The sequence below is a fragment of the Sminthopsis crassicaudata genome, chromosome X, assembly GCF_048593235.1.
Source record: "Sminthopsis crassicaudata isolate SCR6 chromosome X, ASM4859323v1, whole genome shotgun sequence".
NCBI lineage: Eukaryota > Metazoa > Chordata > Mammalia > Dasyuromorphia > Dasyuridae > Sminthopsis > Sminthopsis crassicaudata.
Window position 1 is genome coordinate 82,976,767 of NC_133623.1, and position 70,000 is coordinate 83,046,766.

At 40.7% G+C, this 70,000-nt stretch overlaps 1 protein-coding gene across 1 annotated transcript; it reads right to left on the reverse strand.

Moving 5' to 3' along the window:
* Positions 1-29,735: 29,735 nt before the first annotated feature.
* On the reverse strand, positions 29,736-30,674 carry LOC141548701 (olfactory receptor 13H1-like). Its single transcript, XM_074277768.1, has one exon. The coding sequence runs from the start codon at positions 30,672-30,674 to the stop codon at positions 29,736-29,738; it is 939 nt and encodes a 312-aa protein (XP_074133869.1).
* Positions 30,675-70,000: the final 39,326 nt, after the last annotated feature.

A 70,000-nucleotide genomic window follows, 5' to 3' on the forward strand; every position in this document is an offset into this window, starting at 1 on the left:
CAGACAGAGGGGACACAGACAGACAGAGGGGACACAGACAGACAGGGAGAGACACACAGACAGAGGGGTCACAGAGACAGACACAGGGGACAAACACACAGACAGAGGGGTCACAGAGACAGAGGAATCACAGAAACAGAAAGAAGGGACACACAGAAAGGAAGAAGGGAAAGAGACTTACAAAGGGGACATATAGACAGAGGGGACACAGAGAGACTGGGACACAAAAGGACAGACAGAGGGGTCCAAGCAGAATGAAACACCACATAGAGAGGGGGAAAGACAGAAAGGACAAATGGACAGGAAGATAGAGGGGACACATGGCCTGAAGCAACAATCTATCCCTTGCCATCTTTGTGTTTTGCTCTGTCCATGACGGAGGCAGAGGTCGGATCTCCCCATGTCCAGGAGGAGGAGACAGACGTCGAGTATCCCCAATGTCCCTGAGAGGGAGGCAGAGGTCGGGTCTCCCCGATGTCCAGGAGGAGGCGACAGGTCAGTTCTTCTTGAGGATCAGGAGATGGGCAGAGAGATCAGTTATTGTTCTAAACCGCCAGACCCTGGCAGAGGACTCCTTTGCAGCCCCGAGCCCCTGTGGGCAATCGGGCTCCCTGCACCCATTCCGATTGTTCCTTGGTCCCATGTGCGTGTCCCATGGCCACTTGTATTCCCTGCAGGTGCCTACTGCAGGTGGCGTGGACACCCTGGAATGAAGAGGAGCCATCCTTCCTGTCCCTTTGAGTTCCCTGTTTTTCTCTTGGCCCCGAGCGCTGGGTGGAGGTCTGGGCATCCCTGGTTCTAGGTGAGTGTTGGTCTCCAAGCTGGGGCAGCTCTGGTGCATGAGCCACAAGGGAAAGGTCCTGAGCTGTTCCATGGAGAAGGGTTTGGGAGACCGCCTGGCTATTACCTGGGAGGGATTGCGGTATTTGCCTGGACAGATTATTATTAATTTTTTTATTAGCATATGCATTTATTTATTTTTAATTTTTTTACATAAGTATTTATAATTTATAATCATATGCATGTACATTCATATACATCTATGTAAAGCCATATGCTTATTTGCCCTCTGTTTCTTTTTTTTTTCTTAATTTATTTTTTTAATTTTATAATTACAAATTTTTTTGAAAGTATATATGCCTGAGTAATTTTTTTAAATAACATTATCCCTTGTATTCATTTTTCCAAATTTTCCCCTCCCTCCCTCTACTCCCTCCCCTAGATGACAGGCAATCCCATACATTTTACATGTGTTACAATATAACCCAGATACAATATATGTGTGCAAGTACCATTTTCTTGTTGCACATTAAGTATTAGATTCCAAAGGTATAAGTAACCTGGGTAGATAGACAGTAGTGCTAACAATTTACATTCACCTTCCAGTGTTCCTTCTCTGGGTGTAGCTACCTCTGTCCATCATTGATCAACTGGAAGTGAGGTGGATCTTCTTTATGTTGAAGATTTCCACTTCCATCAGAATACATCCTCATACAGTATTGTTGTTGAAGTGTACACTGATCTTCTGGTTCTGCTCATTTCACTCAGCATCAGTTGATGTAAGTCTCTCCAAGCCTCTCTGTATTTCTCCTGTTGGTCATTTCTTACAGAGCAATAATATTCCATAACTTTCATATACCATAATTTACCCAACCATTCTCCAATCGATGGACATCCATTCATCTTCCAGTTTCTAGCTACAACAAAAAGAGCTGCCACAAACATTTTGGCACATACAGGTCCCTTTCCGCTCTTTAGTATTTCTTTGGGATATAAGCCCAGTAGTAGCACTGCTGGGTCAAAGGGTATGCACAGTTTGATAACTTTTTGGGCATAATTCCAGATTGCTCTCCAGAATGGCTGGATTCTTTCGCAACTCCACCAACAATGCCTCAGTGTCCCAGTTTTCCCACATCCCCTCCAACATTCATCATTATTTGTTCCTGTCATCTTAGCCAATCTGACAGGTGTGTAGTGGTAACTCAGAGTTGTCTTCATTTGCATTTCTCTGATCAGTAGTGATTTGGAACACTCTTTCATATGAGTGGAAATAGTTTCAATTTCATCATCTGAAAATTGCCAGACACATTACTGATGAGCAGGGATGAGCGAGCAAATGTGGCACTGGAAGGTGAAGAGAGACTGAGGTAAGGAGAGACCCCCGAGAGACCCTGGGAGAGATGTGGCGGGGAGGGGGCGGGCACTGCTGCCTAAGCAAGGAAGCTTGATTTCACAGGTCCCTGCAGGACTGACTTCCACATGCCTTGGGTTCGATGAAACCTCTCCTTCTCTACAAGAGGCTTGTTCTTCTTTACTGAAAAGCTCTGAAGGAAACTGGAAGGTGAGACTGGGGATTTGGTGGTTCTGTGGAAGAAAAGGGGCTCGTGAATGGTGGGCTGGCCTTCGGCACCGCTCAGCCCTCTGGGACAGTCAGAAAGGAAGAGCTGAAGGCAGTTCCAGGGTTCGGGAGGATCTGAGTTTGCTCCCCCACCAGCACTAGCACCAACAGCTGCTGCCCCCCCTCAATGTTATGAGAGCAAGCCTTAGCAGTTCGGAGGCGTTTGCTAACACTCTCATGGCCGAGATGTGCACGTTCCTCCTTACTGAGCTGGCCACATAACTGACTTCTACAAATGGGTATCGACTAAGATACACGATCAGTTGTTATAAAATATTCTCCCAACCATGGACACTTTGTCATGAGCACATCAGAGAGGAGGGGAAGCAGCCTCAGACTGAGAAAGCGCGTTGGCAAAGGGGTTGTGGAAAGTCTACTTTTCCTCTTCATGGAGTCTTTGTTTTCCTGGCCTGTCTGTAACCCCTGACGCTGTGATCACTCTCTCCTCCCCTCTCTTCTCTGGTGTTGGGCACATCCCATCTCTCCGTCTCCCCTGGTTGTCCTCCCACCTCTCCGACTGCTCCTTCTCATCTCCCTTGCTGGCTCCTCCTCCAGATCATTGTAGGTATCTCTCAGGACTCCGGCCTGGGCCTCTTCTCTCCTCCCTCGGGCTCATTTTCCTTGGGGACCATCGGCTCCCATGGATGGAGTGACCGCCTCTCTGCTGAGAATTCTCCCCTCTCCCCTTCTGCTGCCCTCCAGGCCCATTTCCTCAGCTGCCTCTTAGCAGAACTGGATTTCAACTGAAAGTCTTTACTCTGCCAAAAAAAGAACTCATTATCCTTTCTGTAAAGGCTCTGCCCTTCTACCTTCCCCATCTTCCCAGTCCCTCAGGCTCCCCATCTAACAGTCATCCTGGACTCCCCACTGCGGCTCACACCCCACCCACCCAAGAGCCAATCCGTTATCAGATGCTCTCATCTACACCTTCCTAACTCCTCTTTCCTTCCCGTGACACCGCCCCCATTCTGGGCATCTCATCACCTTTGTCCAGGACTATTACAAGAGCTGCTGGATCTGCTTGTCTCAAGTCTCCCCCCATTGCAATCCTTCCTTCATTTGGCCACTAAGGTGATTTTCTAAAGCATAAGTCTGACCATGCGGCACCTCCACAATCAAATCCAGAACGTTCTGTCTGGGATTCCACTTTTCTTATCCTTACTCCCCAACAGTAAGGAGTAGTCTGACCCAGTGACAGTGGCCTCCTGGCTTTTCCATGAACAAGAGGCTTAATCTCTGGGCGCCAGGCCTTTTCTGTGTGCCCCCTTTGCCTGGAGTCTTCTTCCTTCTCAGGTCTACTTGCTAACCTCTATGGTTTCCTTTTATTTAAGTCCCAGATAAATCTTATCTATCACAGGAAGTATTCTCCAATTCTTAATTCTAATGTCTTATTATTTCCTATCTATCCTGTCTGGAGCTTGGCTTGTATGGATTTGTTTGCATGTTGCCTCTCCTGTTAGATTGGAAGCTCCTTGAGAGTGGAACTGGTTTTTGCCTTTTTTAGTATCGCCATTGTTTTGCCTGGCCTACAGTAGGTAATTAAGACATGCTTATCAAGTATTCATTATACTGGGATAACTTTCTATTTGGTTACTTGTAAAGTCCTGTTGCTGCCTTTCCTCCATGTGTCTGGATTGTCCTTGACTCCCAATGCTATTGCTGTCACTATTCCAGGACTGCTGGTGAGTCACTGATGGAGAGTTTAAAATCTTCCAACCTTTCAAGGTTCAGAAGACTGATGAGTAACACAGCCAAGATGACGCAGTAGCAACAAATAATGTAACCCCCTCACAAAACTTTCCTGAACAAAAATGTCAGACTGCATCCTGATGGGGAAATCCAGAAAAAATTGGAGCAGCCCAGGGAGCTGTGCAGGATCTGGGCTGAGCCGGGAGCTCTCTAGTGCACAGGCTCAAGTACCAAGGAGAGACTGTGCCAGGGCAAGAGGACATGCAGGCACCAACTAGCAGTTGGCACCCACTACCCAGTCACAGATGAGTTCTAAGCAAAACAAACTAACGATGTACAAAGACATTTATGGCTCTTTTGAGGTGGCAAAGGATGAGAATCTAAGGGGATGCTCATAAATTGAAAAATGGATGAGCAAGTTATGGTATAGAAGTGTAATGGACTAGTAGGGTATGATAAAAATGATGGATAGAATGGTTTCAGAGAAACCTGGGAAAACTTGCTTGAACTGATGCGGAGTGCAATGGCCACAATCAGGAGAACAATTTATATAATGACAACACTATGGTAAAAGCAAACGACTTTGAAAGAATGAGAAACTCTCATCAGTGTAGGCGCCCACCAAGAGTCCAGAAGACTAATGAGAAAACATGTTACCCACCTCCTGACAAAGAGAACTCTGAATGCAGAATGAGACAAAAACATTTTTGGAGAAGAAACTTTGTTTTGGTTGAATACATATGGTTGTATTGGATTTTGGTTTTCTTTAGTTCTCACATGGGAGGGTTTTGTGGTAGGAGAGTGAGAAGGCAGACTTTTGCTTATTGAAAAAAGTAAAATATAATTTAAAAAGAAAAGAAATCAAAATTCATCAGGTCATTCATTTTTTGGTCAAGATGGGAGGGAGAGACAGAGGCTCTTCTTTTCCTTCCCTCTCCTCCATCTCTGAGGATTTCTTCTTGCAGGTATCATTGGGACTTCTGGTCTACCACTAGAATGTTTGATTCCTAACTAGTTTTTTTATATCTCTTTCTCTAGCTACAGATCTACATATATATATATATATATATATATATACATACATACATATATATCTACCTACATATATATCTATATATCTATAAAACATACACACACACACACACACACACACACAAATATAGATATAACTCCCAAAAAACATGACTGATTCTGCAACCAATTCTGACATAATTCCCATGTAGCATCATCTCATTTCATACCATCACTTTCACTCCTACCAAATTAGGGACTTTTATGACATTTAGTTTAATGCCTTTGATTGATTGACTTAGTGAGATGACTTCATCTGATATTAGAGTGTAGAGAATCTTTTTAGTTTGTTTAAATGGGCTGGAGGAATTGGTTCATTCCACTAATCCACCCCACACCATCCCAAAGTCTCTGAATTACTATTATAATTACTAATATAATTACTATTATATTGCTAATATAATAGCCAGTTGCCCAGCAAAGGATGGTGGGCCAGCAGCTTCCCAAATTCTTAGGTAAGGATGACCCTAGTCAATGTTAGTCCGTTCTGCCCTAGGAGCGCATGGAAAGACCTGATCGCCTCCCTCCCTCTGGACAAGAGGGGATGATGGGTCATAGGGAGGAATACTCCTCCTTATGATGGGAGCAGTTGATGTGTCTAGTGTGATGCCATCTACACTTAACTTGATATTAATCTCATGGACTTGATTGAACAGTTGCTAGAAGTGGCAAAAAATTTGCAAAAAACCCTGAGCCCATTCCCTCTGTTGAGCTCTGTCTGGAATTCCATTCAAGGGTACAACCTCCTTAATTCTCCTTAGAGCCAGGAAGTTCATGTTAAAATACTATCTCAGGGGCAGCTGGGGGGTGCAGCGGATAGAACACCAGTCCTGAAATCAGGAGGACCTGAGTTCAAATGCCACCTCAGACACTTAACACTTAACCCCAATTGCCTCAGCAAAAAAAAAAAAAAATACTATCTCAAATAGGCTTCTTTTGGTGACCTTGGGACTTGTTCCTCTATAGAATATGAAGGGCACTTCTTGTCCTCACTCTCGAGTCTAGTTTGCAGAGTGCTGGGTCCAAATCATCTATTGAGGTAGGTTTGGAAAGACCACCTGCCCAAGTGAGCTAAAGCTACAACTCCCCCATCAAAAGCAAAGGCCCAAGCTGGTCTAAAATGGCTGCACTGCAGAAATCTGCAGCCTTTCTCTCACCTCTCATTCACATCCCTGTTCTTTGCACCATCTCACTCAATTCACCGACAAACATCTAGACACATAGTTTTCGTACTGTTGTGTCCAGCATGGGATTGTTAACATGAGAGGAACTTTTGTACTTTGTCGGATACCTTCAGAATTGTCAGTCATAACTATATGATGTATAGTCCACCGTAACATTGACTCCTACATAGAATAGATTGAGCTCAGTGTGGCATGGAGTTTTGTTTACTTAGAGAAATGTAACCTGGGATCTGATGCAGGGAGACTGATTTTCACCTCTGTGAAGAGTAATAGGACCGGCTGCACTGCCCGCAGCCTGATGGGGAAGGGACACTCACGGCTGGATGCTCACTTCTTCATTCTCCTGTTTCCGAGAAGGGAATTGGGGTGGACTATCTACTACATATCAAACATTCGTAATCTATAATGGTTTTAGGAGTTCCTAATAGAAGCCACTTTCTCTGGTCACTCCCAAGGGGACCATAATAGTTAACTGACTCTCATAGGCTTATCTCCCTTCTACCAAAGGCTGATGACACAAAAAGACCATCTCAGACAGTGAACAGATATATTTGTTCAAGTAAATTGAAAATAGAAATCATGAAATGTATATAAATTAAAAGAGAAAATAAAGAGAATGCATATAGATTAAGAGAACAGAGAAAATGAGCCCTTTGATTCACGGGTAACCTCAAATTTCAGCAGCTCAATGAAGAAGAGAAGAGTCTTTTCAGGGAAGCCCACTCTTAGCAATGTCTGCAAATGTAGATGCTGGGAATCTAGGTGGAGGGCAAAGAGTAGACTTTCCCCATGGATCTGTGGCTCTAGGGACTCCTGAGAGATATTCAAAAGTCTGTGCCTCGGCTCTCGTGCCTCCTCTCACTCAAATCGCCTCACGTCCGGAGTGTTACTGGCTCAGAGGCTCTACGACAAGGGGTGACAGCTTGTATGTCAGCCAGCCAGTTAGTCAACCAGCATTTCTCAAGATCTCCTGTGGCATACACTGTGCTATTTTTCAGGAAATTGTGCCTACGCTGGGCTTATTGCACTGAACTCAGAGTCAATATGGGGGGGAAACACTACTTGCACACACGCCTAGTGCCTACTTTACCAACAGATGAGGCCAGAACCGTACATTTATCAGCAAAGTATTTAATTGGAACCAAATATCAAAGTGAATCACAGGAAGGAATGCTGTGGTGGAGATTGTTCTCACCCCCCCCCCCCATACATAAACAAGTCCACTTTCCCACAGACCCGTCAGAGAAAGGAGCAAATCCTGGGTCAGCTCTCACTCTGAGGGGCTTGGCTTCGGAGCCTTCTGACTTCTACTGGAATCAGAGTGTGGAGCTTAGGGCCGGAGGACCTGCTCTGGAACCCCGGCTCTGCCACTTACAAGTCTCTCTCTGGGCCTCCATTTCCTTATCTGTAAAACAAGATGGCTGCACTATCTGGACTCCAAAGGCTCTTCCAGCTGGAGGACTTGGGTTCCTCTGAATTCCTAGTGCACTTTCCATCTGTCTTTGTTGGCTGCTGACCCATTCCAGTCCCTCAGAAGCTGCCATGTGTTGCTTCCATCATGCTGCTTCTTGCTGTTGCTACTTCAAGAATGAGACAACACATATGTGCGGTTAGTCAACACATTCATTTCCGGGTTTAATTTGTCTCATTTGGTTGGGAGGCTAATATTTTAAGCATCATTAGATGTTCCCGAGTTGGGCACTATGGCTAACTGGTTAGTTCACATTTCCTCTTAGCAATGGGCACGATCTGATCACTCCCAGCTGGCTGTTGGTCAAACAGACCATATTTGGTTCTCTTCCTAGCAGTGGCCAAACTGATGCAGAAGTTTCCCATAAACCCTCTCCCTCCTACTTTCCCTGTCACTGTGGAAAGCACGATCCTCCTCCTATTCCCCCAGGCTCACAACCTAAGACGCATTCTGGACTCTTCACTCCTCCTCACTCCCCATATCCAAGCCGCCGTCAAGGCCTGGCGGCTTCACCTTTATGAATCGCAAATATGTCTCCCCCTCTCTTCCCACACTGCCCCCATCCTGGGCCAGGCCTTCAGCACCTCTTGTCTGGATAATTCCAATGGCTGCTGGGTGGAGGGAGCTCCACCTGCCTCAGGTCTCTCCTCACTCCAGTGTACCCCAACCGGCTGTCAGAGGGATTCCGACACGTCCATGGCAGCTAGGTGGTGCAGTAGATGGAGCACCAGCCCTGAAGACGGGAGGACCGAGTTCAAATCTGATCTGAGACACTTAACACTTCCTAGCGTTAAGTTCCTATGTGACCCTGGGCAACTCACTTAACCCTAGTTGCCTCAGCAAAACAGAAAAAAAGGGATCTTCCTAAAAAGAAGGTCTGATCATGTCTCCTTCCTACTCAGTAAATTATCTGTACAAACCTTGTCCTTTCACCAGAAAGGACATATCTGAGCATAGGCTTCATGGTCCAATTATACATGTATTTGTACAAACCATTTCTCATTTCAAAAATGAATTTTGCCCAAATCTTTTTAAAAAATATTCTCTCCTTTTCAGGGTCAATTTAGGCATAACTTCTTTCCTGAAATCTCTCTGGATCCTCTTAGCTAAAAAGTAACCTCTTTCTCCTCAAATTTTCTTTGAGCCCTTCCTCTGGATCTCTCCTTTGTCCTGATCACAGCCTTGTAGCATTCTTCCCTGTGCACATGCTGTATTGAATTTATCTTTGAATTCATAGTAGCTTCTTGTCATGTTTTCTTTTGCCCTTAAAAAGGGGTCCTCACTCCAGATCAGAATATAGGCCACGTGAAGCCAGGGACTGTCGTTTTCATCTTTAAGTTCCTAACTCTCAGCACAGATTTGCACCGTGTGCACTTAATAAGTGCTTGAAGACTCAAAGTGAACTTTGAAAGATTAATACCTGCATGAATAAACCTTATGGATAAAAAGCCAGTTGGTAAAACTAGCAGCAAAGCTGACTAGATGCTCAGCAACAGGAGCTCCAATATAGGTGGGTTTATACCTCTCTTGTCTGGTTCTGGAGAGATCCCTGATCCTGCATGGGGCTGGACTTGTTGAGGTGAAAAGGATCGGGAAAGGAGCTCCAGCCAGGAGACCTAGGGCACATTTTACTAAATAGAGGGAAAGAAAGAGGGCGAGGGAAGTTCTGGTTGAAGCTCGGCAGAGAGAAGAATCCTGTCTTGGATGCATTCCAAAGACTTCTGGGTTATTCTATCATTCTATCATTGCAAAGTAAGTCTCTGATGAGAAAGTACATTATTACCTTATGTCACCTTCCTTCACTGAGGCATGAATATTGATGGCTCAGATGAATACCACATGCACATAGCACAGCGTTTTTCAGGAGAATGTGGTGTCACGAAAAGCTCGATATTAATTAAAAGGAAGAAAATTGAGCTCTAGTCTTCCTTATCCTCTTCTTGCTTCCTTTTTTCTGCTTAACTCAGTTCAAGAAGCAAGATAACTTACTATAGATGGAAGGCCTTATGCATTAAAAACTCACTTTTAAAAAGTTAACTTTAATTGATATATTCTTTGTCTATCACCCCTATTTCCCGCTATATCACCGTGCCATAGGATCAGACATCTAGAGACAGAAAGGACTATACCTCAGCAGCCTGGTTCCCATGTGAGGCCCAGGGTTCACTGACACTCAAATTCATCTAAGTGCTACCCCTCTCTCCCAACTCCAAGACATCCCCAAAACGGAGGGGGAACATTCAATAATACTGGCACATTTTAAACAGTCTGACGTCATATGGAAGGGTTCACATCCACAATCCCTCACTATTACAAAGGAGGCAAGGTTCCTATCCCCTTCTTTCCACAGCATTCGGCTGCTCTGGTGTTTTTTCCATTTACACTCTAGCCATCGCAGAGTTTTCTCATTTCTCATTGTTTCGTCACGTATAATATTCAGTTTGTGCCCAACTTGTTCAACCATTTCCTAATTAATAGGCACGTTTTCCAGTTCTTTGCTACGGCAAAAAGGTGCTACTAGAAATATTTTGGACTATATGGAGGCCATTTCTTTTTATCACTGCTCTCCTCAGGATATCCAGCAGGTGGATCCCCGGGTCAAAGTTATGGATGTTTTGGTCACTTTTGTGGCATGATTCTAAATTTTCTTTTCAGAAATCGTACCGATTCACAGTTGCACCAGCAGTGCATATGTGCCTTCTAGAACTCGTTTTTAAAACAGAGGCTGATGTGATTAAATTCATTGAATTTCTCTTTGAATTCATAGTAGCTTCTTGTCTTCTTTTGCCGTTAAAAAGGGGTCCTCACTCCAGAAGTTTAAGCACTGTACTAGTGCTAATCTTAGTCCTTAGTGAACTATGGAACAGGAACCATCAAGTCAAGCCCTTCCCCAATTATATCTTTCTGCCACATGAGGCTCTCAGAGAGCGTTAGCTGCATAAGAAGGCAAACTGACTCATTAGCATCCCCAAGTGGCCAACAGGGCACACACCTCTTCAGCCCTTACCAGATAAGGCCTTTACAAGTTATTGTTTTACTAGTCCAAGGCTGTGGAATTTTAAGACTTGCACAGCATTTGGCATCAGCTGAAGCATTCTAAAGGAAGAAGGAAATAGGATAGCATCAGAAGGAGGGGTCAACCTGTAGAAATCGAAATGACCAGAAGCTAACGGTCTGTTCAGTCCTAAGAATCAACCATGACACAGCTGCAAGACAAACAGGTGGCAGAGACTGATTTAAAGCTGCAAGAAAATTACTGTAATAGACTATGTGTAGCTAAAAATGATGAAAGGAAACGAATGCTAAGGTCCATCATTTTTCTAAATGGGAAGAGCGATATTAATGTGACGGTCGTTACCTAGTCTCTGGTTCACCTGTTTGTGGGCAGGAATAGCTTCCTAGGAAAGTCAGATAGGCCTGATTTAAGCTGGTTAATAGGGCAGTCCTTCAAACTGATGAATAGGCAGGGATACTAAGTTAACATAGTCTTAAGTTTAGCCTTAATCACATAAGGTTAGTTATGGGGAATTGGGGGAAATCTTAGTCAAAATACACTAGATATTACAGTTGTGATATCCTATACATTGTCTGATTTCCATTTTTTCCTCCTAAATAATGTTGGCTTGAGGGAACTGAGAAAAGAACGGGGCTTGGTCAGAACACAGGGCAAGGACTGACTGGTCAGTCTTAGATTCCTAAGAACTTTTCTGAGTTGCCAATTTGAATTTGAGATCAAAGTTTAGCAGATAGAAATGGAAAGCTACTTGAAATAGATTCATGGTGCTATTTAGACCAATTGCTAGTCCCTAGCAATACCCTTTTTGGCAATAATATTGCTAGGAAAGAGAGATGATCATTTTAGAGCTGAGAGGAACATTAAGACAACATCATTTTACAAATCAAGACGTCGTAAGTGGTTTATACAAGGTTATACAACTGATAACAGAGCTAGGCTGTGAACCCGGACAAAAAAGGCGGGGGGGGGGGAAGGGGAAAGGAAGGTAGTCAGCTCTTCCAAAATGCTTCAAGTATCACTTATTTTCACTTGTATCATAGGCTTTCACTGCTGCAAATAGGCAGTGGATTATTTAATTCTATCATTGAAATTCTTTGGGTCTGGTCCAAAAAGATGGCCATCAATAGATCAGTAGGATAAGCAGGGCTATAAAAGTTTCTAATGAGGCAAAACCCTCTATCGGAACATGAAGATTCAAGGGGTCGGCAGCCATGTGGAATACCGTGACAAACTCGGAGAAGATCCTAACAAAGTTAAGCATGTGGCGCCTGTTCACAGTTGAGTAAAAGGAGTTCTGAACCAAAAAACCTGAGAAAGCGTCCTTCTGACTGAGACAGTCCACATTTATTATCCTCTGACCTACCTGCAATCCGACAGTCTGGCACTCGTGATGGGATAAACAGCACATCCTGCCTCGACGTTTTCAAAATCTTATGAATCCCACCCTTTTTTTAGCCACCCAGAATCCAATGTTCCTGCAGTCAGTCGTTATTGCTCTTGGCATCCCTCAAAGGCTGAAGAATAGAGGGCATGCAGGAAAATGAGTAGTATTTGTTCAGTTCCCCAGACAAAAAACCTCAGCCTGATAGGGTCCAGGAGCAAAGGGGATCTCTAGATCTTTATGGCGGTGTCTCTGGATTTGTAAACCACGCCATGGCTCTTCAGTCCCTGAACAATTTCTTGAGGCAGACAGCCAGTGACAGACCCTGCATAAACTCCAGGACCGAAGGTCCTGACTCACTGCCATTTAGACACCCAGCTGTGTAATGTTACATGTATCTATCTATATGTACCTATCTATGTAATGTTACATTACACAGCTGTCCTCCCGACTCATCATGGCAATGATCCCATCAAAAGAAGAACTTGCACGATCACATGCCATTTCTCGGCTCCCTTCCGTCTGTAGGTATGAGTCACGGTTATCACAGCCATCCTACTCAAATTGGTCTCGAGTCTTGACCAAGAAACAGAGATGCCAAGCTCATAGATGTTACCAATCAGTGGGCACCATCTCCAACGGCATTGATGCTGCTGAGAGCTGAAAAAACTCCACCAACCACTCCCGAAAATGGTTCTTAGGATAGCCTCCATACAGAGCACTGGAAGTTACTGCCTCCTTTCGCAATCTTGGGTAGCTCACTTCCCATTTTGGGGCTTCAGCTTCCTTCCCTCTAAAATTAGGTGATTTCATTTGATGATCTCTAGGTTCCTTCCAAACTCTGACATTTTATGAGTGAAACTATGCTTCTATATGAATGCAAACAGCCGGATTTCATTGGAAAAACACAATTGGCTATCTATGTGCTTCTAAATATCCAGATTTGTTCTGAGTCCCCTTCTCATCCCCCTCTCCATCCTCTCTTTGGGACCCCATCAGTCCTCATGGCTTCAATTAGCCTCTCAGTTGTCGCATCTAGTGACAATCACCCGAATTGCTCATTTGGCTATTTTTAAATGGTGCTTCATAGCATCTTCCCTTACCTCTCACATATCTCCTTTCCATTTTCATTTTCCTAATTTTCCTAATTTTGTGCAGGGCTCCCCTATGCTTTCAGTTTCTTCCCTCACACATTCCCATTTTGTTTCTACCTCTACAATATCTATTGCATTTCCCCACTTACACAACCGCTGCTCTAGTTCAGGCCTTGGTGGCCTCTTGCCTGAACTAGATTTAGTTCTACCTCTTTGCCACTTTTCCCCCATTGTTGGGTGTTTCCTTTTCTCTCTCTCTCTGTCTCTCTCTGTCTCTCTCTCTCTGTCTCTCTGTCTCTCTCCTCTCTCTCTCTGTCTCTCTCTGTCTCTCTCTGTCTCTCTCTGTCTCTCTCTGTCTCTCTCTGTCTCTCTCTCTGTCTCTCTGTCTCTCTCTCTCTCTCTCTCTGTCTCTCTCTCTCTCTCTCTTTCTCTGTCTCTCTCTCTTTCTCTCTCTCTCTCTCTCTCTCTCTCTCTCTCTTTCTCTCTCTCTCTCTCTTTCTCTCCTCTCTCTCTCTCTCTCTCTCTCTCTCTCTCTCTCTCTCTCTCTCTCTCTGTCTCTCTGTCTCTCTCTCTCCCCCTCCTCCCTCCCTCCCTCTCTCTCTCTCTCCCCCCCTCTCTCTCCCCCCCTCCTCCCTCCCTCTCTCCCCCCTCTTTCTCCCCCCTCCTCCCTCCCTCCCCCCCCTCTCTCTCTGTCTCTCTCTCTGTCTTTCTCTCTTTCCTATCTCTCTCTCTTTTTCTGAGGCAATTGGGATTAAGTGACTTGCCCAGGGTCACACAGCTAGGAAGTGTCTGAGGCCAGATTTGAACTCAGGTCCTCCTGACTTCAGGGCTGCACCACCTAGCTGCTCCTTCCTTTTCTTCTTTTTTCTTTTCTCCCCTTCTCAACTCACACTTTCCCACTGCTTCCTGTAAGTATCTTCTCCCTCACCTTTTCCTCAGATAATGAAATCCTCCTTCTGCTTCCTAAGACACAAATTCCTCTACCTGCACAAGCCATCCCTATCCCATCCTGTCCTCTCCAGTACATTGACCTTTCTATCATTTCCATTCTCTCACTTATCTTCAGCCCATCTGCTACTTCCTTACCATTTATGAATTTTTCCCATCCTCACAAGAACCGAATTTAATCAATTAACCCTCAATCAATCAACCATTCCTGTTAGCTATCATCCCATATTTTTTTTCTCCATTTTGTGGCTAAACTCCTTACATCTAGTAAATGTCTCAAGTTCCTTTCCTCTTGTTTCTTAATTCTAGAAAGCCTGGCTTCTCATCTCATTATTTAATTCAAATGGCTTTCTTCAAAGTTATCACTGGTCTCTGAATTGCCAGAACTACTCATGACTTCGATCTTCATCGTTCTGGACCTTGACACTCTTGAGCATGCTTTCCTCCTTGATATTCTCTTCTCTGGGGTTCAGTGACAGTATTCCCTCTTGAGTCCAGCCACCCAGGCCATGCCTTCTAATTCTGAATGTCTCACGAGGGTCTCTTCTAGGTCCTCCCCTCTTCTCTCTCTAGAATGTTTCCCTTAGTGGTCTCATCAGTTCCCCTGGACTCAGTGACCATCTCTATGCTGATGATTTTCCAATCTGCTTATCCAACTCTAAGCTCTCTGCTGATTTCCAGTCTTCTGTCTGCAATTGTCTATTGGATATCTCAAACTGGCTTTCCCATGGACACGTCTAAAACTGAACTCATTAACTTTGCCCCTGAAGCCTTCTCTCTTCTAAATTTCTCTATTATTCTTTAGGGCACCACATCATCCCGGTTACCTAGGCTAGTATCTTCAACTCTTCACTCCTTTTCACCACCCTGCCTCACCTCCCCATATTCGATCGGCTGCCAAGTTTTGTTGATTTTACCTTCCTCAGTCTCTCCTATAATCCCCCTTCTGTCCTCAGCAAATGCAGGACCTGGTGCAGGCCCTCATCCCTTCACACCTGGACTATTTCTATTGCCTTCCAGTTGGTCTCCTCCAGTCCATCCTCCACTCAGCCGCCAAAGTAATCTTTCTAAAGCACAGATGTGAACATATCACTACCCTCCCCGAGCTCCAGTGGCTCCCTATTATGCCCAGAATCAAATGATTCTTTGTCTGAAATTCAAAGTCTTTCATAGCTCAGCTTCTTATATCTTGAACCCCCTCATATAATCTGTGATACAGGGGCACTAGCTTCCTCTATGATCCTTGCACAGAACACTCTATCTTTTAGCATTTTCTCTGGTCGTCCCCCAAGTCTCTCCCTCCTCACTTCTACCTACTGGCTTCTCTGGCTTCCTTTAATTTCCAGTTAAAACCTTATCTTTTATAAGAAGGGATGGTTTCCCCTATTCCTCTTAGTTCTAGTGCCTTCCCTCCATTGACAAACTTCATTTCATCCTGTACATATCTTGTTTGTGTGGCGTGCAGGGAGAGCTCAGGTCCCTCTTCGAAGATGAAGGACAGAGAACATCTTGTTGGGACAAAGTCACTTGCACGTTGTTTTTTCCCATTCTACTGTGAGCTCCTTGAGAGTTGGGATTTTCTTTTGCTTTTCTCTGTGTCCCCAATGCTTAGCACAGTGCCTGGCACACAGTAGGCGCTTAATAAAGATCTACTAACTGGCTTTGTGTAGTGTTTTCCTGGTTTTCCCTACTTAACTCTGTATCACTTATTATATGTCTTTCCAGGCTTCTTTATATTCTTCATATTTGTTGCTTGTTATGGTGCTGAATATACATTTATATATCACAAAAATGCTTAGCTATGCCCTGAGTTGATCAATTTGTCACGTCTTTAAAAGCTCATTCATGTTTCTCATTCCAACAATCTTTACATGGCTTCAGAAGACTTAGACGAAGGTGACATTTCTTGTTCTTCTGATTTTGATTCTTCCCATACACACACACACACATACATACACACACACACACACACACACACACACACACACACACATATCTAGCCATGAATGAACTAATTAAGTGGTTTAACAATATCACAGAATCACAGGTTCTTAGCATCCAATTAGTCTAACAACCCTATAACATTCCTGACAATGGGTCATCTAGCCCATGTTTGAAGACCTCCAAGGAAGGTGAAACTGGCGACTCAAGAAACGAGCCATTCTACTTTGGACAACTCTTCATGTTAGCAAGTTTTTTCCCCTAATATCCAGCCTTCATTTGTATCCTATGAGTAGCAATAAAGTTCTTTACAAATTTGAGCTAATGGGCCTCGCATATGGAAAAGCCCTTATTTCTCAAAAGTTCTCTGGCTCTATCCAGATGATTATTGCTTCTACTTTCCCTGGATCACGGAGACTCAGATACGTGACAGTGGCTCTGCAAAACCAACCCTTGGGAACACATATAAAGGAGTGGCAGCAAGAGAGTGGTGCTTTGGTTTGGGAGACAAGCATGGGGAGTGGAGCTATAGGATGGTTGATTGGTAGGTTCTTTTTGGGAATAGTAGTATTGATTTGATCATTATTCCCTAAGTAAGGTTCCCTGAGGTTGAAAGTGAAGTTGACGGGAGAGGTGAGGGCAAGAAGTTGGTGGAGAAAAGAGAGGAAATATATAGCCTGTATAGTCTGGGATCTAGCACTGACTGGGTAGAGTGGATTCTGTACACTGGCATTGTCTAATAACTAAGTCAGGGTTGGTCCCAGTCAATGATGATGCTTCAGATGTGTTCTCTGAGTCTGGATATATCTGGTGTCTACTTTCTCATTGAACAGCTTCTTTAGCAAACTTCCATTTTACCCTGGCTCACTTCAGGCTCAAGAATAGATCATTCTTACCACTCAGTCTAGAGTCCTAGGTTGCAAATACATCTTTATTATTTGCCCCTTATAGAATGGCCACTTGGATTCCACAATCCAGCAGATTATACTAGACTGTCAATCTTCAGTGACCTCTGGCCACAGTCAGATGGAATGGACTCGTGCACAACTGGAGATGAGTTCAAGTTCAGAATCCTGAAGGCCCAGGTGACTTATTTCTAACTGTAACTTATTTCACTGTTTTATTTCTAACTCCATACTGATTTCCCGATGCTGGTTCTGTAGGTACAAGATTCAGTCAAACCAAATCTATGAACTGTGGTAAGCATATGCTCCATTTAGCATAAAAGGGGGAAAGTCCTCTGCTCAGAATGTGCCTCAACAGTCCACCATAGTGACCGATACAGGAGACCTAAAGCCTGAGGAGGCGAGTGGTATCAGGAAAGAGTATGTGAAAGTCTGACAAAGCAAGAGCTGAGGATCTGCCTAACTGGTCTTAAGTCAGAAGAGAAAGCTGGATTTTAGTCAGTTGCTACCAAGAAGAAAGTCATTTTGAGAATGACCCCAGAGCTGTAAAAAATGAGTTCACCTGGTGTTAGGATTACTAGGTGCTAACTCAGTTGTCTAATTTAGCCTGGTACTTAACAATTCTCTAGCTCAGAGTTCACACCTTTAGTTCAAACCTTTAAAGGAGTTTACCCTAGTGACTCACCAGCACCAAATTGCTCCTCTAAGTTCACAAGCATCCTTGCCATTCGGTTCAGGCTTTGTTATCTCAGGACTATATGCAATGCAGCAAACACTATTCCTCTAAGTCTTTCCGGACTTTCGGTTCTCTGATACATGTGCCAATGTTTATGTGACCAAGTCACCGTTAACTAGAACTTCTTTCCATAGCGCTTTCTGAGGGGAAAATGAGCTTTTTTGGAGATGAGTACTTACCTCTGCCCATGATTCCCCTGTGATACATGACAAACTCCAGCACCATGCTCTGGCAGGTGTAGGGAGAGACCTTTGTAAGCACACTACTCCTGTCTCCTCAAATTGTTTTTTCTTCTACTTTTGTTATGAAAATAGGTCTCTCAATATTCCCTCATTGGTTAATAGTGTTGATTCATCGTCTGTTAGAGGTGTACTGATTAGTTTCTTCACATGAAGTTTAATTTTTTTATTGTGAAGTTAGACATTGAAAAATTGTAGATTTCCCTATACGCAACAGAACATAAAAAGATTACATGTAAAACTGTGAATATCCACGTCATACTGCTGGATTTTCTTTTATTGAAGCTTTTTATTTTCAAAACATATGCAAGGATAATTTTTTTAACACTGACCCTGGCAAAACCTTGTGTTCTAATTCTCCCCACTTCCAACCACCCTTTCCCTAGATGGCAAGTAATCCAATATGTATTAAACATGGTAAATATATATAAATTTAATATATGCATACATATTTATACAATTATCTAGCTACACAAAAGATCCAATCAAAAAGGAAGAAAAATGAATAGTCAAAATTCAAGCAAACAACAACAAAAGAAGTCCCCACAGTCCTCCCTGTGGGTGTAGATGGCTCTCTTCATTACAGGATCACTGGAACTGGCCTGAATCATCTCATTGTTGAGAAGAGCTATGTCCATAAGAATTGATCATCATATAATATTGATGTTTCCATGCACAATGATCTCCTGGTTCTGCTCATTTCACTCAGCATCAGTTCATGAAAGTCTCTCCAGGCCTTTCTGTATTCATCCTGCTGGTCTTTTCTTACAGAACAATAATATTCATATACCATAATTTATTCAACCATTTTCCAAGTGATGAGCATCCATTCAGTTTCCAAAAGGGCTGCCACAAACGTTTTTGCACATGTGGGTCCTTTTCCCTCCTTTAAGCTCTCTTTGGGATATAAGCCCAGTAGTAACACTGCTGGATCACAGTATGCACAATTTGATAACTTTTTGAGCATAGTTCCAAATCGTTCTCCAGAATGGCTGGATAGATTCACAGTTGCACCAACAATGCATCAGTGTCCCATTTTTCCCGCATCCCCTCCAACATTGGTCATTATCGTTTCCTGACATCTTAGCCAATCTGACAGGTGGGTAGTGGTATCTCAGAGTTGTCTTCATTTGCATTTTTCTGATCAATAGTGATTTAGAGCACCTTCTCATATGATTAGAAATAGTTTTAATTTCTTCATCTGAAAATTGTCTGTTCATATCCTTTGACCATTTATCAATTGGAGAATGACTTGAACTCTTATAAATTTGAGTCAATTCTCTATATCTTTTAGAAATGAGGCCTTTATCAGAACATTTGAATGTAAAAATGTTTTCCCAATTTATTGCTTCCCTTCTAATCTTAACTGTATTAGTTTTGTTTGTACAAAAACTTTTTAACTTAATATAATCAAAATTATCTATTTGGTGTTCAATAATGAGCTCCATTTCTTCTTTGGTCACAAATTCCTTCCTCTTCCACAGATTTGAGAGGTAAAGAATCCTATGTTCTTCTAGTTTGCTTATAATATCACTCTTTATGTCTAAATCATATACCCATTTCAACTTTATCTTGGTATATAGAGTTAGGTGTAAGTCAATGTCTACTTTCTGCCATTACTAGTTTCCAATGTTCCCAGCAGTTTTTGAGAAATAGTGAGTTCTTATCCCAAAATCTGGGGTCTTTGGGTTTGTCAAATACTAGATTACTATAGTCATTGACTATTTTGTCCTATGAACCTAACCTATTCCACTGATTGACTACTCTATTTCTTAGCCAGTAACAAATGATTTTGATGACCACTGTTTTATAGGTCTGGCACAACTAGGCCACCTTCCTTCACTGGCATTTTATTTTCATTAATTCCCTTGAAATTCTTGACTTTTTGTTCGCTTGGCCTATGAGCATCCGATAATTTTCCAATTGATTAGATCTGATTTTATTTGTGTGGAAAGTGTTTTGTAGTTGTGTTCATATAGTTCCTGACTCTGCCTTGGCAGATTTTTCTAAAGATTTTTATGTTATCCACAGTTGTTTTGAATGGAATTTCTCTTTGTATCTCTTGCTCCTGTGCTTTGTTGGTAATATATAAAAATGCTGATGATTTATGTGGAATTATTTTGTATTCTGCAACTTTGCTAAATTTGTGAATTGTTTCTACTAGTTTTTTAGTGGATTCTCTAGGGTTCTCTAAGAATACCATCATATCATCTGCAAAGAATGATATTTTGGTTTCCTCATTACCTACTCTAATTCCTTTAATTTATTTTTCTTCTTTTATTGACAAAGCGAACATTTCTAATACAATATTGAATAATAATGGTGATAGTGGGCATTTTTGGTCATTTCTTACCATCGCTCATGTTTTCTTACCTTTATATATCACAATTTGTCCATTCCACAGTTAATGAGCATACCCCTAGATTCAATTTTTTAAATTTTACACCCCATTCTATTTCCCCCTCCTCCTTTCAGGGCAAAAAAGTTTGCTTGTGATCCCCTCTCCAGTATTTTCCCCTTTCTAAAACTTCCCTCTATCCTCAATTGTTTCCTTGCTGAATTTCATATTTCCATTTACCAAACTATATGGATGTGTGTTTAACCCACCTTTGTTGAAGACAAGAATAAGGTTCACTTGATTCCCCTTACCCCTTCCTATGTTTACATACTCTTCTCACCCATCCTAATGATGAGAAATAGCAATTTCCACCCTTTTCTTCCTACTTTCTATATTAGTGTGCTTCTTTATCTTCCTCATTCCCCTCTTCAAATCACTAGAACTGAATCAATCCTCCTCTAAGTCCTTTGTTTTTTCTTCTATAACTCCTTTATATACTCTTTGAAGACATTAAGGTTCTGAAGGGAAGTTTATTTCTTTTCCCAGTTAGAATGTTAGCAGTACAAAATCATACAGTTTCTTCCAATTGTTTAAATAATTCACTTTTCTAGGTTTCTCTCGACTCTTGTGTCTGCATTTCAAAGTTCCTACTCAGCTTTGGTTTTTTCATCAGAAATGCTTTTAAGTCCCCTAATCCATTCAAGAACCTCTTGCTGCTCCCCACTTCCCAGAATTATATTAAGTTTTGCAGGATAAGTTGTTTTGGCTTTATAAGTCTATTTTCTTTGCTTTTTTTGGAATGCTATATTGCAAGTCTTGTCTCATTTTTAGTAGAAGATTTTAGGTATTGTGTGATCCTGATTATTGTTCCTAAGTAGGTGGACTCCTTTCTCGGAATTGTACTTTATTTTTTTCTCATATGTGTAGGCTCTGGATTTTGACTATGATGTTCCTGAGGTAGTTCCTTCTGGGAAAATGCAGAGATGATTTCAGGAGGTGATTATCAGATTCTTTCTAGATTTACTTTGCCTTTTACTTACAGATTTGGGCAGGTTTCACTTATTTCTTGAAATAATGTGCAATCCTTCTCTAAATAATTATTTTCTTTGAGTCCAATGATTCTTAAATGATCTCTTCTTTTTTATTATAGCTTTTTATTTATAAGATATGTGCATGGGCAATTTTTCAGCATTCACAATTGCAAAAGCTTTTTTCCAACTTTTCTCCTCCTTCCCCCACCCCCTCCTCTACATGGCAGGTAGACAAATACATGCTAAATATGTTAAAGTATAAGTTAAATACAATATATGTATACAGGTCCATACAGTTATTTTTTCTGTACAAAAAGAATCGGACTTTGAAATAATGTACAATTAGCCTGTGAAGGAAATCAAACATGTAGGCGGACAAAAATAGAGGGATTGGGAATTCTATGTAGCGGTTCATAGTCATTTCCCAGAGTTCTTCCACTGGGTGTAGCTTCAGTTAATCACTGTTCTATTGGAACTGATTTGGTTCATCTCATTGTTGAAAATGGCCACGTCCATCAGAATTGATCCTCATATAGTATTCTTGTTGAAGTATATAATGATCTCCTGGTCCTGCTCATTTCACTCAGCATCAGTTAATGTGGGTCTCTCCAGGCCTTTCTGAAATCCTCCTGCTGGTCATTTCTCACAGAACAATAATATTCCATAATATTCATACACCACAATTTATTCAGCCATTGTCCAATTGAGGAGCATTCACTCAGTTTCCAATTTCTGGCCACTACAAAGAGGGCTGCCACAAACAGTTTGGCACATACAGGTCCCTTTCCCCTCTTTAGTATTTCTTTGGGATATAAGCCCAGTAGTAGCACTGCTGGATCAAAGGGTATGCACAGTTTGATCACTTTTTGGGCATAATTCCAGATTGCTCTCCAGAATGGCTGGATTCTTTCACAACTCCACCAATAATGCACCAGTGTCCCAGTTTTCCCACATCCCCTCCAACATTCATCATTCTTTGTTCCTGTCATCTTAGCCAATCTGACAGGGGTGTAGTGATATCTCAGAGTTGTCTTAATTTGCATTTCTCTGATTAATAATGACTTGGAGCATTTTTTCATATGGGTAGAAATAGTTTCAATTTCTTCATCTGAGAATTGTCTGTTCATATCCTTTGACCATTGGAGAATGGCTTGAATTCTTAGAAATTAGAGTCAATTCTCTATGTATTTTGGAAATGAGGCCTTTATCAGTTAAATGATCTCTTCTTGACCTGTCTTCAAAGTGATTTTTATAACAGTTATCTCATATTTTTATTTTATTTTTTCAAACCTCTGTAGCACAGGAAGTTTGAGGGAGAGTGGGAGAGAGAGACAGACAGACAGAGAGACAGAGACAGAAAGACTGAGAAATCGGGAGAGAGGTCTATATCATACATTTTAGAGAGAAGACAAATAGGAAAAATGTAACTTTTCTCTCTTTCTGTCTCAGTGAGCAATAAGAGGATTGTTTGACAATCCCCAAATGCCAATTGATCAACAGATTTTTATTTTTTCTTTTCTTTTAAAAATAATAGCTTTTTATTTTTCAAAATGCACACAAAGATAATTTTCAACATTCACCCTTGCAAAACCTTGTATTCTAATTTTTTTCCCTCCTTCCCTTCCTCCCTTCTCCCCTGGACAGCAAGAAATGCAATATAGGTTAAACATGTTTATATATATAGTTCTGCTAAACATATTACCACCTTTATCGTGTTGCACAAGAAAAATAGCTAAAAAAGCTAAAAAATGAGAAAGAAAAAAACCCAAGCAAACAAACAACAAAAAAGGTAAAAATACTGTGATCCACACTCAGTCTCCATAGTCTTCTCTCTGGATGTGGATGGCTCTATCACAAGTATATTGGAATTACCTTGAATCATCTCATTGTTGAAAAGAGCCACATCCATCAGAGTTGATCATCACATAATCTGGTTGCTGTGTACAATGTTCCTTGGTTTTATTCCCCTCACTTGGCATCAGTTCATGTAAATCTTTCCAGGCTTTTCTGAAATCAGCCTGCACATCATTTTGTATAAAACAATACTAATCATTACATTCATATACCACAATTTTTCAGCCATTCTCCAACTGATGGGCATTTACTCGTTTTCTAGTTCCTTGCCACTATAAAAAGGGCTGCTACAAACATTTTTGAACACGTGGTTTTTTCCCCCTTTTTATGACTTCTTGGGGATATAGACAGTAGAGACTGCTGGATCAAAGGGCATGCACAGTTTTATAGCCCTTTGGGCATACTTCCAAATTGCTCTCCAGAATGGTTGGATCAGTTCACAACGCCACTAACAATCTGTTAGTGTTGTAGTTTTCCTACATCTACTCCATCATTTATAATTATCTTTTCCTGTCATTTTATCCAATCAACAGAATTTTTAAAATAAATAAATATAATTATACTTTATTTTAAGATTTACAAATTTTGAGTTCCAAATCCTCTCCCTCCCTTGAGGTCCTTCTCTTCCCTTGAGAAGGCAAGTAATATTAGATCAATTATACATGTGAAGTCACACAAGACATATATTTCTATATGAACCATGGTTAACAAAGGTTTATTAAGTGCCTCCTAATGATCACTGTACTAGGTTCTGGGGGATTTAATACAAGAAAATGAAACAATCTCTGTTCATTTTTTCAATTCCAAAATTTCAAAAAAAACCTTTATTACAGAGTAATGAAACTACTCTTGAAAGAGAATATCTGGGTCATTTTTTTAATCAGAAAAAAATCTGCCTTCTCTTCCCTCCATTTCAATTTGAAAATAAAAACAAAATTGATGTTATAAATATGAATGGTAAAGTAAAATGAATTTCCTTAATGATAATATCCAGGAAAAATACATTACCCTCTATCCTTAGTTCTTCATCTCTACATTAGCAGGTGGGTAGCATTTTATTATGACTTCTGTGGAATATTTCAAAATTGCTTGTTTTTAAAATATTGTTGTCATTGTACAAATTGTTCTTCTGGGTCTGTTCACTTTATTCTGCCTCAGTTCATATTAATCTTCCTAGATTCTCCTGAAACTATCACCTTCCTTATTTCTTATAGCACAATAATATTCTATCACACGTATGAACAAACTACGGTTTGTTCAGTCATTCTTCAGTCGAGGAACACCCTCTCACTTTCCAATTTTTTTGCCACTGAAAAGAGCTATAAATATTTTTGTATTTCCTTAGCTACAGTTTATTCTACTTAGGCCTAATTCCTCCCTTAATTTATCCTTTCTCTAATTGTCTGTTCTTCCCCTTCCCTTCATTTTTTCTGTTGAGTGAAATGTATTTCTGGATCCAACTCTGTAGGTTCATTCTTTTCTCCTTTGGCCAGTTTAGATGAGCATGAGGTTCAAATGTCATCTGTTTCTTCCTGCCACCCCGACTCTTTGTATAGACTTCTACTTGTGTTTCCTGATTATGTGAGATAATTTCTCCTTACTACTCCCCCTTTATTCCCCTAGTGTGCTCTTCTGTCTATCCCTTTCCATTCTTCTTTTAAAATTATTAATACATTACAGACTCATTCTCAGGCTTTCTGTCTAATTAGACTCCTTCAATGACCACTGATGATGATAGAGATCAGAGGGGGAAAGTGTCATCTCACCGTATTAGAATGTAAACCATAGTAGTTTAGTACCACATGAGAGTTCATTCCTATTTACCTTATTATGTTTCTTTTGACTCCTATATTTGTACTTCAGAGTTTCTGCACAGTTCTGGTCCTTTTGTCAAGAATATCCTTTGCCTTCTGGAATATGGTATTCCAACATCTCTGCTATTTTATAGTGATGACTGCAAAGTCTTGTATTATATTATCGATGACCTCTTGAGACTTGAATTATTTTTTTCTGATTGCTTGTAGTTTTATTTTCTTTTAACTGAAAGTTCAATATTTTGGTTACAAGGTGCCTAGGAGTTTTCATTTTGAAGTTTCTTTCAGGAGGTGACTAGTGGATTCTTTTTGTGTTCTCTTTTCCCTCTGGTTCTAAGAGCTCTAGATAGTTTTATGATTTCTTGAAATATGATGTCTCTGTTCTTCTTTGGGTCATGGCTTTCAGGTAGTCTAAAAATTTTTATTTTTTTCTGCTAAACTTGTTTTTCAGAGCATTTGTTTTTGCTATGAGATACCTTAATTTTTCTTAAAAAATTTCTTATTATTTTTTCAGCCTTTTGATTTTAATATTGTTTGTTGTTTCTTGCAGTCATTAACTTCTATTTGTCCCATTCTAATTTTTAGGGAGTTTGTTGTTTGGGCAAGGTTTTATATTTCTTGTGCCATGTTGTTAATTTCCTTTCTAATTCTTTTTTTCTCTCATTACTTTATTAATTATTTCCTTTGTAAGCACTCTCATTTCATTTATATATGTAAAAAACTTTTTTTTAAACTCCTTTTAAAACTCCAGCTTCATCTCAGGAATCCTGGTTGAACCTTTGTTTTTCTTTGAGGATTGAAATATAGAGATTTTGGAGTCATTTTCTCTGAGTCTATACCTCATGCCACTATTGACATAATAAGGTTCTCTGGGAGAATTTTTGTTTGTTTGCCCATTCTTTGATCTAGCCTCCTGACTTTGGATTGTATGTTAGGACCAGGCTCTGCTTACTTCTGGAGAGAATGTCTGGGCTGTTCTTTATGATACCTGCTCAGTGATCCCCATTAATCTAATCCAGGGCAAAGTCTGATTGCTACCAGGTTCCTGACTCAGATTTGGGTCTGAGAAAGGGCCTGGAGCCTTTCCTGTTTGAAGTTTCAGTAGACTCAGCCACTATCAAGTCAACTGGAAAGCGTATATGGTTCAGAGTCCAGACCTGCAGGCTTCCCTTTGGTCTGAGATTCCTACTTTCATTTATTATGCTATGGGTTTAAGAGTGGTCTGATAAAGACCACTCAGAGTGGTTTAGTGTTCTGAATTAAGATTCCTCTATTCTCCTAGGATCTGAGCTTCACAGCTGGTTTTGTATCTGATCTTGCTCTTTGCTCTACTTATCCAACCTCCAGCCCGTGACAGCTCCTCATCCGGGAACACCATCCTGAGGTTCTGCTTTTCCCCTTTTCAGTCTGCCCTGAATTTGTGACCTGGAACTGACTAGTGAATGATGGAACTGCCAGCCGGACCCCTTGCTGTAGCCTGCACAGTTTTAGGGTCTTCTTTGCTGCCTCTGGGATATTCTCTTGCCCTAGTTCATAGCTTCTCCATGAACTGGAATGCTCTGTATGTCCCAGTCCTGGTCGGATCCTCTTAGCAGTTTGTGGACCTGGCGGTCTCTCTTCTTTGCCCACGTAGGCTGAAAAAATGACTGATTTTTCCCCTTGTATTTCTACATCAGGATTAAGAGAGGTACATTTTCTTGATATATTTGGATAAGTTTTTTGGTAGAGAGCTCACTGCTATCTTGACTCTGCCTAAACAACTTTTACTCTTAAGTAGTTTACATTCTGGGGAACATAATGGATGATGTAGAAGAGAAAAAGTACATATAAAATATACATAAATGTCAAGTGAACAAATACAAATGTACATAAAGTAGTCAAATACAGGGTAGTTTGGCAGAGAGTTGTGGGGTTGGATGAGCTCAGGGAAGACATCATGCAAGTGATAGTGCTTGAATTGCATCATGAAGGAAGGGCAGGACTCAGTGGAGCAGAAGTAAGACGGGAGATGGCCAATGCCAAAACATGGATGTTGGGGGGCTAATGCTGTGTAAGGAAGAGAGAGAAGACCAGTTTGGCTACATCACAGAGGGCAAGAAAGGAAGTAATACCCAGTGAGGCTGGAAAGTTAGATTAGAAGCAGGTTGCTTTAAAACCAAACAGAAGGGTTCATATTTTATGCTGGAGGCAACAGAGAGTCACTGGAGGCGACTGAGAAATCCCATGGTCAGACATGTGTTAAGAAAAATTACCTGGGTAGCTAAGGAGAAAAATGAAGTGGAGTGCTAAGAAACTAGAGACAGGAAGACAAATTAGGAGCCTGATGCTGTATCTAGATGAAAGGTGGTAAGGGACTGGACTAAGGTGATAGCTACATGAGTGGAGAGAAGGCATGGGAGTTAAGAGCCACTGCAAAGGTAGGAATGACAGATGGATAGCTCCAGGGATATTTCTCGAGTTCGAGTCTGGCAGACTGGAAGGATGGCAGCATTTGGGAAAAGGAGAAAACTTAGGAGAAGAGATAATGAGTTCAGCTTGGTCCTTGAGCACTGACCCTAACACATATGACACACTAGCAGTGAGCCAGGGGAGTGGGGCTCCCTCGTTTATTCTCATATGTTTTTGTTGTTGAGTCACTTCATGGCTGACTCTCCATGACCCCATTTGGGGTTTTCTTGGCAAAGATGCTGGAGCGGCTTGCCATTTCCTTCTCCAGCCCATTTTACAGATGAAGAGACTGAGGTAAACACAGTGAGGGGACTTGTCCAGAGTCACACAGCTAGGAAGTGTTGGAGGCCAGAATTGAACTCTGCTTTCAAGCCCAGGATGCTCTTCATTGGGTCACTTAGCAGCCTCCTCTCATCTATATTGCTCATATAAACTTCCACACATAGCTAATAATACACATACACATAAAGTAATACAACATATATCTGTACTTTCCCATTCAATCAGGTGAGTTGTCTTAAGGCAGGGGTGGAGAACGTCCAGTCCATGGGTCATGTAAGGCCCATGAAATCACTTGGTAAAGCAAGCACAGGTGATGGTGCACGCTAAACTACATGCAGCAACCTCTCACCGCTTGAGTTCTGGAAGCTGATAAATTTGTATGGCTCACAAATGCCACTATAAATATCCAAGTGGCTCTTGATAGAAAAAAGGTTCCCCACCCCCGTCTTAAAGCCTGAAAAGGAAACACATGGGAAAACTGGTCTGAGAATAAACAAATGGGAAAATACTAACTTTTCTCCTGTATATGACTATTAATACCAAGGTATCCAAGATGGAGCTCCTGGACAAACCCCCACATTGTGGCGCCTGGTGACATCTTCTCACCAACTTGTGCATCGCAGTCCCCAGACAATGACTTCCCCAGGGCCAGGGTACTCTGTGGATCTAAATTTCCTTAAAGCCCACTGATTGGAGGGCCCCACCAACTTACCTTTAATCGTCAATCAGAGGACGCAAAGTCATTTCATGAAGTGGCAGTGTGTGAAAAATGGCAACAAAATGTCTCCCTCATAAGTCTGGAACGTAGTTTCCCACAGGTACCCACATCAGTGGAAAGAGTAGACCTCCAAAGGACCGTTTGTGTGAGGCATTTGCAAGGAATGGGTGGAGAGGTGCACTCATCGGAAATGCATGTGTCTAGAGCAGACACATAGAGGGAATATATGGAGGGATGACACATGATCAGGATATTCTCACTCCCGGTGCTGTTCTCCGGATGCTGCCTGTTGGACACTGCTGAACACGGCACTGGCTAGTCTCTGCTGGACACTGATCATCATCTCTGGCTCTTGGTCCACCTCAGATCTCTGACTCTTCTTCAAGGGGAAGGTCAGCCATTGCCGTGCTCGGAGTTTATTTTTCTTAAAGCCCATAGGCTTGGCTTCACAAGTTCTTAGAAAAAGGCATATGCCCTCGCCTAGGACCAGAAAACAAACTGTCCCCTCATATTCGTTAGTCTTGGTTCTTCGGAGGTTGGTTAGGAAACCTCTTCCTTGCCCAGTAGGAGATTCTCTGTCTTAGGGCACCAAATTCTCTACAATAAGGAGCCAAGTCTTTCCTACCAGCTAATGTTCTGAGGCCAAATTTTTTCCTTGGAATCAACTTCCTGACCCCTGGGCTTGGGGTCTCCATGACCTACCCTTTGGGGATCTCCAATGGCCTACTACTCCTCAGAAGATTGAGCATTTCATCTGCCTCTCAGTTTTTAATTTCTATATTTATTTTATTCTATTCCATTCTAATATTCTATATTAATTTCTATGTGAAACAGCCCTCAGGGCTTTGGATTCCTGAGTTTTCGGACCTCTTCCATTTTCCCCTTTATATGATCGATCAATATCGAGACACAAAGACAAAGGGCGAGGTCATTGCCTTTTCTTCAGGCTTAGTTGTGTCCCTGGCCTTTTTGTTTGAAGGTACAGCCAGCTCAAAGATTTGGGAGAGCTTTTCAGCACAGCTGAAGGTAAACAATTTTTGATTTGCTTCTATCAAGCATCCCTTTGGTGCAGAGCTCCATAGTATGGCCTTGCTTGCTTCTCTTGGGGACGTAGTTGCATTCATCTAGTTATCTTCTGCTTTTTGGAATCCTGTTTGGGAAATTCCAGAGACAGCTTTCAGGCTTTTGATTTTCCGGCTATTTTCCTTAGGGCCCCTTTTACATCCTTGTTTCTCAAAGTATAAATGAGAGGATTTAGCATAGGTGTCACAGATCCATAAAATATGGAGATGATCTTGTCCTTGTCCTCGGATTCTCTGGTCTGGGGTTTTACATACATGTAAATGAGGGTCCCATAGTATATAGTTACTACCGTTAGGTGGGAGCCACAGGTGGAGAAAGCTTTGAGTCGCCCCTCTGTTGAGCGGATGTTTAGGACTGCCACCACAATGCGGAGGTAGGAGATGATGATGAAACTAAAGGGAATGACAAGTGTGAAGATAGAGCCAACGAACAGCAGGACTAAGCTGGTCGACGTATCGGAGCAGACCAGTTTCAGCACGGCCTGCATCTCACATGCAAAGTGGTTGACCACATTGTGGCCGCAAAAGTTCACAGGGGTCACCAACATTGGGATGACAGAGGTGAGGAAGGCAATGGTCCAAGAAATCCCAGTCAGACCTAGACAGACTGCCTTGTTCATTATCACCATATAGCGCAGGGGGCTTGAGATGGCTACGAATCGATCATAAGCCATGACGGAAAGGAGAAAGCACTCTGTTACACCTAAACACAGGGAGATCCCCATTTCAGCATAGCAGGCGTTGTAAGAGATGATGGGGTAGTCTTGTAAGCAGTTGATGAGGGACTGGGGCGCTGTGGTTGTCGAACCACAGATGTCAAGCAGAGACAGATTGCTGAGAAAGAAGTACATGGGCGTGTGAAGGCGAGAGTCCAGTATGATGACGACAATGATGAGGGTGTTCCCAATGACAGTGATGAGGTACATGACCAGACCCAACATGAAGAGGATGATCTGGAGGTGGGGCTGCCCCGAAACCCCCACCAGGACAAAGTGGGTGATCTTGGTATTATTTTCGGTTTCCAAATAATTCATCTTAGTCTCTGTAAAGAAAAGATGAAACAGCAAAAAGAGAAGAAATGGAAGCTAGCCAAAGCCTGTCATCATCACTGCCCTTTGCCCAACCTTTAGCTTTGTGTTGAACCCAATATCAGGGCTCAGCTGAGCTCCCAGAGCAGGGAAGGAAGGTCCTGGAGCCAAAAGAGGGAAAATCAGGAAAAAAAAACTCCTTCCTCTTCTATTAATTAGTGCTGTTTTCCTTGTTTGGAATAACATCAAAAGAGGCAGTTTTGTGTGGAATCAGTGAAATTTGGATTCAAGTCCCATCATGGCTACAGGATTCTGGGAAATTGGCTTCTCATCCCTGGACTGATCTGCATTAAGAGACTGAGGTCTTCACCATGAGTTCCCAACACCAACGGAAACACATGTCCATTAACAAATTAACATTAGATGTGCAATAAGAAACCTCATGCAGAATTAAGACAACTCTGAGAAACCACTACACCCCTGTCAGATTGGCTAAGATGACAGGAACAAAGAATGATGAATGTTGGAGGGAATGTGGGAAAACTGGGACACTGATACATTGTTGGTGGAGTTGTGAAAGAATCCAGCCATTCTGGAGAGCAATCTGGAACTATGCCCCAAAAGTTATCAAACTGTGCATACCCTTTGATCCAGCAGTGCTACTACTGGGCTTATATCCCAAGGAAATACTAAAGAGGGGAAAGGGACCTGTATGTGCCAAAATGTTTGTGGCAGCTCTTTTCATAGTGGCTAGAAACTGGAAAATGAATGGATGTCCATCCATTGGAGAATGGTTGGGTAAATTATGGTATATGAATGTTATGGAATATTATTGTTCTGTAAGAAACGACCAGCAGGATGATTTCAGAAAGGCCTGGAGACTGACAGGAACTGATGCTGAGTGAAATGAGCAGAACTAGGAGATCATTATATACTTCAACAACAATACTGTATGATGATCAGTTCTGATGGACGTGGCCCTCTCCAACAATGAGATGAACCAAATCAGCTCCAATAGAGCAGAAATGCACTGAACCAGTTACACCCAGGGAAAGAACTCTGGGAGATGACTATGAACCACTACAGAGAATTCCCAGTCCCTCTATTTTTTGTCCACCTGCATTTTGGATTTCCTTCACAGGCTAAACTTACACTATTCCAAAGTCCGATTCTTTTTGTGCAGCACAACAACTGTTTGGACATGTAGACATATATTGTATTTAATTTATACTCTAACATATTTAACATGTATGGGTCAACCTGCCATCTGCGGGGGGGGGGGGAGAAGGGGAAAAATTAGAACAAAAGGTTTGGCAGTTGTCAATGTTGTAAAATTACCCATGCATAGATCTGGTAAATAAAAACTATTTAAATATAAAAAAAAAAAGAAAAAAGAAACCTCATGCAGAATGCATATAATTGGAAGCGAAGGTGAATAAGGGGACTAGTAAGGGTGAGGGATGAGAACTGGACAGTATGAGTGCTAGATTAATGCCTTTGAAATACTAGGAGAATCATAGGAAGGGAGAAGAAGGAAGGAACAGAAAGAGGGGAAGGGGGAAAAGGAAGGAGGGAGGGGAGGGGGAGAGAGGGAAGAAAGACGGAGAAGAGGGAAAAGAGGGAGGGATAGAAGGAGAGCGAGAAGAAGGAGGGAGAAGAGGAAAGGAGAAGAGAGGGAAGAAGGAGAAAGAAGAGGGAGGGAGAGCAGGGAGAGAGAGAGGAGAAGGAGGAGGGAGAAGAGGGAGAGAGGAAGAGGAAAGAAGAGGGAAAGAAAAATGAGAGAAGAATGAGAGGTAGAGAGAGGGAAGGAGAAAGGAGAGGGAGAGGGGAAGGAAAGAGAAGGAAGGAGGAGAGAGGAGAGGGAGGGAAGGGTGAGAGGGTGAGAGAGGAAAGGAAAAAGGGAGAGAGGTAAGGAAAGAGAGAGGGAAGGAGGGAGAAGAGAGGGATGGAGAGATGGAAGAAAGAGAAGAGATGGGAAGGGAAGGGAGGAACAGAAGGGGGAGAAGAGAGAGAGGGAGGGAGAGAGAGAGGAAAGAAAGAGGAAGAAAGGGGAGGGAGACAGGGAGAGAGAGAGGAGGAGGAGAGAGAAGAGGGAGGGAAGGAGGGAAGAGGGGAGAAGAGGGAAGGAGGGATAAGAGGGAGAGAGAGGGAAGGAGAAAGAAGAGGGGAAGGAGAGAAAGGGAAAAAAGAGGAAGAAGAGGGAGAGAGGAAGGGAGGGGAAGGACAGAGGGGGAAGAAAGAGAGAAAAGAGGGAGAAGAGAGGGAGGGAAGGAGAAAGAAGAAAGGAGGGAGGAGGGAGAGAAGACAGAGAGAGAGGGGGGAGAAGGAGGGAGAAGAGAGAGGGAGGGGAGGGAAAAATAGGAAAGGAGAAAGGAGAAGGGAGGGGAAGGAGAGAGAAGGAGGGAGAAGAGGGAGAGAGGGAGAAGAAGGAGAGAGGGAGGGAAGGGACAGAGAGGGAAGAAGGGGAAGCCTCCCCTCCTGGAACCATAGAAATACTCAAGTCCAAGTACACCACCCCTATCATTGTCACTGTCATTTCACTCATGGCCACAGGATGAAGAGGTCTGAAAAACTAGAATGCCCTCACACTGATTTTTGAGACCATGGAATTACAATTTCCCCAGCTTTGTGAGCAATCCTTCTCAAATATATGACCCTAAGTGGAAATAACAATCGCTCTTGGCTCCTAGGATCTTTGTGAAAACCAAATGAGAGGCTGGGAAGCCCTAGAAATGCTTCTTCCTTTCCCTTGGTCTGTGACCAGCTCCTGGCAGATATACTTTAGACTTTTCTTGAAGTCTCAAGGGCCTCACTGTTTCTTGGGTCATAGCCCAGAGATGCTTTCAAGAGTCCTCCAAACCTCTAAAGCCAATGGTCCCAGAAGGCCTGCCCTCTCCTCCTTCCTGGCTCTTCGCCACAGCCACTGCTCACTGTTGTCGATGGGTCTGCTTTGCACCACCCCATGAACTCCTTGATGTTATTACTTCACTTTATTTTCACTCTTTCCCTCGTCTTTTCTTTCTCTTTTCTCCAATACTCCGTTAAAAAAGCAAAATGGTCAACTTTCTCCTTGCAAGGAGCATGGACCCAGATTCATTTAATCCTATGCCAAAAATATCCTTTGCTTCATAAAACTATTCATCCCAAGTCTTCTTTAAATAGCGAAGTCCCGAAGCATAGTTAAAATATGATTTGACTTACAAAAAGCTTAATTTACCCAAGAATTTCTGCAACAGAAATGCTTTTTATCTTAGATTGTGTAAGTCCACGAGGAAAATAGTGCCCACATAGCAAACCCATGTCTCTTCCTACTTGTTTCAGCCAAACAAAATCTCTCTCTTTCTAGCTAATAATAATGATGCTGGCAGTTATCAACATTGTTGATACCAGTGCTAGGTTTGAACCATTATGAAGCACGAGATCTCATGTGGAGAGACGACTAGGTGGTGCAGTGGATAGAGCACTAGCCATGGAGAGCGAAAGGAGATGAAATGTGTGATCCTGGGCAAGTCACCTAACCCAATCGCCTCGACAAAAACATCAACAACAAAAAAGATCTTATCTGGAAACGGAGAAAAGGTGGTGAACCATTGGGGAGCAGCTAAAATGGAGCACACACCGCCCCTGGCATTTGATCGATCTGGATTCTGTTCCTGAACATCCTCAATAACAGGCTGTACGGATAAACAGCATCTTAGACACTCATTGCAGCTTGGGATGGGTTTCTTTCCCTTTAGTACAAAACTAGTTATAATTAGGAAAAAAAGGGGAGAGGGAAAAGATGAAAAAGAAACCAGTGTAAGTTGGATGTCAGGAAAATCCTCCTAATAATGGGAAGTCTTCAAGCAGAGGCTGGATGTTGGGCACATTATCAGGGCAATTCGAAGCTGGCTAGACCAGAGAGCCACTGGGGTTTCTTTCAGTCCTGAGAAGATAGCAAGGGGGAAAGCCAAAGGCTTCATTTACCTGCATTCACTTCAGAGACTGGGAAGAAAGGCTGCCTTTTTTCTGGTTCCTTCTCGGGCTCTACATTTGCCAGACGTGTACGGCAATGGCCAGGGTCGTCCAGCAGCGACCAAGTGCCGGACTGCCGTTAACGAGGCCTTTGAAGATACCGAAAGTCTAGGAAGTCAAAGGGTTAAGTAAGGAAAGGAGAAAGTATGGAGAAGGAAGGTGGGGCCCAGGGATGGCAGGGGCAGGCCAACGTGGGCCAGAGACCACGAGGTGAGACTGGGGAGCACTGGATGTTTGCATGCCCACCAGCTCCATTTTCTCTGCTGAATGTGCTTGGCCCTGGGCCTAGCAAGGAGCTTCCTTGCGTGGTCCTGACTCGGACAGGGGCAAGGATCTTGATGACCTTCCTCTTCTGTGTATTTACTCTAAGGATTGTGCTGAAGCACTGTTGCTCCCTCTTCCCTCCCCTCCCATTGCTCCTTCTGAGATGGGAGTGTTCAGGGCAAAGGGTCGGCTGGGATGTGGGAGCAGTTAAGATCAGGCACTGGGATGTAGGTCATCCCACCACCAAGCTAGTGTTCTTCCTTAGGTCTCTCCACTGGAGGGCAGGAGAAGTGAGAACTGGGTGTGGACCAGCGGAAGGCCAAGCCGCGTTGCCCTTCCCAGTCCCATCAGTTTTATTTGGAGTTTGTGCTGGTTCCTTAGAAACATCCTATCCTTAGGTGGAGATGGATTGGCTTCTCTTATCTCTCTACCCCAGTTAGAGCAATGGTGACTCAGGTAAGCAGGGAGGGAGGGAGCAAGCATTGGTTAAAATGGGCCGGGCACTATGCTAAGAACTTTACAATATTATCTGATTTGATTTTCACAACCCTGGGGAACAGGGGCTGTCATGATCCCCATTTTACGGATTAAGAAACTGAGACAGAGTTTAAGTGACTTGGCCAGAGTTACATAGATTGGATTTGAATCCAGGTCTTCCTGACTCCAGGTCCAACACTCTATCCACTGCGCCATCTGGCAAAAGCACTTTGTTGTTTAGTCATTTCCAGTCACGTCTGACTTTTCCTGATCCCTTTTTTTGAGGTTTTCTTGGCAAAGATCCTGCACTGATTTGTCATTTTACAAATCAGGAACCGGAAGCAAACAGGGTGAAGGGACTTGTGCAGGGTCACCAAGCTGGTAAGTGTGAAGCCAGGTCTGAGGTAGGATTTGAACTTAGGTCTTCCTGATGCCAGTTCTAGCACTCTAACCATTGTGCCACCTGGTGGCAGGGTAGGCTGATACTGAGAGCGCTTTGCCTAGAATGAGAAAGACTTGGACGAATTTGGAGGAATGCCCAATCCCTAGGACACCCTACTTGAGTGGATGTGTGGTCCGCAGCCAGCTAGCTCAACATGTGTGCTCCTATGTGCATGTGAACAGGCAATTCTCTCTACAGATGACTCCCAGATCTTGATAAAGATCCTGACTCCCTTTATCAAGATCCCTGAAGCCCTGAATTGGAAGGATAACCCAGGTTCTCAAACCTGCCCCAGACCTCCCCAATACCACTAGCAAGTGACCAGCCAGCCTCTGCTTGAAGCCTTCCAGTGATGGGAAGCTCACTACCTCCTAAGACCACCCATACTTTGAAACAGCCTCATCTGCTTTTCAGTGACTTCTCTCCATGGATTCCATTTCTGTCCTCTGGCCCCCAACAGAACAAAGCTTGGGTCAAGGAGGCAGCTTTTCAAATACTTAAAAACAATTATGTCTCCTTCCTTAGCCTTCTCCTCCTCAATGGGCTTAATTTCCTCAGTTCTTTCAAACTGTTCCTCCTGGAACGCATACCTCATGGCTTAGAACCCTTCCTCTCTAGATTTCCCTCCTCTCTACTTTCAGGTTGCTCTGAGCTGAGGCAGCAGATGCACTTCTTTCTGGCCGGGGAACATCATTTTCTTTGGGCAAATTCAAGTCGAAACTCTCTTTTCTGCCAAGACAAACCTCTCTTTGCTATTGGTATACTTTTCATAATCAAGACAAAAAACAAAAACAAACAAAACAAAACAAAACAAACAACAACAAAAAAAACCCAACTAACAAATAAACAAAGAAACCAACTCTTCAAGCTGTTCTTGATTAGTGGGAGATGCTATTCTGCTTAATTTCCTGTCAGAACTGGCAGTGCACTATCAAAGAAATATTCCAATTCAGCTGTGGGCCTGCACATGCATAGGTGAGGCCAGTGGGCCCAGCCCCACCAACGGCCTCTTTGGGTATTGACCAGGCAGTTGATATGTACAAGACGATATGCTGGGTGCTAGGAATTCAAAGCACAAACCAAAGCCAGTCAAAGAGCTTACAGAATAATTTGAGGAGGGAAACAGGACTGATAATTGGGGGCTCGGGGCGGGGTGGGGGGGAGGAACCTGTCTGGATGAAGGCATTTAGACAGGAGTTGGAATGCTAAATTTTGGAAACAATAATTTGGCTTAAATGTAGAGTGTGCAGGAGTCATGGGAAATTCTCCTGAGAAGGTGGGCATTCTGGAAGCAGGCTAGGAAGGGCTCCCACCGCTAAACTGAGGAGTTCCTTTTGGATTCAGGAGGACATTGTGGAGGAGACAGAAAAGGTCTTTTCTTTGAAAGATTTTGGCAGCTGGATGGAGGCTGGGTTGCATAGGCGAAAGAAATCTAGGAGAGATCTTTCACAAACTTTCCATTCAAATATAGTGACTATAAATTGTCATAACCTTCTCCCATCTGACACATGCAGTGGAAAGAGGCAGAGAACCCAGGTTTGAATTTTCGAAAAAGGGATTTAAATCTGAGCAATAATGCGGCTGGTTATGCTCTATTTCCTGTAATGTTTGAGAACGTGAGAGGTAAAAATTAACTTTAATGCATCAAGGATCTAAAATGTCCTCGATGTCAGAAGTTCCTCCAAGGCAGATCACGTACAGTAGCCCATTTATGATCTAGGTCTTGGTTCTCCGAGGCTCTGAGAGATTCTTTTGTCAGGTAGCCAGTCTCTAAATCTCAACACTTCACTGCCAGCCAACAGCTGAACAGTCCTCCCAAGCTCTCCTGAGCCGCTCCTCTGCCCACAACACAGGTTTTCCAATAGCTAAGAATGTGGGGAGCTCCAGAAGTCTCTACTTAGCATGATCATGGACAGTGGGTCCATGCTGACTTACCCTGTTGCTACCCTGTCTGAGTTCCCTTTGTCATGGCCCCCTGGCTAACTGTCACGGAATGGAACAGGGTAATTGAGGACAGAGCTGTCCCTAGGAAAGAGTCAATTGGAGCAATATATGGGGTGAACACAGCCCGGTCAGACTCTACAGCTGCAAAGGAGATGACTCTTCCTGTCCACAGTTAAATGGTCCTGAAGTACTTATTAATACGGGCAATCAAATCCCAACTCCTTCTGAAGCAAATTAGGTGGGCCTATCTCTTACCTCTCACCCTCCACTTACCTTCCTACCTCCATCTCAGTTGCCCATATGGAACATATCTCCTTCAAGACTGTACTCGATGGTCAGTATGTCATCTAGATGGGACAGCTAGGTGGCGCTGCAATGGATAGAGTGGTAGACCTGGAATCAGGGAGGCTCATTCTTTGTGAATTCAAACCTGGATTCAAACACTAGCTATGTGACCCTGGTCAAGTCACTTAACCTATTTGTCTCAGTTTTCTCATCTGTAAAATGAGCTGGAAGAAGGAAATGGCAAACCAGTCTAGTCTCTATGTTAAGAAAACTCCAAATGAGATCACAGAGTCCGACACAATCGAAACAACTGTACAATGTCCCATAGAAAGATGGTTTGGGAGATAGTAGGCACACAGGGAAATGTGACCTGATGCAGCACTCTGTGGGAGTGGGTCTGGGGACGATGAATTGTTAGGAAGCAGAAAGTTGGTGGGGGCAGCTGAAAGAGTGGGCAGGAAAAGACAGGCTAGAATGGCACCGAAATATCTCTGCCGAGAAATGGGACTACATGGAGCAGCTACATGCTGTAGTGGTTAGAGCACTGGCCCTGGAGTCTGAAGGACCTGAGTTCAAATCCAACCTCAGACATTTAATACTTCCTAGCTGTGTGACCCTGGGCAAGTCACTTAACCTCCAATTACTTCCAAAAAAAAAAGAAAAGAAATGGGAGTACTTTGGCAAGTGGTAACTAATTGTGACAGACATTTCCCAGGTATAGACAAGGTATCTTCCCAAGGCACTTTAATACCTCTTTCAAAACTCAGCTTCAGTCAGGTCCTCAGTTATACAAAAAAATAGCTACAGATCCTCAGGAGTAGAGCAACAGAATTTTAGAACGGGGAGGGCTATTTGAATTCATGAAGCCTAACTTACCAATTTCACAGCTAAGGAAACAGGTCCAGTAATGGCAAGCCATTTGCTAGGGGCCAAAGTAGACCATTTTATGTTAAAAACAAAGCTTGTCAGACAAAACTTTGTGATAGAATATACTGAGGCAGGGAAGATGTGAGGGGAATATCGGCTAGTTAGACACACCCAAGCATTTATTAATTTTTGCTCCAAGTGTTCTCCTTTGTGATTTCTTTTGTCTCCCTCCTAAGCCTTAGCCTGTAACCCAAAGTTGCAGAAGTCCCTTTGAAGAATTATATATGAATAAAGAGGGCAGTCAATATTAGGCAGAGAGCAAGGGAAGTGAGGAGGGAAATAATCTGAGCAAAATTCCGTTCCTTGAATTTGTACAACTTGAAGCACCCTCAGACCCGGAGATAAGCGATGCATAAAAAACAACGCTACTTTCTGAGTCAGCTTTTGATTCTGAATAGAAACAATTTGCCGTTGACAGCAGAGATGCAGACGTTAGGTTGCTAAAGCAGCAGAGTGTGCTCCCACTTCCAGAAAGACACAGATCGGCACCTGCTGATATAAAGGTTAACTTTTCAAGTCCCAGACCAGAGACATTCACAAGTAAAAACTTTGCCTTGCCTGTTGGGCTGCTTATAATGGCTTGGATCAGAACAAAACAGCTTGGTAGTCGAGAGAGGCTTAACTGCTAACAGCCCTTTCCAGGTAACAGTTCCAAGGGGCCCTTCCTAGCTGTATAAATTTCATATCAATTCTGCTGTGCCTCGTGCAGCAATTTGTACAAAATCCACTGGGCAGTCGCCATTGGTGCCAGAGCCCATGCTGGCAAGGGAACTCTACCCCAACTGTACTCCACCAACCCCCAACCCAGGTTGAGCTCTACAACTAGCATCCTCTGAGGGACTACCATGGTAAGGAGAACAGTCCTTCTGAGGTCCGCTTCTGGTCTAGGAGGATGAGCCCTTCTGTCCCACACCCTCTTCCTCCAACCATTCTCTTAAATGACTGGAAGTTCTCCCACTGACCCACCTGTCCTCCGCTTTCACACTGACAGAAGCCAGAGACGCACGGGAACGAGAGCTCTGTGCCTTCCCATGTGTCAGGTGGACAATTTTGGTTTTATTTTGGAGATGAAGTTCGGGGGAAAGGGGATGGCAGCGACTTCAGGGACCTTGATTCTGATAGGTGATTAAATCCATCTCAAGGAGGGTGAGAGAGTACACGGAGAAGGTACAAAGCAGTCCCCAGAGGATGGGCTCCTATTTTAATAATGATCATTTGTTTGTTAGAGATGATTAAAATGAATGTTGCTCCCCCTTCCACCCCTCCCCCAAACTTGGAGTATGTCTCCAGGTTGTTCTAAGGGTGAAACTCTTGGAGAAAGTTCCCGTTGCAGTAAGTAAACTGTTAGTGGAGCCCAGGGGATCACCCAATCTGCTCCTGAATGTTTTAATGAGCAAGTGAGGCTATGAGTACATTGCTACTTTTCGGAGAGTTCTTCCTTTAATGACCTCCAAAGGTGAGGAAAGATGCCAAGTCTCTCTTACTAGGGATTTTTCTCCCCCATGATTGAGCTGTGGACTTGGCCTCCGTCCAACACGCTTCCTGTGAGCTTTATGCTGACATTTCAGAGCCATCTGCTGGCTGACCATAGGATTTATGGGCCGTGTGGGACCAGACACAGGTGACATGGCCTGCAAATTGAGGAGCCATCATTTGCAAAAAGGTGCTTGTGATTTGGGGTTTCAAATTAAAAAAAAAAGAAGAAGAAGAGAGGAAAGACTTCTCCCTTGTCTTGTATTATATTTTTTCCTATTGGGATGAATCTTCCTAAGAGGGAGATCTTCCTAAGGCTTAATTCTGGTACTGAGTCTTACTTCTCTTTTCCCAAATCTTTGATGATTCCCCGTTGCCTGTATGGAGAAGTTCCAAGTCCTAACCTTGGCACTGGGGCCCTTAATGGACTCAAGCAAAGTCACCTTCTCAGCCTTATCTTAGTCAGGATAACGGACTAGCAGGGATCCTTGGACGCCAGAGGATTTTTGCACGTTGCCCCGGTTTCCTTAGCACCTGGCTCAGGGGCTGGCTCTTAATAAACATTGCTGAAGTGAATTGAATTTGGCCCAAATGGATCGCTCATAGTGCTTTCTCTGAACAGTGTCCGCTGTTACTCATCTGCCTCTGGATCTTTACACACACCACGCTCCTAGAGAATCACAGAACTTAAGGACTGAGAGAGATCTCAGTGATGGATGAGTAATAGAATACAACCCTTCAGGGATAAAGCACCCTCCCTCCATGGTTCTGTCCCTGTTGGAAGCCCTTTAGGGAGAGGGCCTATAAGAATAGCCCATACCACCTGTGGACAGCTAGAATTAAAAGAAGTTCTCCTAACAGCAAGCCTACATATAGCCGACTCTCTGCAACTTCCAGAAACCATCAATCCAAGTGAACTTAGTGGCCCAGGACTTCTCTTATGTTAAACCCAACAAAACTCAGCCCTTGATACTGAAACACAACTGTTTGTGCCCCCTACATCTTCTTTTTTCAAGTCTATGCATCCTTAGTTCCTTCAACAGATCATCTGATGTTTGGCAAGCTTCCATCATCCAGGCTGCCCTTCCATGAGTGTGCTTTACTAAACTGTGGTCCTCACGGGCAAACACAACATCTTATTAGAGCAATGAGAGCTTTGGACCTGGAGTCAGAAAGGATCATCTGAGGTCAAATCTGGCTTCAGATAATGACTAGCTGTGTGACTCTGGACAAGTCACATGACCTCTCTCAGCTTCAGTTTCCTCATCTTTAAAATGGGAATAATAATAGCACCAAGGTTCCAGGGTTGATGAGAGGGTCAACCCTGTAAAATTTGTAAAAGTGTTTGCACAGTTCCTGGTACCTAGTAAGCCCTAGACAAATGACCTGCTTCCTTCTTTCCTTTCTCCTTGAGAGGTTAAAATGAGATCTTATTTTGTAAAACACTTTGCACACCTTAAAGTGCCATAGAAATGTTAATTGAATACTAATTTTAAAAATGAACAAGGCAGAGCACAATGGAACTAACTTCAACTCACAGAATTTGTGAAGGATTTCTCAAGCCACATTGTTCAATTGTCCCTTATGAGTAGAGATTCAGTCTCTTGTGAGGGGATCTATCTGTCACTGCCTGTAGAGACCCTTGTCACTTTGGAACAGCTTGGATTGATAGCAAGATTTTTCTTTCTAACTAAGAATGGCATTTATAAAACTTGCCATCACACCCATGATCTCTCTTCACATAACAGGAACATGAGGCATGTCACTATCTTCTTTTGGATTTGCTCTAGTTGTCTAGCTGGGGATTGACTAGTTAGTGCTGAGTGCGGTGAACTATTGTCTCTTTATCCTGGACTCTGTTGGTGTGCAATAATTTTTCAGTCGTTTCTGACTCTTTGTGACCCCTTTTGGAGTTTTCTTGGCAAAAACATTAGAGTGGTTTGCCATTTTTTGCTCCAGCTCATTTTATACTTTTAGGAAACTGAGGCAAATAGGGTTAAGTGATTTGCCCAGGATCACACAACTAGTAAATGTCTGAGGCCACATTTGAACTCAGGTCCTCTTGACTCTAGCTCCAGTGCTCTATATGCCTGCCATCTAATCCCCACAACAAACTCTTTTCAAATACATTTTCGTGGGGAGGACTGTGAGAAGATGGCAGAAAATCTCAAGCGCTCCAGATTTCCCCCACAAAAAAACAAACAAACAAACAAAAACAAAATTGTGCCTCAGGGCAAAAAGGAGATGCCAAGATTTGGGGTATTATCCCAGAAAATGAACACAGGACAGAGTTTTAACCAGTGTAAATTGTACACACACACCTCCAGATTAGCTGCACAGAAACAGCTCTGAGACTAGCTGGGTTCTGAGGTAGTCTTAGTCCCAACCACATGAATTTTCACCTCCTGGATGGTGCAGTAAGTTGGGGGTCTGAATCCAGGAAGATTGAGGGAACCTCTGCTGATTAGGAATGCCAGGCCCAGCTGTGCTGCTGAGAGAGGCCCTGGGTCAGAAGGAACCAGCAGAAGCAGTGGGGCAGGGATATTGCTGGCTGTGAGTATTTGCAGGAGGGTGGAGCTCTTAATTTTGGGCTCCTGGTCAGGCAGGGAGAACTGAAGGAAAACCTGAAGCCAGAGGCACTATCTTCCACACCTCAGACTAGGGGAGATTATACTATTAAATTCTTATTAAAAAAAAAAAAAGATAAGGAGAGTAAGCAAAGGAGAAAGAACCCAATCATAGAAAGTTACTATGAGAAGAGGGAGGATCGAGATTTATCCTCAGAAAAGGATACTGAAGTAAAAAAAAAAAAGTATCCCATAGCCCAACAAAAAATGTTAAATGATTACCTGCCCCAAAAGAATTTAAAGAACTCAGCAAAGACTTTAAAAATCAAATGGGAGGGAAGACTGGGATACTGCTACATTGTTGGTGGAATTGTGAATGCATCCAACCATTCTGGAGAGCAATCTGGAACTATGCTCAAAAAGTTATCAAACTGTGCATACCCTTTGATCCAGCAGTGCTACTACTGGGCTTATATCCCAAAGAAACCTTAAAGAAGGAAAAGGGACCTGTATGTGCAAAAATTATAGTGGCCAGAAACTGGAAACTGAGTGGATGCCCATCAATTGGAGAATGGCTGAATAAATTGGGGTATATGAATATTATGGAATATTATTGTTCTGTAAGAAATGACCAACAGGATGATTTCAGAAAGGACTGGAGAGACTTATATGGATTGATGCTGAGTGAAATGAGCAGGACCAGGAGATCATTATACACTTCAACAACAATACTGTATGATGATCAATTCTGATGGACGAGGCCATCTTCAAGAATGAGATGAACCAAGTCAGTTCCTATTGTGCAGTAAAGAATAGAACCAGCTACACCCAGTGAACTCTGAACTCTGGGAAATGAGTGTGAACCACTATATAACATTCCCAATCCCCTATTTTTGTCCGCCTGCATTTTTTATTTCTTTCACAGGTTAATTGTACATTATTTCAAAGTCCGATTCTTCTTGTGCAGCAAAATAACTATATGAACATGTATACATATATTGTATTTAACATATACTTTAACATTTTTAGCATGAATTGGTCAACCTGCCATCTGGGGGAAGGAGGGGAAAAATTGGAACAGCAGGTTTTGCAATTGTCAATGCTGAAAAATTACCCATGTATATATCTGGTAAACAAAAAGCTATAATAAAAAATAAAATAAAATAACTGTCGATTGGATAAAAAAAATCAACTGAGAGAAATTGAGGGAAAACAACAATAACAAAAAACCAAAAAGCAAAATCCAAGAAAAACAAGACTTGAAAAGAAAGTCAACCAACTACCAACTGGAAAAGGAGATCCAGAGTTGTAAAGAAGAAAATGACTCTGAAAATTAGAGGAAGCTTAATATAATAAACGTGTGTATATATATATCTGTGTGTGTGTGTGTGTGTATGTGTGTGTATATATATATATACACACACACACACACACACACATATATATATAGACTTAGGTAAGAGGAAGGTTAATAATAAAACAAAATACAAAGAATGAAAAAATAGAAGAAATGTGAAACAAATAACAACAATAACAACAACAACAAATCTGTAGAACAGAAGGAGAAAAAACAAAAGAATAATTGGACTACCTGAAAGCTATGACAAAAAAAAAAAAGAACCTTGACACAATAATGCAAGACATAATTAAAGAAAATTGTCCTGACATGACAAAGAGGGGAAAGTAGAAATGAAAAAAAACAAACCCCAACCAATTGCCACCTCAAAGAGATCCTACAAGGAAAAAATATAGAAATATCATTGCTAAATTTTGAAACCTCCCAGATCAAAGAAAAAGTTTTATAAGCAACAACAACAAAAACTCAATTTAAATATACTGCAGCTACAATAAGAATTGAACAGGACTCATCGGTGGCTACAATAAAAGACTACGGGTTCTGGAACACTATATATCTAAAATCAAAACAACTAGGGTTGTAGCTGGAAGTAATATATCAAGAAAAATTAAGTAGAATATTGAATAAAAAAGGATATTCAATGAACTGTCAGATTTTCAGGATTTTGTCACAAACCTAAATTCAATAGAAAATTTAACACATAAGAGCCAACATCAGTTAAAGACTAATTTCAAGGGTCTTAATAAGAACAAATTACCTATGTTTTACACATGGAAATGTAAGCCATTCATCTAAGATTGACATTAATAACTGGGTAGTCCAAAAGAAAGATTGTGGTAGAGCTGAGAATGATGTGACTCTAAAAAGAAACACTATCTAGGAAAAGGTAAAAATAGTAATTATGTTATACAAATGAGATACAATAGCAAGAAGCAACACAGAGGGATTAGGCGGGGGAGAAAGGCTTGTAGTTCTGAAAACTAACTTGCATAGGGAATGGGTTAAAGAAGGCAAAATACACACACACACACACACACACACACACACACACACACACACACACACATATATATATTAGAGAGGGTATATATGCCCACTCCAAATCTATAAAGAAATGAGAGGGGAGAGAATAGGATAGGATAAGGTGGAGTATAAAAGATTGTTACTGAGCTCTTTCCAAGTAGAGTGTTACGTGTTAATTTCAACCAGCCCAATGTCTCTTGGATAATTGAAAGAAGCCTCTGTTACCTACGAATGAGAGGGGTGAATAAATGAGATAGAGGGGAATATGTGTTGTATCCTGATAAAGTCAATGGCTAACAATGAAAAAGAGAGACTACAGGAGCATGGGGGAGAAAGAAAGAGAAGGAAATGGGAAGGACTGAAAAAGGCAGGAAGAACAGAGAAAACTTTGTTTCACTAGTGGGAGGGGACATCACAATGAATACTCCTGTGGAGGAAGAGAGTTATTCTGCAGAAGGATATGGGGACCTCCCAGCAACGATTTGGTGCTTAGAGAGACTAGTCTTCCTGCTTTAGGAGAAGAGGAATCAGAAATCCTGAAGGAAATGGACACCTCAGAGAGTGAGAGGGCATGGATTCAGGGAGGAGATTTCAAGAACAATGGGGAGTGGGAAATGATAAATTAGAAGGCAAAGATCAATAATGAAGAGCACAATCAGGGACATAGGAAAATTGGTATTTCTCTTTTAGTTCCCACATCTACACAAAACTCAACAAGAGTTTGGGAAATATAAATAAAAGTGCAGTTACTTTTGAGCCAGAAAGGATTGTAGAATATAAGAATCAGTCAATGAATAAGGATTAAGTGCCTACTGTGTGTCAGACACTGTCCTAAGCTCTGGGGCTACAATGAGAGATAAAACATAGTCCTTATTCTCAAGTGTTTCATAGTTTAATAAGGGAGATAACAAACAAATAAATATGCACAAACTTAATGAAATTCTTAAATTTAACATCTTAGAGTTTGGAGTCTTGGAGCTTTTTCCTGGAGATGATTTATAAATTCTTTTTGTTATACTTGCTTTCTATGTTCAGAAGTTCTGAGCAGTTTATTTCTGACACTTCTCTATTCTTTTGGGAATCTTCTAAACTTTAAATTGTCTCTACATGTATCATCTTTGCGATCTTTTCCTTGGATAGTGTATGATCCTAGCAAGACAATTAATATCTATTTGCCTCAGTTTCCTCAATTATAAAATGGAAATGATAATAGCATCTACCTCCCCAGGGTTATTATGAAGATCAAATGAGATAATATTTGTAAAGTGTTTAGCACAGAGATCAGCACATAGTAGATTTTATAACACTGCTTATTCCCTTCTCTCTTTCAGTTCTCTGGCCATGTGGTACAGAGTGTTACCATGCTGTTTGAACAATATGAGTTTGTTGTTGTTCAGTCGTGTTAGTTTGTGACCATGGACCATAGCATGCTAGGCCCTTTTATCCTACACTCTTTCTTGAAGTCTGTCCAAGTTCATGTTTGTTTCCATGACACTATTCATCTTATCCTCTGCCACCTCCTTTTCCTTTTGCCTTCAATCTTTCCCAACATTAGGGCCTTTCTAATGAGCTCTATCTTCCCATTTATGTAGTCAAAATATTTAAGCTTCACCTTCAGTATTTGACCTTTCAATGAATAGTCTGAATTAATTTCTTTAAGTATTAATTGATTTGACCTCTTTGCTATCCAAAGGAATCTTTTTTTTTTTTTAATTTTTTATTTTATTTTATAATTATAACATTTTTGGACAGTACATATGCATGGGTAATTTTTTACAACATTATCCCTTGCACTTACTTCTATTCAGATTTTTTCCCTTACTCCCCCAACCCCCTCCCCCAGATGGCAAGCAGTCTTATATATGTTAAATATATTACAGTATAATTTAGATACAATATATGTGTGTAGAACCGAATTTTTTGTTGCACAGGAAGAATTGGATTCAGAAGGTAAAAATAACAGTTTACATTCATTTCCCAGTGTTCCTTTTCTGGATGTAGCTGGTTCTGTCCATCATTAATCAATTGGAATATCCAAAGGAATCTTAACAGTCTTCTTCAGTCGCCATCCAATTCAAAAGTGTTCATTTTGTGGCACTCAACTGTTCTCATAATTCATCTCTCACAATCATACATTGTTACTAGCAATAACTTTGACTTTACAGATCTTTTTAGGCAAGGTAATGTCTCTGTTTTTAGTACACTATCCAGATTTGCCATATCTTTCTTTCCAAGAAGCAAGCATCTTTTAATTTCATGACTGCTCCTACCATCTGTAATAATCTTTGAGCACAATATAAAATCTGACACTGCTCTATTTTTTTCTCCCTTTATTTTTTAGATTCTTCAGGAGTCAAGTAAGATGATTTGGTACTCCCATTTCAGAGGACTTGCCACATTTTGTAATTATCCACAGCCAAAGGTTTTAGTATAGTAGATGAAGCATCTACTTTGATGTTTTTCTGGAACTCCCTTGCTTTGTCTATGATCTAGTGAATTTTGGCAATTTTGTTTCTAGTTCTTCTTTCTCTTCGAAAATCAGTCTGATTGGAGTAGCAATTCTGATTACAGATCAAGCAAAAGCAAAAGTAGATCTAATTAAGAGATAAGGAAGGAGAAACTACATCTTGATAAAGAGTACCAGAGATAATGAAGTAATATCAATACTAAACATAGATGCACCAAGTGGTATAGAGTCCAAATTCTTGGAAAAAAAGTTAAGTGAGTTGCAAGAATAGACAACATAACTATACTAGTGAGGGATCTCAATTTCCCTCTATCAGAACTAGAAATATCTAACCACAAAGTAAACAAGAAAGAAGTTAAGGAGGAGAATACAATTTTAGAAAAGTTAAGTATGATAGACCTTTGGAGAAAATTGAATGGGGATAGAAAGGAATATAACTTTTCTCAGGATACATGGCACCTACACAAAAACTGACCATGTATAAAAATTTTACAATCAGATGCAGAAAGGCAGAAATAGTAAATATGTCCTTTTCAGATCACAATGCAATAAAAATTATGTGTAATAAAGGGATATGGAAAAATAGAACAAAAATGAATTGAAAACTAGATAATCTAATCCTAAAGAATAAGTGAGTCAAACAATAAAGCATAGAAACAATCTATAATTTCATCCAAGAGAATGACAATAATGAGACAACATTCCAAAACTTATGGGATGCAGCCAAAACAGTTCTTGGGGGAAATTTTGTATCTCTAGATGCTTTCATGAATAAAATAAAGAGCAGATAAGTGAATTGGGCATGCAACTGAAAAAAAAGCTAGAAAAAGAACAATTAAAAACCTTCAATTAAATGCCAAAGTAGAAATTCTGAAAATCAAAGGAGAGGTTAATTAACATGAAAGTAAGAAAAGCATTGGACTAATAAACAAAATGAGTTGGATTTATTTTAAAAAAACAGCAAAAGAGATAAACTTTTTATTAATTTGGTTAGAAAAAGGAAAAGAGGAAAATAAATTACCAGTATCAAAAATAAAAAGGGTGAACTTTCCACAAATAAAGAGGAAATTAAAGCAATAATTAGGAGTTATTTTGCCCAACTGCATGCCAATAAACCTGAGAATCTAAGTGAATGGGTGAATAATTATAAAAATATAGATTGCCCAGACTAACAGATTAGGAAATAAATTACTTAAATAGTTCCATTTCAGAAAAAAGAAATTGAACAAGCCAATAATGAACTCTCTAAGAAAAAAACTCCAGGGCCATATGGATTTACAAGTGAATTCTACCAAACATTTAAAGAACAATTAATAGCAGTATTATATAAACTATTTTTTAAAATAGGGAAAGGGGGCAGCTAGATAGCACAGTGGATAGAGTACCAGCGCTGAAGTCAGGAGAACCTGAGTTCAAATCTGACCTCAGATACTTAACACTTCCTAGCTGTGTGACCCTAGGCAATTCACTTAACCCCAATTGCCTCACCTAAAAAAGAAAAGAAAAGAAAGGAAAAATAGGGGAAGAAAGAGTCCTTCCAAGTTCCTTTCATGACACAGATATGGTGATGATACCTAAACCAGAAGGGCCAAAACAGAGAAAAAAAATTAAAGACCAATTTCTCTAATGAATATTGATGCAAAATTTTTTTCCACTGACCAAAAACTATTTTAATATTTCAGTAATATACATTAAATATATAACATTGATTACAATGTTTCACTGCAAAACAATTGAAAAGTTTAAGAGGTAGAACAGAGTATGACAAACTTTCAGCAAGTAGTTGGTATGGTTTCTTTTGTCAGATATAAGAAAAAAAGTATGAGTATTTAAAAATTGCTTTCTTATTTAGGGGTTATAGGGTTAAGAAAGAGTTGAATTCTTTTATAATAATCAAAAAATTGCCTAGATATGTATCCCAATTATTAATTTTACTATACAATGCCCACAATCAATTTATAAATATGTCCTATACAATATTTAAAACCAAAAACATTCTCAGACTGCTTTTAAAAAGCTATTTCATAATCCATATTTCATTCAAGTCATTAAAATTTAGTTAGATTGTGGATTATGGTATCTTGAAGATTATAGGATTGTAACTGAAGCCTAACAACTCAACAAAATAGGAGACTAGTAGACACAAAGATTATACTATCTTAGTTTTTTAAAAACATAATTAATAAGCTACAATTTTTCTCAAAAGGGATGACTGTATATGGCAAGCTAATTTCCCCCTAGATCTTAAGTTAAGAAAGATTCAAAATCCTGGATAGGCCTTCATAACAAAATCACCTAAGATACTAGATTATCCTTTAAAATATGTCACCTCTTGATGCTGGCACTTAGAAAATTGTGCTTATATCTCTGAAACACGCTAATTTGTGCATTTTAAAATGCTTATTCATACAAAAATCTTAAATAAAACATTAGCAAAGAGATTACAGCAACGTATCTCCAGGATCTACAGTATGATCAGATGGGATTTATCCCAGGAATGCAGGGCTGGTTCAATATCAGGAAAACTAGCAGCATAATTGACCATATCAATAACCAAATTTACAGAAATCATATTATTATCTCAATAGATGCAGAAAAGCATTTGACAAAATACAACACCAATTCTAATAAAAAGCATTAGAGAGCATAGGAATAAATGGAGTTTTGCTTAAAATGATAAGTAGCACCTACCAAAAACCATCAGCAAGCATTATATGTAATGGGGATAAGCTAGGAGTCATTCCCAATAAGATTAGGGGTAAAACAAGATTGCTCACTATCACCACTACTTTTTCAATATAGTATTAGAAATGTTAGCTTTAGCAATAAGAGAAAAAAAAGTTGAATTAATTAGAGTAGGTTATGAGAAAACAAAAGTATTACTCTTTGCAGATGATATGATGGTATACTTAGAAAAATCCTAGAGAATCAACTAAAAACTACTAGAAACAATAACTTTAATAAAATTGCAGGATATAAAATAAAGCACACATAAATCATCAGCATTTCTATATGTTACAACAATGTCAAGCAGCAAGAGATAGAAAGAGAAATCCCATTTAAAATAACTGCAGATAATGCAAAATGTTTGGGAGTCTACTTGCCAAGAATTTCAAGGGAATTAATGTAAAAAAATGCAAAGGAAGGTGGCCTAGCTGTACCAGATCTAAAACTATATTATAAAACAGCAGTCAACAAAACCATTTGGTACTGGCAAGAAAATAGGTTAGTGAATCAGTGGAATAGGTTAAGCTCACAGGACAAAATTGTTGGAATACATGGGAGCCATTTTACAGGGGCTGCTGGAGATCCAACCCAGACCTGCAGAATGGATCTCTTCTTGTGAGAGGATGATACAAAGAGACTGAGAGGCAGTTGCTGTTCTCTGACCTCTCTGACTGAGAGGCCTTTGTGTTGCCTGACCTTTCTCCTCTTCCCTCTGCCTCCAATTTATTTCATTCCCAGTCTGTAACACCTGTGTCAGCAAAAGTTGCCTTGCAGCTTCTTCAGGTGCTATGATCCACAGCTGTGGAGGCTCTCAGAGATCTGCAGCTTAACACAAAATAGTCAATAACTATAGTAATCTAGTGTTTGACAAAACCAAAGACCCCAGCTTCTGAGATAAGAACTCATTATTTAACAAAAATTGCTGGAAAAAAAACTGGAAAACAGTATGTCAGAAACTAGGCACTAACCAAGATCTAACACCCTATACCAAGATAAGGTCAAAATGAGCTCATGATTTAAACATAAAGGATGACACTATAAACAAGTTAGGAGAACAAGGGATAGTCTTTACCTCACAGATCTGTGGATAAGAGAGGAATTTATGGTCAAAGAAGAACTAGAGAACATTATGGAAAGCAAAATTAATAATTTTGATTATATTAAATTAAAAAGGTTTTGCACAAACAAAACCAATGCAGCCAAGATTAGAAGGAAAGCACAAAGCTGGGGAGGGGGGGGATTTACATTCAGTGTTTCTGATCATCTCTAAAATATAAAAAATTGAATCAAATTTATAAAAATACAAGTTATTCCTCAATTGATAGTTAAATGATAGGAACAGACAATTTTCAAGTGAAGAAATTAAAGCCATTTCTAGTCATGAAAAAAATGCTCTAAATCACTATCGATTAGAGAAATGCAAATTAAGACAACTCTGAGGTACCACAAATATCTCTCAGATTGACTAAGAAGACAGGAAATAATGACTGTTGGAGGGGATGTGGGAAAAGTGGGACACTAATGCATCATTGGTGGAATTGTGAACTGATCCAACCATTCTTGTAGAGTTCTGAAACTTTGAATAGTTGCACTAGAATCAGACATCAGAGCACTTAAGGCTAATTAACTATTAGCTAGACAATGAGTCTATTAGCATATCTTTGGGAAAATGGCTCTTCTCACCATTGATGCTGGCTCAATGTTTGACATTAAGATATCATAGGCAAGGATTAGAGGGTGGGGAGGCCAGAGACTCACTTGGCAGCAGGAGGAGGAAGAGAAAGGTGGAGATTCTGGACTCTAGAACTGAGAAGAGATCTTTTGCTAAACTCCTGACAGTTTGCCTTCTTCACTTTTCCCCCTAAAGACCAAGAACTTTTACTTATCCTGATTCTGGCTGATCCTGAGGCCTCCAGGACGCTAGTCCAGTCTTTACACACTCTGGAGAGCAATTTGGAACTATGCCCAATGGCAAAAACTGTACCCCAAAGAGATCATCAAAAAGAGAAAAGGACCCATATGTTCAAATTTTTAGCAGCCCTTTTTGTAGTGGCAAGGAATTGGAAACCAAGTGGATGCCCATCAGCTGGGGAATGGCTGAATAAGTTATGGTATATGAATGTAATGAAATATTATTGTTCTCTAAGAAATGATCAGCAGGATAATTTTAGAGAGGCCTGGAGAGACTTACATCAACTGATGCTAAGAGAAGTAAGTAGAGCCAAGAGAAAATGTACACCACAGCAACAAGATTATATACGATGATCGATTCTGATGAACATGGACCTCTTTTCAACAATGTAGTGATTCATGGCAATTCCAATAGGCTTGGGATGGCAATTGCCATCCACATCCAGAGAGCAAGAACTATGGAGACTGAATGTGAATCACAGCAAAGTATTTTCACCTTTTCATTGTTGGTGGTATTTGCTTATTTTTTTCTTTCTTGTGTTTTTTCCCTTTTGGTCTGATGTTTCTTGTACAGTATGACAAATATGGAAATGTTTAGAAGAATTTCACATTTAAGCTATATCAGATTGCCTGCTGTCTAGGGAGGATAAAAAGGGGGAGGGAGAGAGAAAAATTTGGAACACAAGATTTTGCAAACATGAATGTTGAAAACTATCTTTGCAGGAAAAACAAAAAAGTATAATAAATAAATAAGTAAATCACACACACACACACACACACACACACACACACACACACACACACACTCACTCACATAAAGAAAAAAAAAACCAACTGGCTCTTCAGTAATTCTCAGTTCACATATTGCTGAAGCCTAGCTTGTGGAATGTTAAGCATAACTGTGAAATGGGCACAATTGTTCAGTAGTTTGAATATTCCTTGGCATTGCCTTTCTTTGAGACTGGAGTATCAACTGATCTTTTTTTACAGTTCAGTGGCCACTGAATTCCAAACTTGTTGGCATATTAAGTGGAATACTTTAATAGCATCATCTTTTAGTATTTTAAATAGCAGAGCTGGAATTCCTTCACTTCTACTAGCCTTATTGTTAACATTGCTTCCTAAAGCCCACTTGACTTCGTTCTCCACTCCATTCATGTAACCTGGCTATTGGTGATAGTAAGATCTTCCTTGTATAGTTCTTTTGGTTTTGTTTGTTTGTTTTTGCTTTTTTTTCCCCTAAGGCAATTAGGGTTAAATGACTTGCCCAGGGTCACACATCTAGGAAGTGTTAAGTGTCTGAAACTATATTTGAAGTCAGGTCCTCCTAACTTCAGGGCTGATGCTCTATCCACTGTGCCACATAGTTGCCCCAGTATAGTTCTTTTGTGTGTTCTGGCCATCTCCTCTTAATCTGCTTCTATTAAATCCCTATTATTTTTGTGTGAAACTTTCCCTTGATAGCTCTAATTTTCTTGAAGAGGTCTTTTTTCCCCCCATTCTATTATTTTCTTTGCATTGTTCATTTAAGAAAACCTTCTTATCTCTCCTTAATATTCTCTGGAATTCTACATTCAATAGGATATATCTTTCCTTGTCCTTTCCCTTTCCCTCTTTCCTTAGCTATGTGTAAAGCCTCATCACACAGTCATTTTGGTTTCAGACTCTTCTTTTTCTGTGAAATGTTTTTCATTGCTGTCCCCTGTACAATCCTGCAAACCTCTGTCCATAGTTCTTCAGGCATTTTGTCTAATAGATCTAATCCCTTAGATCTGTTCATTACTTTTACTTCATATTGGTAAGGCATATTATTTACATCATACCTTTTATGGTCTGATGATTTTCCCTCCTTTCTTCAAATTAAGTCTGAATTTTGCATAACACTCTTATGATCTGATCCCCAGTTAGTTCCAGGTCTTGCTTTCAATGCACTGTGTTTAGCTTCTCCACCTTTGGCTGCAAAGCATATAAACAATCTGATTGTGATAATGACCATGTGTAGAGTCCCCTTTCAGGCTGTTGAAAAAGAGTGTTTGTAAAAAGTGTTTGTTACGCTCATTGAGTTCTCTGGACAAAACTTAGTTTCTGCTCTGCTTCATTTTGTATTCCAAGGGCAAACTTGCCTGCTATTCCAATTGTCTTTTGATTTCCTACTATAGCATCCCAATCCCCCATGATGAATGTGCCATCTTTTGGGGTAGTATTATTGCTAGAGGATGTTGGAGGTCTTTCATACAACTCTTTGGCCTCATTGATTGGAGCTTAGACTGGTATTAATGGAATATTGAATGGTTTGCCTTGGATTTGAACAGATCTCATTCGACTTTTTTTGAGATCATACCTGAGTACTGCTTCTCTAACCCTTGATTGACTGTAAGGGCTACTCCATTTCTTCTAAGGCATTCTTACTCACACCGGTATATGTAGTGATCTTCTCCATTAAATCCATCCATCCCCATCCATTTCAGTTCACTGACACCCAAGATGTCGCTGTTTAATCTTTCCATTTCCTGCTTGACCACATCCAGCTTATCTTGCTTCATAGCTCTTACATTCCGGTTTCCTATGCAATATTAATCTTTACAGCATTAGGCTGCTTTTGCCAGACACATCTGCAGCTGAGCTTCCTTTTGGCTTTGGCCCAGTCGCTTCAGTTATGTCTAATTGTGTCCGGTAGCATGTTGTGTATCTTCTCACCTGAGGGGCTCATCTTCCAATCTCACCTCTCTCTCTTTTTTTAAAATCATTTTAGAACGGTTCATGGGGTTTTCTTGAAGTGGGTTGACATTTCCTTTTCTAGCAGTTCACAGTACAGTTGGTTTCCAGTCATGTCTGATGCTTTGTGACCTCATTTGGGGTTTTCTTGGCAAAGATACTAAAGTGGTTTTCTATTTCTTCAGTTCATCTTACAGATGCAGAAACTGAGGCAAATAGGGCTACAAGACTTGCCTAGGGTCACATAGCTAATGCATAAAGCTAGATTTGAACTAGTAGAAATGATCTTCCTGACTCCAGGCCTGTCACTCCATCTACTGTGCCACCTAGCTACCTAGATAGTCTGAGCAAATTTATGCCAAAAAGTTTGGATCTTCATGGCCCTGGGGGATAAGGATGGGCTAATTGATTTATAATAATAATACATAATTTATTAGACAAAAATATACAAATAATATAAATACAAATAAAATACAAAAAATAGACAATAATAACAGATAACATTTATATAGCTCTTAGTACATAATTAAGTATATGCTATACCTCTATTTTTTTCCTCTTACTCTCTTAGCCCCTTACAATTCAGCTTTAGACCACACCATCATTCCAATGAGATTGCTCTCCAAATCTCCCAATTATCTCTTGGCTCTCACATTCAATGGCCTTTTCTCAATCCTTGTTCTTAACTTTGCTGCAGCCCTTGGCACTATCAATCACTTTCTTCTCCTTAAGAGTCTTTTCTTTCTAGATTTTCAGGTGGTATTACACCAGTCCTTTCCATCTTTAGTTGGTTTTCATCCAAATCGTGCCCTCTAACCATAGGTATCCCTCAGGTTCTGGCCGGGGCCCTCTTCTCTTCTCCTTCTATACTACTTCACGTGGGGATCTTTTCCGCTCCCATGGATCTAATGACCATCTCTATGCTGACACTTCTCATATATATTCATTGGGAACATGCTAAGTAGAAGAAGGGTTGAGGAAGGAGGAAAGTTCAGGATAGCTGATGTTAGACAAATCTCTTCTTCAGTCTCCAAGAGGCCTATCAAGCTAAAATTAAATCTGTTAGATATAATAACAAGAAATAAAAATTAAAACTCAGTAAATACTATTAAGCCCATATTCTAGGCACTATGTCAAATTCTGGGGTTACAAAAAGAGACAAAAATCCCAAAAGATCTCTCCTGACCACCAGTTCTCATCTCCAACTGATTTTTAGACAACTTAAGCTAGAGATCCAGTGGGCATCTTAAACTAAATATGTTCCAAACGGAACACATTATCTTTCCCCCTAAACTCTCCCCCAAAGCTCCCTATTACTGTCTAAGATTTACTTAGTAAACCTTCCCTATTCTGCTCTCAACGTAGAAGACATCATTGACTCCTCATTATCCACCCCCCCCAATCTGTTGCCAACACCTGTTGATTTTACCTTTGTAATATCTTCTGCAAATTCCCCCTTCTCTCCTCTGATACTGACTGGCGCAGCCCCTCATTGCTTCATACTAGGACTATCACAGTAGTCTTCTGGTGGGTTTCCTTATTTCAAGCCTTTTCACACTCTAACCCACCTTCCAATCAACTATTAAAAGTGATTTTTCTTGGGTGAAAAAAGAATCAAGTAAAAAGTACACAGCAGAGAAGAAAAAATAACCTACAAGGAAGCAAAGATGTACACTTATGAATATAATTCCTCCTTTCATATATATATATATGTATATATATATATATGTGCTTTCTTGAAATAAAATTTTATTTCTATTATTTTGTATTTTTTATTTAATTCAATTTTTTAAAAAAGAGAAAAAAAGTGATTTTCTAAAGTTCAGGTCCAACCATGTTGCTCCCCTACTCATTAAACTTCAGTGGCTCCCTATTGCCTTCAGGATCAAATATAAAAGATTATGTTTTGCATATGTTTGGCCCTTTATTACCTCGTTTCTTCTTCAATTTTTTTACACTTTATACTCCTCAGCAGATAATCTTTGGTCCAGGAATATTGACCTCTTGATTGTTCCACCAAGAAGCTTCACCATTTCTTGGATCTGGACATTTTTTCTAGCTGTCCCCCAGGCCTGAAATACTCTCCCTCCTCTGTCCTACCTACTGACATCCCTGGCTTCCTCTAAGTCCCAACTAAAATGAAATGCACAAGAAACCTTCCCCAACCCCTTCCTGTTAATATTTCCCTTTTTATACTGTATATAACTTGCTTTGTCTATATTTGTTTGCACATTACCTCCCTCATCAGACTGAGTTTCTTGATGGTCTTTTGTCTCTTTTTGTATCACCAAGGTTCAGCACAGTTCCTAACCCAAAATGCAGGCTTGACACTACTTATTGACTTGTTGTTATTACTATTACTGGCAGATAGATATAATTTAGCTTGATATCCCTTTCAGAGACTGAAGGATTTGCCTAGCATCAGCTATGCTGAACCCTGCCTACCCTTTCCTCTCAATCATTCCATCTAGGATGCCCCCAAAGAAAGCGTGGTCCTTAGGTCTCCTCTCTGGGTCGGATGTTAGATCGTCCCTATCCATGCAGACTCAAGGTATACATTTATACAGCTCATGTGGGTGCATAAATTCTATAAATAATGAGTCACTTTCCCAAGTCAAACTCCAACCATGGGCTCCGTTTCAGCAATAGCTATAATATTATTTTCCCTTTTGCCTCCAGATCTGTAATTGACTTTACCTGTTATCCACACTCTGTGCATTTGTGCATAGACATCTTGATTACTTAGGCCTTTCTTGAATTGTTGTTTGTCATGACTTGCTTAGTATCTTTATCACTATTTTTTTTTAATGAATTTCTACTGTATCTCTTTAAAAAGTTTTATTGATGCCTTTTGTTTTAACATGTTCTTTTCAAATATATCCCCTTCCTTCTCAGTGATCCTTCTCTCATAACAAATCATTTAAAATTTTTCAGTAGTATTTTATTTTCCAAATACATGTAAAGATAATTTTCAACATTTGTTTTTATGAGACTTTGTGTTCCAAATTTTTCTCCCTTCCTACCTTATCTCCCTCTCCCCCTCCCCAAGACAGCAAGTAATCTGATATAGCAAGTTTGATGTGAATCCCCTCAGTTTCCAATTCTTTGCCACCACAAAAAAAAAAAAAAGAAAAGAAAAGAAAAGCTATTATAAATATTTCTGAAGACGTGGCTACTTTTCTTTTTTTCTTTGACCTCCTTGGGGTACTTACCTAGAAACAGTATTGCTGGGTCAAAGGGTATGCAAAGTTTTATAATACTTTGGATACAGCTCCAAATATAGCTCCTCAGAATGGTCGGACTAATTCCCAGCTCTGCCAACAGTGCTTTAGTTTGCCTGCTTTCCCACATCCCCTCCAGAATTTGTCATTTTTCTTTTCTGTCATCTTAGCTAATCGGATGGATGTGAGTTGGGATCCCTACTCTCGGCAGTCCTTCCTTCTCCATCTTCACCATTTTTGTCTTTTTAAGTTCAATTCAATGTTATGTACTCTCTGATATCTTACTTGATCCTCAATAATTTTCTCACCTCAGCTATCACATAATATTTTGTACCTTTTTAATGTACTTATTGACCAGACAATCCCTGTGCCAGGCTCTGGGGATACAAATATAAAATACAATGTAATAGTGTATATTGTAGTTAAATGTTTAGGTTAAGATTTTGTACTTTGCAAAAATGTTTGTGGCAGCCCTTTTCTGTAGTGGGAAGAAATTGGAAACTGAATGGATGCCCATCAGTTGGGGAATGGCTGAATAAATTATGGTATATGAATGTTATGGAATATTATTGCTCTGTAAAAAATGTCCAGCAGGATGATTTCAGAGGCCTGGAGGTCCCTGATGCTAAGTGAGGTAGGCAGAACCAGGAGATCATTATACACAGCAACAGCAAGATTATACAATGATTAATTCTGATGGACGTGGCTCTCTTCAACAATGACATGATTCAGACCAGTTCCAATTGTTCAGTGAGGAAGAGAGCCATGTACCCCCAGAGAGAGGACTGTGGGAACCGAATATGGTTAACAACAAAGCATTTTCACTCTTCTTGTTGTTGTTTGCTTGCATTTTATTTTGCTTCTCTTTTTCTTTTATTTTCTTTCTTTCTTTCTTTTTTTTACTCTGCAGCACAATAATTGTATAAATATTTATACATATATTGTATTTAATATATATTTCTACCCTATTAACATATATTGGACTACTTGCCATCTAGGGGAGGGTGTGGGGGTAGGGGGAAAATTGGAACACAGAGTTTTGCAAGGGTTAATATTGAAGAATTGTCCCTGTATACGTTTTGAAAAATAAAAAGCTTTAATAAAAAAAATTTACTTCATTTTTCAAGCTGTTAATTTTCTTTTAGTATCTTTCTTCTCTGGAGCTTGCCTCTTTTTCCATTTTTCTTCTGCTGCTTTCATTTGGTTTTTAAATCATTTTAGTTTTTTTCTCAAATTCCTGGTTTAACTCTTCTAGGAAACTTTGTTGGGCTTATATTGAAAATGCATCTTTTTGAGGCTCTGCTTGTGAATGTTTTCAAGTCATTTCCCTCTTCTCTGTTTGTGTCTTGGGGTTCCCCATGCATAGTAATTATTACAATATTCCAATGGATTGATTTCCACATATAACGTGTGTTGGCCATATAAAATTGATATTTTTGCATGGATATCTAAATTTAGCTCATGGAAAGGTAAAGATAGATATGTATGGAATTTTACCCCACCTCTTTCCTTGGAAGATTTTGATTTCTTCCTTTAGCGAGACTTTGAGGCTGTTCACTCTGTTATCCTCTGGGAGGGGATATTGGACTGGAATTCTATATATCTGCTATCCCTAATATTTCTAGTCTACTGGCATGATTTTTATGGACAAAGAAATTGCAAGGAGGCCAGTATCATTCAATCACTGAGTACACTGGAGTCGAGTAAGATGTAAAATGACTGGAAAGGTGGGAAGAAGCAAGTCGTGGAGGGCTTTGAATGTCAGAGGACTGAATATTTGCTCTTGGAGATGAGAGGAAACCATTGGATTATGTTGAATAGGGGAGGTGACATGGCTAACCTGTACTTTTCGAAGATCACTTTGAGTGGAGACAGAAGTGAGGAGAGATTTATGAGAGAGAGACCAACCAGCAGCCTACTGCAATGGTTTGGTTGTGAGGTCAATATGATTTGTACCAGGGTTATGGCAGTCTCAGAGATGAGAAAAAGATGAATAAGGTCTCAGAGGAGAGATGCTATGAAGGTAGAAATAGATCTTGGTAAAAGACTGAATATAGGAGGTGAAAGAGAGTGAAAATCAAAGCTGACACCTCAGTTACTAGTCTGGATGACTGGAAGGATGGTAGTACTTTCTATAATAATAGGGAATTAGGAAGAGGGGAAGATTAGGGGGAAAAGAGAACAAATTCAGTTTTAGACGAGTTTAACATCTAGCTCAAGATGTCTGCAGGACAGTTGGAGATTCAAACTGGAGGTCAGCAGAAAGGTTAGGGCTCAACAAATTTCAACACAGAAAGAGAAAAAAGTAAAAGAGAGAAAGGGGAGAAAAAGGAAAGGGAGAAGAGGGAGACAGAAAGAGGGAGGGAGAAGGAGAAAAAGAGAGAGAAAGGGAGGGAGGGAGGGAGGGAAAAAGAGACAGAGAGAAAGAGAGAAAAACAGAGAGAGATAGACACCAAGACAGAGAACAGAGAGAGAGAGAGTGAGTCACTGATCTCATCCAAGAGAGGGGAAAATTCCTCAAAGTCTCTAGAGAAACAAGCTGAAAGTATGAGACATGCTGGAGTACTTTGCTTTCTAACATGTCTGCCAGCTTCCAAGCCTCTTTTCTCTCCTCAATATTGTCTGCACTCACAAGTGTCCCTCGAAGAAAGAATGAAGAATAAAGATAGAAAAAGTTCTGCAAAACTCAGGCACCAATTCTCTCACACAGATAGCAACACTGAATCATCATTCTCTCAATTAATCAGCAGAGTCTTTTGCAAAGTGCTTCGAGCTTGTAACCCAAGTTACACAATAATAACAGGAGAAACACAAATTAAAATAACCTTGAAACTCTACCTCTTACACATCAGATTGGGAAAATGACAAAAGAAAAATGACAATGGTTGGAAGGGTTGTGGGAAGACAGGTTCTTTCATGCACTATTTATGGCACTATAAATTGATCCAAGCATTCTGCAAAGCAATTTGGAATTATAGTCTCAAAATCAGTTAGCAACATCAGTACTAGGTATATATTCCAAAGAAGTCAAAGATATTGGGAAAGGTCCTATATGTAAAAAAGAATTATAATAGTACTGCTTGTTATAGTAAAGAACTGAAAACAAAATGAGTCTCCATAAATTGGAAAATGGCTAAACAAATTGGGATATAGGAATTTAATGGAATATTATTGTATAGTAAAAAGTGATGCATAGGAGAGATTCAGAGAAGCTTGGTAAGATGGGTATAAACTGATACAGAGTAAATTGTGTAGAACTAAGAGAATAATTTAATAATAACAGCTAGCATTTTTATAGTGCTTTAATGTTTGCAAAGTACTTTACAAATATTAACTTATTTGATCCTCACAACCACCTTGAGGGGTAAATGCTATTATTATGCAGAAAAAGAAACTGAGGCAGAAGTTAAATGACTTTCTGAAGGCCACACAACTAGTAAATATTTGTGATCAAATTTGAACTCAAGTCTTAACTCCAGGACCAACACTTTATTTGTGATGTCACCAACTGTGAAGGCCTGGGCTAGCTCCTCTGAAGGGCTCAGAATAAGTCCTCGTCAGGATAAGAAAAAGTCTTTGCCCCACGTTGGGCGCCAAAATATAAAGGTCCTGTCATCTCTCAATTATTAAACCTTCTCTGGGAGGAGATCTCTTTTCTGTAAAATCTTTTCTCCACTTTTCTATTATAGCTGCCATAATATAGGGGGAAAAGAAACACTGAAAGGCTCTGAAAGGCTCAAGATGTCTTATCATTGCAATGACCAGTCCCAACTTCTGAGGACTAGCGATAAATCATGTCTCCCACTGCTTGGCAGAGAAGTGATAGATTAGAGATGCAAAATAAAATATGCATGTATCAGACATGGCCAAGACAAGTTATGGTTTGACTCTACTATTTTTTTCTCAAGAAAGGATGACTTCTATTTGGAGTCAGGAGGAGTTAGTAGTTGAGTATAGATTTGAATAAGAAAGAAAGAAAAAAATAATGCATCAATCACACATCTAAAAATATGTAAAGAAAAACTGAAAGAAAATCCAAATGCACATAGTCATTTTGTTATCGACCTATTAAATTTAATATGTCTGCATGATTACAGAAATTCACAGTTTCATATACAATCTCCTTTTTGCTTCTTTGTATATTAGACGTTCACTTCCATTAATGATCATTAAGACCATAATAATAAATAATTTTTAAATTACATAAGAGAAGTACAATGAAGATCTTTGGAAATTTATTAGGAAGAGATTCATTCTTTTGAATGGCATTATTAAATACTTACTACATACAAGACACTAGAAAAAAATAACCCATAGCTATGTAGTCTTTGAGAGTTACAAACAATTTTTGTATGTAATCTTGTTTTTTAATCAAGCATTATCATCTCCCAAGTCTACAAGCAGTTAAGGGCTTGTCCAATGTCACTTTCTGACAAGTAGTTGAGTTTTTACTCAGACCCAGGTGTTCTGACTGCAGGCCCCGTATGAAAGCTGTATGGAAAACTGCTTGAAGCCACCATTTCTCTATGCACACTACTTTAACATAACCCCTGAAAAAAACATTCTCAACCTCGCTATGATCCATTACAATTAGCATTAGGTATCAGTCACAACTAAGTTCCATACTATTGTTCTGTAAAAAACGACCAGCAGGATGATTTCAGAAAGGCCTGGAGAGACTTACATGAACCAAGGCTGGTTGAAATGAGCAGGACCAGGAGATCATTATATACTTCAACAACAATACTATACGACGATCAATTCTGATGGACGTGGCCCTCTTCAACAATGAGATGATTCAGACAAGTTCCAATTGTTCAGTGATGAAGACAGCCATGTACACCCAGAGAAAGGACTGTGAACCACAACAAAGCATTCTTACTCTTTCTATTGCTGTTTGCTTGCATTTTGTTTTCTTTCTCATTTTTTCTTTCTTGATCCGATTTTTTTTTTGTGCAGCAAGTTAACTGTATAACCATCTATCTATCTATCTATCTATCTATCTATCTATCTATCTATATACATATATTGGATTTAACATATATAATATGTATTGGACTACCTGCTAGCTGGGGAAGGGGTGGGGGGAAGGAGGGGAAAAGTTAGAACAGAAGGTTTTGCAAGGTTCAATGTTGAAAAACTATCCATGCATATATTTTGCAAATAAAAAGCTTTAATTAAAAAACACATTAACCCCCCCCCCCAAAAAAAAAAAAAAAAACAACTAAGTTCCATTAGTACTCAACAGATTAGAAGATTCTGCTTCTGGTGACATGTTCAGATGAACAGGTTGTTAATTAACTAATGGCTTTTCTTTTACCTTCAAGCTAACACATTTAAATTGTGTTTTTAATCTGGTTCTTAAATGTTTGAAATTATGATTGTATCCCATTTAGAGATATTGATTTGATTCAGCATGTTTGATTAAGGCTATGTGCTAATGCACATAATGACAAACAACATAAGTATTGTTCTCCTCAACATTGTAAAATCTAACAGGGGGAGGGTATGGGACATGTACATATAAAAGTATGCTAGCTCTGTTTGGTTGAATTCCCTGGTTGTCATAGAAAATGGTTCCCCCTGGTGGTTCTTCCTCCTCACTCTCCCCAGCTTCCTTTTGTATGTTGCCTTTCCCTATTAGACTACAAGCTCCTTGAGAGTCAGGACTGATTTGTATACCCAAGAATTCAGCATAGCCAACGATGGTACATAGTTGGTATTATTGACTTGAATTGAAAAAGCTATTACAGATAGCCTATACTTTCCTACTGTCCTGACTCATTCTGACTCTGTTGAACATGCAAACTGACTCCTGATTGGACAAGGCTCCTAAATGACTATGGCAGGTGCAGGCCAACACCTATTTCTGGAATTGTTGATTACAAGTTTGGACTCTCACCCAATTTTCGGTCTGAATTAGGACATTTCCCCCACCAGAATCTGGTATGATGAGCAACCTGGGGAATTTCCTTACCACATCTGGGTCTGATTAGGAATCTCCCTTCCCATATCTGGCATTGATTACCTGTTCTCAATCAAACCCATTTTTAAGGTATAAAACTTCCCTGTTCTGACCCCATTTTGAGCATGTGCTGAGATTTTGCCATTATATACACCTCAGGGGGCTGATCCAAATTTTATTTTTTTGTTATATAGTGTGTGTATGTATATGTGTGTGTGTTTGCATGTGCTTTTGTTTTTACCTGCTTGCTGCACAACATGGTAAAAAAAAACAGCTCTAGCTTATACTAGCTTTCAGAGTAGAATTTGTAAATTCTCAAACTTAGATCTTTGCTCTAATCTGAGCCCTGATGCCAAATAAAGCAGCATCCTTAAGCCCACCAGTACCATTTCTAGGTCTATATCCAAAAAAGACAAAAGGAAAAGAGCAAGAACTCCTGTGGACAAAAATATATCTATAGGAGCTTTTTGATGGTGGCAAAGAATTGGAAACTGAGGGAATGCCCATCAATTGGGGAATGGCTGAACAAGTTATGGTTTCGGGTTATAATGGAATACTGTTGTGCTGTGAGAAATGATATAGGGACTGGCTTCAGAGAAACCTTATATGAACTAATGCTTTAAAAGAAGGTGAACAAAATCACAATAGTATATGAAATAACAACAATGAAAAACAACTTCAAAAGATTTAACGACTCTGATAAATGCAATGACCAATCATGATTCTATAGCAGAGGTATCAAAAATATAGTCCTCAGGGGGCAGCTAGGTGGTGCAGTGGATAGAGCACCAGCCCTGAATTCAGGAGGACCCGAGTTCAAATCTGGTCTCAGACACTTAACACTTCCTAGCTGTGTGACCCTGGGCAAGTCACTTAACCCCAGCCTAAGGTGGGGGGGAAAAAAAAAATATATATATATATATATATATAGTCCTCAGTTAAATGTATCCAGAAACTCAAATGCTTTCCAAATAAAATTAAAATGTAATTCACAAGTATTTGGCAAATAAATATAAATACAATAAAACATGTTTTCTAAGTCCATATGTGGCCACTGGAATCTTTAGATATAGTTTAGTGGCCCTTATTTCTATTTCAATTTGATGCTGCTGTTCTAGAGAACCGACAAGGAGACATGCTATCCAATCTCACAATGAGGTATAGTTTTTACATGGTCAGTTCAGGAATTTGTTTTGAATTGCTACAATGATTTTGCTTTTCTTTTTAATGGACTGGGGCGGGGTCATGAGAGGGAGAGGAAAGTTAAATATGGGGTTCTAAATAAACCAACAAAAAGAGAACAGAAAGAAGCATAAGCAGGAAGGAGAACACATTTGGAATTTTCATGTTTAATTTATCCTAAACTTAAAAAGAAAAGTGATCTCTACATAACAATGATTCACATTTCCCTGTGCAATCCTGTCTGTTCTACAATATACATGGACATACTCATCTTATTTGGTGTTTGTTAATTTTAGAATAAAAAAAAGTGGGGCATCTCATCGATTGGGGAATGGCTAAACATACTGTGGTATATATCTGTAATGGAAGATTTTGTGCTGTAAGAAATAATGAAAGTCATGAATTCCGAGAAGCATGGAAAATTTATGTGAACTGGTGCAGAACAAAGTAAGCAGAGCCAAGAAAACAACAGATACAATGACTACAACAGAAAGAACAGCCCAGTGGTCAGTGGAAAGATTAACCACACACCAATCAGAAGTTAGTGTTGCAAAATGATAAATCCTGGCTGCCAAGAAGAACAAGGAGAAAATGCCCCCACTTCATCCCTCTGCTGAGGTGAGTGGCCCAAGAATTTGGTATACCACACACACTTTCAGGCTTTTTCTAAAGTATTGATCAGTTTTGCTGATTTTCCCCTTTTTTTTTAATCTTCTTTCCTCTTCATTCTTTTTCTTTTCTTTCTTATTTGTTATATGGGATGATTCAGAGATGGGGGAAGGATACTAGGTGTCATTTTTGTTATGTGAAAATAATAAAAAACATCAATAAAATTTATCTTAAAATAACAATCAATGTTAGCACTAATATCTGTCTGCCCAGGTTACATGTATCTTCGGAATCTAATGCTTATTGTGCAACAAGAAAATGGTATTTACACACATGTATTGTATCTGGGTTATATTGTAACACATGTAAAATGTATGGGATTGCCTGTCATCGGGGGGAGGGAGTAGAGGGGGGGGATAATTTGGAAAAATGAATACAAGGGATAATATTATAAAAATATATAATATAAAAAAATAAAATAACAATCAAAATGTATGTGTATATATAGATATAGATATAGATATATAGATATAGATAGATATCTCCATAGGCATAGACATATATATTAATTGATAAAAGATAGCTAGCTAAGTACTTCTTTCCTTTTTATAATGTTTTGGGAGAGTCCCCAGTTATGCTACTTTTAAAAGCAACGTTAAGCCTTGCATTTTAACCCCTGCTCCTCATGTCCCAATTTGGGACCACATCAATGAAATGGTAAGGCTGCTGGTAGAGGGTGCGAAGAGCCGGGTTGCCGGAGGTCATCACAGTTCCCGACTGTCCTGGCAGAATGCCTGATGGGGGTCTCTGGCTCTCCGATTGCTAGCAGGACTCTGTGCTCCAGGACTGGGGGAGACAGGCAGTGATGCAGTCACTGCTACGGTCTAGGTGAAGCAGGCATGTGAGGGGCCCAGGGCAGGGCAGCTTCAATAAGGATGGAGACATATGTTATGGAAACAGCCTTGTGCATTTGTGGTGTTCGAGAGCTCAAGTAAGAGGTCTGCATTCCAAGAATTCAGTCCCCTCTAGGGAGGACAATGAGCAGCTGTGGGTCCAGAGGCCCCTCTCTCGCAGAGCAGGAAATCACATTTGTCTCCAGACTCAACCACAGCCCAATGAGTTTTGCAGGACAAGAGGCTATTAACTAACGTTGAATGGCAAGAGCTGCAAGAAGCTGGAGAGATCGTGTCAGCTGGTCCTCTCATTTTACAAGAGTGAAAAGTGAGACAACAAAAATGAACAGTTTTTGTCCAAACAGAAAGGGAACTTTGAGACCTTCTCATCAAACCCTCTCATTTTACAAGGGAGGAAAAGGAAGCCCAGAGAAATTAAGTGGCATGGCAAATCTGGAAGGATATTTAGAGACCATCTAGTCCAATGCTCATTTTACAGATGAGAAAACAAGTCCAGAGGGGTCTTGACACATAGTTTCCTAATATGGGAGAGCCTGAGCAGGACAGAGGTTTTTTAAAGAGAATCATTAAGGTGGATAACTGTCCAGCGAAGAATCCTCCTTACCGAGGAGGAAAATCAAGTACGTGGAGCCGGAGATCATGTTCTCAATTGCTCGATTGATCTGAGTCCATTCCAGGCATAGGATTGGAGGAGCTTTTTGAGCAAAAAGTCCCTTTTTGCCTCACTTTTCCTGTCTACTAAATAAAGAGTCAAAATGTGAATTCTGACTGCTCCGAAGAGCTACTGAGATGATAAAACAAGCCGAGCATCTTGTAATCAGAAAACCCTACGGAAAGACAAGAGATGATCCCATTAGGAACGGAGTACTCGCTCTAGCATTCCCCAAAGAATAACTTGTCCCCCCTCACATAAGGAAAGAATTAATAACGGTCTCATATATATCATATAGATGTCATATATTTATATATATTAGCTATCCTCCTCCATATTCTCTTCTTTCTGGGTTTTGGGGACACTGCTATTTCTTTACCCCCTTCCTTCCTGTCTGCTCACTCCTTAATTCCCTTGGCTAGATCTTCATTCCGGTCTATACCGAGCACTCTGCTCTCCTACCACTTTATACAATCTCATTCAGTGCTATCAACTCCCATGAATTCACTTAGAATCTCCAAGCAGATGGTCCCCAACCTATCTAGCCAGTCCTAGTGTTTCTTCTGAGCTCCAGCCCAATATTGACCACAATCTGTGGGATAGCTCTAACTGGATGTCCTGGATGACCTCAAATTCAGTATGTACAAAGCAAAACCCAGTTATTCTACTCCTTTCCCCTCTTCCCAATCCCCTAGTTCTGTCCAGGGCATCAGCAATGTCCTTTTTGTCATCCAGGTTTCCAGTGTCAGAGCTCTTCTCCCTTCCTCTTCTTCCTTCATTCTAACCCATTGTAGATGCTTTTGGATTCCACTTCCTCAATACCTCTTGCATCCACCCCGTTCTCTATCCGTACAGCTTCCGACCCAGTTCACAACCTTCTTTCTCACCAGAACTACTGCAACAGGATCCTCATTGGGTTCTTTGTCATAAGGGGCTCTCCTTGCTGATACGCCCCTAAAATGATTTTTCTACAACGTAGATCTGACCATATAATTCCTCTGCCTCCCCTGTAAAGCTAGACTAGGTTTCATATCTCATACGTCTAAGTCCTGACTCAGTTTGTCTATACTCAGGGCTGCTTCCTCCTTCTTGCTTCTTTCTTGTGCTCGTGCCATATATTATCCAACTAAGGCCCCTCCATGCGGCGTCTAACATGTACCATGTGTTGGCTGTCCTTTGTCTGGCTTGTTTGTAATGTCACTGCCTACCAGAGAATCCTACCCTTTTCACCCGTGTTTGAGACACTTAGCTTGGGATGACCGGGGAGTGCCAGAGGGCTAAAGTGGCTTCGGGATTAGCTTTGGGCGACTTGTACACATTGCAGTTCCCTTGATTTCCATCATCTTGCTTTGGACAAGTCTCCCCCAGCGTGCTGAGCGCCCAGCCTCGTGCTCTGTCACTCCAGGGAAGAAGCTCTGTCCTCTGGAGCAGCCCCCAGACCATTATGCAGCCATTGTTAGGACCCCATCCACAGGCTAAATTGCCCAGATTCCAGTGCTTACTCTCAGGAGTGGTGAGTGCGCATGATTTCCTTGTCCTAAAGCCCAGCTAAAGTGCCCCATTGTCAGGGGCCAGCACAAAAGGATTCCTACTTACGCACTTCATTCTCCTACGATCTATTCTGACAATAGACTGAAGAAATTGGAAATTGGAAATTGAAGAAACGGGGCAGCTAGGTGGCACAGTGGATAGAGCACCAGCCCTGAATTCAGGAGGTCCCGAGTTCAAATCTGGTCTCAGACACTTAACACTTCCTAGCTGTGTGACCCTGGGCAAGTCACTTAGCCCCAGCCTCAGGAAAAAAAAAAATTGAAGAAACAAATGATGTCAACCAGCAAAAGACTCAAAGAAAACCCTGTTGTTGATGTCTTCGTTCACTCTAGGTGCTTGGAGAAAGCGAGGTGGGAGGATTTCTACAGAGTAGCATTCCTAATTTGTGCCTGGCACACAGTAGGCCCTTCATAAAAGCTATTTTTTTCTACAAGATTGAAGTCCATCACTAGAGGCCACTTTTCTACTTCTGAGTTGCAAGTCCTCCCAGGTGATTGAGCCTACTCTAATGAGCAGGTGTGGGGAGCTGTTCCCAGGACTCTGCAAGCCCTGGGAGGAGCACAGGGCATTGGTCCCAGCAGGCTCTTTGTGTCTCCTCCAGCCCCACCCAGAGCAGAAGGCAACAGGTTTTGTTTCTCATGTGCC

Excerpts from the sequence above, each read along its gene's own strand:
- LOC141548701 (XM_074277768.1), bottom strand. The coding sequence starts at position 30,674 with ATGAATTATTTGGAAACCGAAAATAATACCAAGATCACCCACTTTGTC.